At 33.1% G+C, this 72,089-nt stretch overlaps 1 protein-coding gene and 1 pseudogene across 2 annotated transcripts; both read right to left on the bottom strand.

The window, feature by feature from the left end:
- Positions 1-28,988: 28,988 nt before the first annotated feature.
- Positions 28,989-35,942, bottom strand: LOC129921903 (uncharacterized). Of its 2 annotated transcripts, XM_056005118.1 has the most exons (7): positions 35,902-35,942; positions 32,880-33,069; positions 32,252-32,317; positions 31,432-31,502; positions 31,218-31,315; positions 30,295-30,355; positions 28,989-29,628 (listed from the first exon to the last, which is right to left on the bottom strand). In XM_056005118.1, the coding sequence occupies exons 2-7, from the start codon at positions 33,059-33,061 to the stop codon at positions 29,603-29,605; spliced, it is 504 nt and encodes a 167-aa protein (XP_055861093.1). In that variant the 5' UTR covers positions 33,062-33,069; positions 35,902-35,942; the 3' UTR covers positions 28,989-29,602. The 2 variants fall into 2 exon arrangements, with proteins under 2 accessions (XP_055861093.1, XP_055861092.1); XM_056005117.1 differs by lacking the exon at positions 35,902-35,942 and having other exon boundaries at positions 28,989-29,264; positions 30,226-30,355; positions 32,880-33,064.
- On the bottom strand, positions 33,369-62,952 carry LOC106074229 (THO complex subunit 2-like; annotated as a pseudogene).
- Between the last annotated feature and the right edge of the window lie 9,137 nt (positions 62,953-72,089).

The following is a 72,089-nucleotide window of genomic DNA, read 5'->3' as shown; positions in this document are numbered from 1 at the left end:
ATAGTAAAATTAAAAAATAGATCTGCGAAGTTATATTTTGATTTATGATGCTGTCAACATGTAATATTTTTAAGATAAGGTGGAAATTGATATCGATCTTTTTTTTCTTTTAGCCTTTATTATGGTCATATGGAGTTAAAGGGAAACTCCGATGACTTTGACAATTTTTGATATAATATGTGTTTTGATTTACAGATAATGAATATATGATTCTTTTTTTTTTATTTGCAATAATAACTTAGTAATTGATGTTTTTCTGACGTAATTTTTTTGCGCATCCAAAACAGTCAGACTTTCACCGGGTTTCTATGTGACGTCACAAAGGTGTTTTAATCTATTGACTATTGAAAGTATAACAGGAGACCATACAGCAAAGTTTACATTCTCGTAAAAGAAATATATCTTTGTCTATGCAGTTAGATCTAGGATCTTGTAAGCAAAGAAAAAATGCGTATTAAAAGTAGATTTACATGCTTGACTAATCACGGCAGTGTGTATTTTCTCGCCAGACCACTCAACACACAACAAACACTATCGCTCGGTTGTCTTGTCATGACCGACTACACGTAGTCTAGACTAGCCTTACACTGACCAGTTTGTTCGAATCATTCAGACACACGATCTATTTACTTCTTGGGATAGGGAGAGGCTTAGATGAGAATGTTACTTTTTTTCTGGAGTTAGTTATCCTAATGCTTTTGGATCTATCTATACATGTTTATATAAATAACTGTATCATAGCTCTGGACTAGGCCGTCCCTAAGCCTAACAGCCTAATAGCTACTGTAAGAATGAAGCGATACGATTGGTTAAAGTTTCAAGTTTCTCTTTCAGTATTGTTTAGGGAAGTGACGCATGAAATAACTTAAAACAAAATCTCGCAGAACCCCGTTTTTTTTGGGGCGTGGAGAATTTTCTGTCTAATTTATTAAATATAAAATTTTCTGAGCATTTAAATAACAAATGATATAATGTTTACTATTACAACTTTTTACGCAGAATTTAAATAAGTCAATAACTAAAATTTGAAAAACTATCGGAGTTTCCCTTTAATGCCTTTAATAGATAATATTTGGAATCTTTTTTTTTTCTGTCAATGATGGGTGGGTGCATTGGTAGATTTATTTATTTTTTTGCACTACCACACAATCTTCAATTAAAAAGTGATGCATCTTAGTAATCTTACTTTTTTTTTTCTCGCTTATTTATAATCCCTCACACAGTGTCACACACATACATACACACACACATTGGCAGACTGGCTGCATGGAGCAGCACATAATCCCCCAGCATCCTCATGAGATCCTGCTGTCGTGTATGGGACGCCACTATATGTAAGCATTCATTCACTAAAGCCCCGTGCTGCACGCATTTTACTTAATGATTACATTGAAAAATATTATTTTTTTATGTAAAAATGCATTTAATAATGGTCACCTTGTCATATAAGAGCTGAAAATGACCAAAAGATTCATTGTTTTTACTTGATATTCATACACAATGGTTAAAGGGAGCCCGCCATGTTTGGTCTCATCGTTTGTTGTTTTTTTTTTTTTAAGGTCATACTATAAAAAGACATCCAATGAAAATTAATGATTTAAGTTTGAAGTTTCTTCCCTCCTATATAAATGCGTTTCTTGACTATAAAAAGAACTGCTAAGACATATATATATATATATCTTCTGTTTACAGACAAGAATAATCCGATTGGTTCGCGTGATTTTTTTTCTCTTATATGATTGGTTGTCAATGGACGCTTTAACACAGGCTCACAGCTGAAGTGAACTTATTAGTCCTACGTAGATAAGAATCTAGAGATCTATAACTTTGCTTAATTCTTTTTAAAGTTTAATTTTATCCAACAATTTCTTAAATCAAATAATGTTTTTAAAGAATCGTCATCGTGTAGACTTCGTAGATCTAGAAATTAAAATTGGTTTAAACAAGGAAATTACTCTGGCAACAGAAGCCGAAAGAGTCACAAGTCTATATTCTAGATATTAAGATAGACATGTAAGAGTAAGAGTATGATCTACTTGATTTAGAAAATCACGATCTAACTTATCTAAGCATAGGTTGGTGAATGCTACAATCCCGAAGTAGACATATTATAGATCTAGATCTAGAATTTTACAATATGGATTTAGATCTACGTAAGAGATCTAGAAATGTATATCTAGCCAATCTAGGTCTAGAATACTCTAGAACTAGATACTAGGATATCAAATCTACACTAATAAGACGGCCACGTCAACGACAAGTTGTCGTTTATTGGACCGCGCCAGGTTTCGTAAACACATTTGACTGAAGTATATGTGGCTTAAAGATTCAAACCTTCTTCGCAGCTTTCAAAAATATTGCAAAACAAAATGCAATGAGTGTTTAAATAACTCTATATATCCATATGACTTTTATTTTTATATTTTTATTTTAATTGCGAAAAAAAATGTTCATGACATTCATGACCCCTCCCCCTCCCTTTTTCCTGGCGATGTCTAGATCTAATTCTAAGGTACAGGATCTGATTAATTTGTGTTATAATCATGTCCCAATAAAAATAATGGCTTAAATCAAAAGTATAATTAAATAAATACAGGTTGGGAGCCTTGTAATTTAGGTCAATAAGTTTTCAACTGTCTATCAGTACGCTGACGAAATGGCATGACCCAACAGCGCACACCTATCTCTCTTTCTCCACTTGTTTAGCCGAAAAAAAGTATGGTGTTCTGCACTGATCATTTATGTTAAAACTAATTTTATTTATGTATATCTAAAGAAAGAAATAAAGAAGTTTTGTGTTGTTGTTATTTTTTTGTTCCTTTTTAATTATGTTTATAGATGTTTAGATTTTTTTTTAAATTCTTAGTTCATTGTTTACTTTATAGTGAAAATATACAATAGGCATATAAATACATTTAAAAAACTATTTTAAAATTCTCAAATCTATTCTCATTTAAAAATCTTTTTTACCAATGTTTTGCAAACGCGTAGATGAGTGTAAAAGACAATGACTTTTCAATGAACCATCTCTCCTTATATAAATTTTTATTACTTCTATAGCTGCTATTCTGTCTAGCATTCAACTAGGTGTTAACTAGAGTATCCAGCTTTAATAAGTACATAAAAAAGGGGGATTTATAGGCAGAGGAAGGCCTTAAAGAGTGTTAACCATAAGGCATAATTAAACATCTTGACCACTCTTAAGAAGATAAGCAAATGTGGGTGGGTTGAACAAGACGACATGACGGATATGAGTGTAAAAGAAGCCTACATGATGAAAGTAAAAAAAAATGTTGCCTATAGTTAGGATTAGTTAGTTGCAATGTCGGCAACTTCACCACTGTCTGGTCCCAAGTCCGGAATGCGAAAAGAGGAGGGACGAGCATCTCTTCATATAAATTTAACTAGTAAAATAGAATAAATTTAAATTAAAAGTGATGAATTGCTACACATTATGAAATATGGCCAAAATAGAATACCATACGTTTTGTAAACAGTCAAAGACCAACAAAAAAAGCAAAAAAAAACACATACACAATACCTTTCGTGAAGTCACAAAAAAAAAGTTAAAAAAAAACATTTATTTGAAATACACAATAAACATGAGATATAGATGTAGATCTATTAAATAATAAATACAATCGACCTACATTACATTGATTATTTATTCTAGATTAAAGACAGCGCTACATCATTATTTCTTTCTATGGCTAAATTAAATTAATCACAATTAAAGAAAATTTCATTTGACCCATTTGTACATTTGTATAACCGATAGGGACAAGAGCTGGGCCCTGTCACATGACCAACTAGTGAAATCGCGAATGACGCAAATGTATAAAAAAAAAAAAAGGCTGAACGAGTGATTGGATTGGATGGTGTTCTTGCGCTGGAGTAAAAAGAAAATGATTTCATTGTGAAAATTAAAAGATTAAAAATGTTTTAGATATATTACTAGTTGTAATCCTTGCGACTGCTGTTAGATTACTGTCAGTCAGCATCGACCAGTTCTTACAGTAATATTAGAACATAAAACACTCCAGCGGTCCACTTGTGGCCAGGGGGGTCGTTATTTGCTCAGCCCTGCTCTAGATCTAGAACTAGATATACAAGATTTAGAAGTTCAGACGCCCAGATAACTAGATCTATTCCGCCCACCATGTTGTTTTTAAGCATATTGATCTCCTTTATCTATATTGAACTTCAAATAACATGTTTTAAAGAGAGTGTTTTGTTCTTATGCGTTCAACTATGTTTTTTTTTATTTACTCAAATGAAGGTCTAAATAAAATGTTAATAATCATTTGATGAACAACTTGTTATTTCTTCTTTTTTTCTATTTAAGAAATTATCAACAACAAAATATATATTAACAATTAGATTTATTTTTATCTATTAAGTCACCAAGCAAAGCGAAATATTGATAAAATAAAACAAAAATATACACGAACATAATGAAACACGCATCTATATCTACACGATATGTTTAATTATTTTTCTTTTCAACAAAAGTATGCATTGTGAGTAAGTGATCTATATTATATAGAGCAATGACAATAAATTATAAAGATCTAGTACGGGAAAAGTATTACTATAAGAAATAAGCATTTTATTATAGAAGATTAACAGTATCTTAAAACTTTAATTTTTATCTGTTTATGATTAAGACTACACCACGAAGAGAAAAAATTGTATTGAGCTGACACAGATCTAGTGACGACGTAACCCCTTTCTCGCTCGCCGTTAGGTCTTCTCAGTCCGTGATTATAATACTTACCACTACCCCTGGCCCACCTCTCGGGGGGGGGGGGGGGGAGGAATATGTAGAGTGTAAGAAAATCTTTGTTAAACGAAACATAATATAGCACCTGTTAATCTGTTATGTTTCACACTCCGAATTATAGTTTGGGTAGCGCGGGGAACATAAGCCTATGTTTAAGAAACAGATAAATAATAAATAAGCATATACACTACATACACACTGCCTAAATTTCCAGACACCACTATTTAGTTGTACAACATAATATTATGTGTTCATAAGATTTCGTGGATAAATGTGCTTTATGTCATCAGCATTAATTTGTGATCTTTAAGGGAATTTAAATAGCTTTTTCTTGACTCCAAGAAGAAGTTATTGGTGTTGTGATGAAAAGATCAACATCTAGCAGAAGTCTGACAATCCTGGAGAAAGAAATGAGATGAATAACAGCCACTGATCTTTTTACCATTAAAATTCATTATATTGATATGAATTCAGACATGAATTAAATACCAAACAAAAGACTTTCTTTTTTTTAAACATATACCAACATTAAATCTTAATTATAAATTGAAAACATTGTTTAGAACAAACATTTAATGGAACTTTTGGATAATGCTCAACTGACCAGAGATATACTTATTCTAAAGGAATTATTATTTGATATCACTTTGATGCATTTGTAACTGTATTTTTATATGTGGATTATGTTTGTGTAACAGCTATGAAGGATATCCAGCATTTTCTCATTCAACCAGTGATTTGTAACTGAATGCTTGAAGTTACAGTATATTATTATTATTAAAATTGGACTCAAGTCAGTGTGTACTATTTATATTTGTTACATGCTAAGTGTAGGTCCGGGACACAATAACACAGACCATTCTACATTTTGATGACCAGCAAGTCAGTGTGTACCATTTATCTTGGTTACATTACAGGTGTTACTAGTTGTTCTTAGCTAGATATCAAATTCATACTTTCATAGTGCAAAACCTATCAGTTTTCAAAAATATAAATTAAATTCTCAAAGATATGCCTTTTGAGGTCTGAATTTTCTTGAGCTGTATAGAGGAGACTCTTGCATTACTATCCATTGCTTTGACATCAGCATTTTTTCATTCATAATACAACTCAGGTTGTTGACAGACTGTAACAGACATCCATCCAAAGTAATAGATTGTCTACTAGGCATTTTATTATCATAATCTGGTTTAGTAGCCTGCTAGCCCAATTTTAGACTGACATTTTTAAAAATGAAATAGAAGCTAAATATCATCAGCAAAATTCAAATCCTCTAAGTTTAATAAATCAATTAAGATAATTTTTAGCAGAATGCCTTAAAGAGCTAAAATTAAATCAATTTTATAAGAAAATGATCAATATGCCTATTTTACATAAGGGGGATGTACTGTGAAATTTCAATTTTTTTATATAACTTTATAGCTAAGAAGATAGGCTTTAGGCATGTCTAGTCTAGTCTTTTGGGTCTCTATGGAGATGGTGGCCATCTAAAAAATAAACACAATGTTTAAAAAAAACTTTTTTTATGTATATTTTTAATTAGTACAAATTTTATTAATTTTTTTCTAACTTCTATCACAGTCCCAAACATTGACAATGTGATAAAGTGACCCCCCCCCCCCATTATGTTTGCCTTTTTTTTCATTTCTTTGGTTGGATTTTAAGTACATAACTTTGGATTGTTGTACTTTTCAAATAGAGTGGTCTCTATTTTTTCTGCTTTTTTTCTAGTTAAATCAGCTAACCCATTTTTTTACCACAGGTTATGTTGTGTCAACTAGTTTCTGTATATTTCAGTTGGTATTGTTTGTGGTTTGCTCATAGCCTGAGCAAATACTGATTTCCTAAGTTTATTATAAGTGTAAAAAAAAAAAGGTAAGAAAGTGAAGCAAATCAGCTAAACCTTACAAAAAAGAAGAGTAATATATTTACTTTATTTTTTTTTATTTGTTAGAGGGACATTTTTTTAAACAGAATAAGTACATGTAATTTTTTTAATGACGGTCAACCCTCCACAATGTGCTCTTTTTATTTTAACATTTGTTAAGTCAAATCTTTACACTCTAACAAGTGTCAAGATGTGAGGCCAACATCTTAAAATATCTTTGAACAGTGTCCTAAAAAAAGAGCAAAAATACACGAGTTAATAAAAAGGTAAAAATTATGAGTAAGAAATAAAAACAAAAATACGCAAGTTAATAAAAAGGTAAAATTAAGAGTAAGAATAGACAATCTCTAAACTTGTGACAAAGTTTCAGACATGATTTTAATCTAACCAAAGCCATTTAAATCAAATTTAGTATTTCAAAAAAATTTGAATATAGACATTATTCAACATTATTTACAGAAATGTATTGGTGACCTTCAAGAAAGGAAATATGAACAAGTTCTGAACTCCTATTGGGCTGTCAAATGAAATATGAACAAATTGCAGAATCTTAATGAACTGTCAAGGAGATATGAACAAGTTCCATACACCTAATAAGTTCTCTAAGGAAACATGAATAGGTTCTTAACTCCTAATGAGCTGTCTAAGTAAACATGAACATGTTGCAGACTCCTTTAGTTGTCAAGGAATTATGAATGAATTTCAAACTCCTTATAAGTTGTCTAATAAAATATAAACAAGTTGCAAACTCCTAATGAGCTATATATTATGAAATATGAACAAGTTGCAAACTCTTAGTTAGTTCTCTAAGGCATTATTTTTCTTAATGGAACACTTCACACATTTTGAGTCATTAGCGAAACATTTTGTTGTTTTTTTTTTACAGAGATAAATTTATGTTGTGGTTACTAGTTAAATAGGGTTCTACAGAACACAGTTTGGGAAACACTGATCTAAGAAAATATGAACAAGATGCAAACTCCTGATGAGCTAAGAAAATGTTAACAAGTTGCAAACTCCTAATGAGTTCTCAAAGTAAGTATCAACCAGTTGACAACTCCTTGTAGTGTATGGTTGTTGACCTGAAGCACCAAACTGCTGGTACACAATTAAACTACTAAAGGTATATTACATCTTAACTTGAAATTACTTATTGATTTTTTGTGATTAATACTAAATAGAACTGGATGGCTGCCTGGTCGTGTGGTTTGCGCGCTGGACTGTCATTCAGATTTATCGATGGTCCAGGGTTCAAACCCTGCCCGCTCCCATCCCCTGTCGTCCTGCGGGAGGTTAGGACTAGGAAGTAATTATCTTCAACTCTGAAGGAACATCCGAAACATGTAAAACATTTTACAACAAACAAAACAGAACTTGAATTACATTATAAAGAAAATCAAGTTTAAATGAAATGAATAACTGTAATCTATCCTGGGGGAAAGCCTAAATGTAATAAACTTAGTAATAATGAAAAAATTGTATTCCAAAGAAAATCTAACTCACTAAAAAAATGTACTTTCAAATAGGCATTCTGGAGTCAAGAACACTAATGACAAGGCGGCTTATCTTGCATCATTCTCATTGCATAACTAACCCTAATCATAAAACACACACACACATATCAATGATACCATAACACTCCTAAAAAGTTGTCATAGGAAAGGGTTCCATACTCCTAATGAGCTGTCTAAGAAATTAAAAAGAAGTTCAGAAATACTAATGAGTTCAAAAAGGAAATATGAACAAGCTGCAAACCACTAACAAATCCAGAACCTTTAATAAGGAGACATGACAAACTGCTTGTTAACTGTAGGCCACAAAAACAGATTTATAACCTTAATATCAACTTTCCTATAGATTACAAGGACTGAAAAGGGAACTTTTTTTTAGACTTCTATAAGATAAGCATAGGTGATAAGAATGTTTTACTAGATTTTTATGCGCTAAAAAGATTTGATCAGATTGTTTCACCAGACATCTATGAACTTTACAAAGTTTGATCAAAATGTTTCACTAGACTTTTATGCATATTACAAAGTTGGGTCACAATTTTTCACTACACTCATATGAACTAAACAAAGTTTTATCAGAATTTTTCACTAGACATTTATGCACTAAACAAAGTTCAATCATAATGTTTTACTAGACTATATTCAAAAATCATAGTTTGATTACAATGTTTCACTAGACATTTAAGATCCATTTAATTTAAAGTTTAGTAAAAATGTGTCATTAGACTCCTATGTGCTTTAGATAGTTTCATAGTTACCTGACTTTGGTTCGAAAAGTAAAGGCTGTTGGTCATTGTGCTGGTCATATGACACACTGCTTGTTAACAATAGTGTGCTCCCAGATTCTGAAGGCCTTTCAGGACTTGTCCCAAACAAAGAAACCACTTTTTCATTTTGTTTTTGGATTGTTGCTAAAGCATGATGGAAACTCTCTTCAGTAGGTGATGTTAGCTCTGCATGGTGCTGCTTCATATGTAGATCATTAGATGAACTGTGAATGCTGATAATATGCTGTGTAAATCATTAGATGAACTTGGTATAAAAATGTGATTGATCATTACATGTTTATTTATTATGCAATAGTAAATCAATAGCAGAACTAAGAACACTGATCTGTAAGCAGTCAGAAACTTTTTCTATATCAGCAGCATGTACATTCCTTTGATCTAAAAAAAAAAAAGTTGATAAAATATTGCAAGCAAAAATTACATTTTAAAATGCAAAATTTAAAATATAAAAAGTGTAATGCATAAGTTAAATGTAATATAAATGATGGTATCCTTATCTTGAGTCCACTTCCTCATTAATGTTTTGTCAGCACTCACTAAAAGAGAAAACTAAGCTGTTTTGAGTACCATTTTATAAAGTTCTTCAGAAGGTATTGGTTGTAATTTGACAAGATGCTTTCAAAGGTTTCTAAACTTATTTAAGTTTCAGTACTCAGGCAACATTGTTCTGATGAAGGGCTGCACTGTATTGCTGTGAAACATCATTTACTAGACAAAAATGACAGTGCCTAACATTTGGCTTGGCAGTTTTTTTGGTACTGCTGCCAAGGTGGCTGATGACATTTCTCATCACAAACTATTAGGATGGTTCAACATTGATTTTTTTCCATTACATTGTCAAAGTTTAGTTAGCCTTTCCATTTTTTATCTTTTCTAGAAGTCAGAATCTTTTTATATTTCTATAAATATGGGTGAACAGACTTCAGACAGATCTTTTTGGAGACAGCTTGCCACTCAATGCACCAAACAGAGGGGGAGGATCTAAGTCTAAAAGTATGGTTATTGTTTATTTAGTTTTTTTTTGGCTGCTATACTTGCAAGCATGCCCCTTGTATCAGTGGGTTGAAATCAATCACAATTGAATTTAATGTCCAGCTTTGTTTTAAAAACAAATTATTCCAATACAACTTTTGAGGAGTACACATAATAACTATTATTTCATAAGAAATATCTAGTCATTATTATTTGGTTGTTAATGCATAAATTTAAATAACATACCTGATGTTTCTGAAGAGGGATCACCAAATCAAATCCTGTAAACATATATATATATATATAATTTATATATTCAGCGGCATTTTACATCTGGAGAGACGATCTTTTACCTTTGCAACTTCTTGTGTGACTAAAGAGGCCAATCCTTGATACACTGCTGCGATCGCAGGTTGGGCATATATAATCACCAGGCGCCGTTGCATTTTCACCCTTCTTTCTGCTTCTGTTGTGTATGACATCTGCAATCCGTGACCCTTCCTTTATGCTCTCTCTCCATATATATATATATATATATCTGAAAAAATATTATAAACTAAGATAATGAATAATGTTTAGTAGTCTAAATAAAGATCTTTTAAAACCATCTATTTTTAGAAAAAAAAAGTAAAGTGTTAGCAGGTCAGGAGGCCCTGACTCCGGCTCCAGGTCAGGTCTGGCCTTTCTGCTAACTAGAATTTATATCACAGTCTGTAGGCAGATGGTAGCGCTACTGTGTGGATTTGATCTGTACATCTCAGTCTGTGACCAAGGAGCTAGAGTTGCCTAAACAACCAGACAGCACAACTAAACTAACTAATCAAATGATGCACATGGGGATGCATTGGGCACACAATGGGAAGAACAGCAGACACCATTGCAAGACTAGACTGGAACCCAGAGAGGAAGAAACAAAACAAATAGAAATAATACGAAAACATAGGGAATGGGGGGGGGAGAGTAATATTATTCTCAAATTAAAATGACAACAATAACATGATAAAGCGTAAATCTAGGTATACATTTTTTTATGTTATCAAAATTGAATTTAAATAGATTTAGGACTACATATGATGGAATTATTGTATAGATCTATGAAATTATATTTTAAATGTTTTGATGAAGATTTAAGGTGCTGACAACTTGAAACATTTTTCAATAAAGCTGAATTGAATGTTGAATTTAAATAGATCTAAGCCTAAATCTAGTGGACTAGTCTAGTGCAATGTTGTGTGTTATGAGACTTGTTGCATAGTATCTAGTATGTGCCGGAGGATACACGCAATAAATAACTTAGGTCCTTATAGAAAAGAATTTTATTTATAAATATTTATTATTTAATAGAAATATACGAGGTACAAGGAATGTGACTAGGTAGCCAAGATCACTGAAGCTGACTGACAGGTTCAAGAAATGGATGAAACTGCGGAAGCGGGCTGGGAGGGAGTCAGGAGGTGGGGTGAAACTGCGGGAGCGGGCAGGGTGAGGGGTGGGGGCGTAGAGCTGGATGCGTGAACAACAGATTGACCAGAGAATGATGACTTCCAGGTGTGAATCTTACTGTAACAGGGGCCAGATGCGTTGCGGAATCAAACAGGTACTCTTTTCGCTGTAGGCCAATGAAGATATGCTTTGACGTGACTATCAGTGCTTGCTAACAGGGAAATGCTTATGCACAAAGTGATTGGTGCGAAAGACTTAGGCTAAAAGCTCACTATAATATAGCTCTTTCATCATAGCAAAAGCTTTTTTTATTAATCGATATTTTTTTTATTTAATTACCATCAGTAATCTAATTACCATTGATGTAACCTGATAGTTCTGTTGCTTACTTCAGTATGCTTAGTCTCTGTTTTGTCAAAGACAGACATTGTCCTGATTATAATACCAATATTACAGTTGGTCTTTTCGGAATAAAATGCGCTAAAAAATCAATTTTCTTCTAAATTAAGTCTCTATTGAAGAGTGCCTAATTTTCCGCCTTGTCAAAAAGTGCCCGATTTCCCGGTTCCTAAATTTCCGGGTGACTAAATTACTGGGAGCTTAAATTTCCAGACACCAGTCGATTGTGAGTCAAAAAGAATAAAATCATATTTTAGTATTACATCACATATGCTAATAGAAGAGCTGATTTTGTCACCCAGTCCATCTCCTTTAAACACAAACCCTTTTCCATTCATTGGACCAAGACAGACTCAACTCGGGTCACAGAGGTCGCTTCCCTCCCCTTGTCTCTGCTAAAGCAAAGAGGGACATCCAGGAGCCGCTAGCAGCCATCGTCTGGATGTGATGTCATCCTGGGCGTCTTAGATAACTTCTGTTCCCCCCCCTCCCTTTTTACTATTAAGACTTAGTTTTCTTTCCCCAATTTCTCTTCCCTCCCCTCCTCTTGACATTCTTTCATTTTCTCCCCCTATTACTCCCCTCCCCTCTTGTGAACGGTGATTGGTGTGCGTGTGTGACGTATCGTATGAGTTTGACTTACATAACGCACCTGTGGTGTATTGCTCCAGTGATAAAAATGGGACGCCTAGTAAGTCAGGTATGTCTTTGCTGGTTGTGAGGTATGAACAATATAGGTATTTGGCGCAGTAGAAAGAGAAAGTGGGCGCTGTTTTCTTGTTGAACTTTCAGACCGCCGAGCAGCAACATTAGAACAGAATTAGAAGAGTACACATTTTGTATTTATCACCAACTACCAGGATCCACTTGTCCAGGTACTACGTAATGTTGTAGTTATCTTCGACTTAACTCTTGCGTTTTGACTCAAAAAGTCAGCTCTGCAAGAGTTTATAGTGCTTTGTTAACAGCGCTTAATAAATTGAATTATTATTTTATAGTTATTTGCAGGAGCTTGCAACCCTATCCTAACCCTAAGAGTACTTAAACCGTTAATATGAACATTATGCCTATATTTAGAGGCAAAATGTCGATTTCGCACATTAACGTAACCGATAGCTAATCAGTTAATGAGCAGATCAGCTAGCTTAAATATATAGCTCCTCCTTCGTAACTTAAGATGAGATTATTTCCCATTTTCTATGAATTTGAATATGGCTATGGAGTCCAATTTTTTACTTTAAAAAAGCCGACCTCCTAGACGGCATTGGTAACTTGGGTTTGCTGCAGATATGCCTGCTTCTTTTCTCACTTTCCGTTTTTTTTATTCTTAGATCTACGTTTTTTGTTGATTACCGAGCTCCTTGCCTTATATCATGAAACACGACACTCACGGCCTCAGGCAATGAGAAAGGATCGTTTCCCTCACACACCTTGAGAGAACTCTTAAGGGTATCTTTGTAATTTTTTGTTGACCCTCCAACGTTATTGCTGCTGTGGCATGGATACTGTTTATATGTGACAACTCAAGGATTTCAACGTATGTTATGTGGTCAAGCCAATAAACCAAATGGATTATTCTCTAATGCAACTCTAATGTTTGCTTATGTCCAACCCAATTCAAAGATTAGCTAGGTAATGTGAACATTTACGGATTTTAAGCTTTAGCGGGCTTGCAATTGTCTCCTCTACCACCTTAAAATCATTTTCAAAACTAAAATGTACTAAAATGCTGGTACCGGTTAATCTACTTTTGTCTGGTCCCCTGTCTGGCTGTGATGTATTTGATATTAAACTGTTTTTTAGCCCTGAGTTGTCACATTCTTCTAATTGGTTGTGTCGTGTGGTGCAGTTTGCAGAGTGCCTGAGTAGTGAGAAACGTTACAATATATATATATATATATATATATATATATATATATATATATATATATATATATATATAAATATCTTTGCCAGTGCTACAAAGCCAAGCAGCGTAATGATTTATACGTAGATTACCAGTGTATAATAGAGATATTGAGAAACAAGGTAGACTTAGACCAAACCTAATTTAATGATCCAGATATAGTTCATTTTTTGTTTGTTTTCAAGACTTTGCAGCCATCTTCGTGTACATATAAGATTACATTGTGCAAAAGTTTGAATATTGAGTCTTTAGAAAAGGGGAATATGTTTATCTTCATGCATAGTGAAAACGAGATTGAATGCATTCTTGTGAATACAATGCCATTGTGCTTTTTTTTAGTCAAATTATCAAATCTTTGGTCACGAAGTAACATTTTGTTTACACTACATATGATTATATTCTGATTCGTCTCCTTTAACCATGTTTGTTTGACTCATATAAAATAATTGATTTAATAGAGAAAACTTTTTCAAAGTATTATTATAAAAATTAAAGTGAGTTTACTACTTAGAGTACTTAGTAGTTGGGCTTCTAAGATTGTAATTGGTTAACTTATAATCCTTTTTTAATTGCTCTTTTTATGGTCACTAATAGAAGTTATTGTAAACTGGTATGCTCCTCCTGACATCCTCCAAAACTTAGTCATCATTGAGACTAAAACATTACCATTCTACATCTAATCATTGACACTAACACATAACCATTCTCAGTCTAATCATTAACACTAACACAATACCATTTTCAATCTTATCATTGACACTAACACATTACAATTCTCAATGTAATCATTGACACTAAGTCATTACCATTCTTAATCTTATCATTGTCACTAAGACATTATACTCTAAATTGACATAACATTCTCAATGTAATCATTGACACTAACACATTATCATTCTCAATGTAATCATTGACACTAATAAATTACCATTCTTAATCTAATCATTGACATAACATTATTAATGTAATTGTTGACACTAAGACATTACCATTCTAAAGTCATCATTGACACTTAAACATTACCATTCTCAATCCTTAATCTTATCATTGTCACGAAGACATTATACTCTAAATTGACATAACATTCTCAATGTAATCATTGACACTAACACATTATCATTCTCAATGTAATCATTGACACTAAGTCATTAACATTCTTAATCTAATTATTGACACTAAGTCATTACCATTCTTAATCAAATCATTGACACTAAGTAATTACCATTCTCAATCTAATCATTGACGCTAAGGCATTACCATTCTCAATCTAATCATTGACACTAATAAATTACCATTCTTAATCTAATCATTGACATAACATTATTAATGTAATTGTTGACACTAAGACATTACCATTCTAAAGTCATCATTGACACTTAAACATTACCATTCTCAATCTCATTATTGACACTAAAACATTACCATTCTCAATCTAATCATTGACACTAACACATTACCATTTTCAATGTTATCATTGACACTAAGACATTACCATTCTCACTGTTATCATTGGCACTAAGACATTACTATTCTCAATGTAATCACTGAAACTAAGACATTACCATTCTCAATCTAATCATTGACGCTAAGGCATTACCATTCTCAATCTAATCATTGACACTAATAAATTATTAATGTAATTGTGGACACTAAGACATTACCATTCTAAAGTCATCATTGACACTTTAACATTACCATTCTCAATCTCATCATTGACACTAAGTCATTATTATTTTCAATCTAATCATTGACAATAAGACATTACCAGTCTCAATGTAATCATTGACACTAACACATTACCATTCTCAAAGTCATCATTGACACTAAAACATTACCATTCTCAATCTAATCATTGACACTAACACATTACCATTTTCAATGTTATCATTGACACTAAGACATTACCATTCTCACTGTTATCATTGGCACTAAGACATTACTATTTTCAATTTAATCATTGACACTAAGACATTGCCATTCTCAATCTAATCATTGACAATAAGACATTACCATTCCTAATGTAATCATTGACACTAACACATTACTATGCTCAAACTTATCATTGACACAAACACATTACCATTTATAATCTTATCATTAAAACTAACTCATTATAATTCTCAATCTAATCGTTGACACTTAGACATTACCATTCTCAATCTAATCATTGACACTAACACATTACCATTCTCCATCTAATCATTGACACTAACACATTACCATTCTCAATGTAATAATTGACACTAACACATTACCATTCTCAATCTAATCATTAACACTAAGTCATTACCATTCTTAATCTAATCATTAACATAACATTCTCAATGTAATCATTGACAACTAACACATTTCCATTCTCAATCTAATCATTAACACTAAGTCATTACCATTCTTAATCTAATCATTAACATAACATTCTCAATGTAATCATTGACACTTAGACATTACCATTCTTAATGTAATCATTGACACTAAAACATTACCATTCTCAATCTAATCATTGACACTAACACATTACCATTTTCAATGTTTTCATTGACACTAAGTCATTACCATTTTTAATCTAATCATTGACACTAACACATTACCATTCTCCGTCTAATCATTGACACTAACACATTACCATTCTCAATGTAATCATTGACACTAAAACATTACCATTCTTAATGTAATCATTGACACTAAGACATTATTATTGTCAATGTAATCATTAACACTAAAACATTACATTCCGTAATCTAATCTTTGACACTAAGACATTACCATTCTCAATGTAATCATAGACAATAAGACATTACCATTCTCAATGTAATTATTGACACTAAGTCATTACCATTCTTAATCTAATCTTTGACATAACATTCTCAATGTAATCATTGACACTTAGACATTAACATTCTTAATGTAATCATTGACACTAAAACATTACCATTCTTAATCTAATCATTGACACTAAGACATTATCATTCTCAATGTAATCATTGACACTAAGTCATTAACATTCTTAATCTAATTATTGACACTAAGTCATTACCATTCTTAATCAAATCATGACACTGAGACATTACCATTCTCAATCTCATCATTGACACTAAGTCATTATTATTTTCAATCTAATCATTGACAATAAGACATTACCAGTCTCAATGTAATCATTGACACTAACATATTAGCATTCTCAAAGTCATCATTGACACTAAAACATTACCATTCTCAATCTAATCATTGACACTAACACATTACCATTTTCAATGTTATCATTGACACTAAGACATTACCATTCTCACTGTTATCATTGGCACTAAGACATTACTATTCTCAATTTAATCATTGACACTAAAACATTGCCATTCTCAATCTAATCATTGACAATAAGACATTACCATTCCTAATGTAATCATTGACACTAACACATTACTATGCTCAAACTTATCATTGACACAAACACATTACCATTCTCCATCTAATCATTGACACTAACACATTACCATTCTCAATGTAATCATTGACACTAACACATTACCATTCTCAAAGTAATCATTGACATAGCATTCTTAATGTATTCATTGACAATAAGACATTACCATTCTCAATGTAATCATTGACACTAAAACATTACCATTCTCAATGTAATCATTGACACTTAGTCATTACCATTGTTAATCTAATCATTGACATATTATTCTTAATGTAATCATTGTCACTTAGACATTACCATTGTCAATGTAATAATTGACCCTAAGTCATTACCATTCTCAATCTAATCATTGACACTAAGATATTATTATTTTCAATCTAATCATTTACAATAATACATTACCATTCTCAATGTAATCATTAACACTAAGTAATTACCATTCTTAATCTAATCATTGACACTAAGACATTACCATTCTCAATGTAATCATTGACACTAACACATTACCATTTTCAAAGTCATCATTGACACTAAAACGTTACCATTCTTAATCTAATCATTGATACTATAACATTACAATTCTCTTCCTAAAAATTGACACTAAGACATTACCATTCTGAATCTAATCATTGACACTAAGACATTACCATTCTCAATGTAATCATTGACACTAACACATTACCATTTTCAAAGTCATCATTGACACTAAAACTTTACCATTCATAATCTTTTCATTGACACTAACACATTATAATTCTCAATCTAATTATTGACACTAAGACATTACCATTCTCAATGTAATCATTGACACTAACACATTACTATTTTCAAAGTCATCATCAACACTAAAACTTTACCATTCTTAATCTAATCATTGACACTAAGTCATTACCATTCTTAATCTAATCATTGACTTAACATTCCTTATGTAATCATTGACACTAAGACATTACCATTCTCAATCTAATCATTGACACTAGGTCATTACCATTCTTAATCTAATCATTGACACTAAGACATTACCATTCTCAATCTAATCATTGACACTAAGACATTACCATTCTCAATCTAATCATTGACACTAGCACATTACCATTCTCAATCTAATCATTGACATAGCATTCTCAATGTAAACATTGACAATAAGACATTAACATTCTCAATGTAATCATTGACACTAAAACATTACCATTCTCAATCTAATCATTGACACTAACACATTTCTATTTTTAATGTTATCATTGACACTAAGTCATTACCATTCTTAATCTAATCATTGACACTAAGTCATTACCATTCTTAATCTAATCATTGACATAACATTCTCAATGTAATCATTGACACTTAGACATTACCATTCTCAATGTAATCATTGACACTAAAGCATTACCATTCTCAATGTAATCATTGACACTAAAACATTACCATTCTTAATCTAATCATTGACACTAAGACATTACCATTCTCAATGTAATCACTGACAAAATGACATTACCATTCGCAATGTAATTATTGACACTAAGTCATTACCATTCTTAATCTAATCATTGACATAACATTTTTAATGTAATCATTGTCACTTAGACATTACCATTGTCAATGTAATCATTGACACTAAGTCATTACCATTCTCAATCTAATTATTGACACTAAAACATTACCATTCTCAATCTCATCATTGACACTAAAACATTACCATTCTCAATGTAATCATTGACACTAAGTCATTACCATCCTTAATCTTATCATTGACTTAACATTTTTTATGTAATCATTGACACTAAGACATTACCATTCTCAATGTAATCATTGACACTAGGTCATTACCATTCTGTATCTAATCATTGACACTAAGACATTACCATTCTCAATCTAATCATTGACACTAAGACATTACCATTCTCAAAGTAATCATTGACATAGCATTCTCAATGTAATCATTGACACTAACACATTACTACTCTCAAAGTCATCATTGACACTAAGACATTACCATTCTCAATCTAATCATTGACACTAAGACATTACCATTCTCACTGTCATCATTGGCACTAAGTCATTACCATTCTTAATCTAATCATTGACACTAAGACATTACCATTCTCAATCTAATCATTGACACTAAGACAATACCATTCTCAAAGTGATCATTGACATAGCATTCTCAATGTAATCATTAACACTAACACATTACTATTCTCAAAGTCATCATTGACACTAAGACATTACCATTCTCAATCTAATCATTGACACTAACACATTACCATTTTTGTTGTTTTTATTGAAATTAAGTCATTACCATTCTCAATCCAATCAATAACACTAAGTCATTACCATTCTCAATGTAATCATTGACACTAACTCATTACCATTTTCAATGTTTTCATTGACATAAGTCATTACCATGGTCAATCTAATCATTGACACTAAGACATTACAGAAAGTAAAAATCCCAGTCTTCACCAGAATTCAAACCTGAAACCCCTGGTTCAGAAGCTAACAACTTTACCACTCAGCCACCACACCTCCTACCTAATTTGACATTCTTTCTGATAATTAAGTAATAAAATCTATTCTTTGTCACAATTGGTCATAGTTAGAAGTTAGGCCTTTCTTAAAATTAGACAGTTTTTGTCTGACATGGTAGTTATCTTCTAATTCTTTTTTTTTTTGGTTTCATTAATGTACTTAGTTTGTAGCTCCTTTTCCATATTTCATTGACCTCAGTAGATATCATGCAGAATGTCAAACTTTTTTTAGGTGGCATGCAATACAATAAAAAGCTATAGTATAATGATCTTGGCACAAAATTTTTTTTTTGTTTTAATTTTCGAAAAGGTCAATAGCAAATATTCTTTTTTTTTATGCTTTGCTAAGCCTACTTAGCATACTTTATAAAAGTGCATAATTTGACTATGGTGAGTAATGCTTATAATATTAGCTTTTTCTTGCATCAAAGTAAATCAGAAATTATTTTTTAAAAATCAAATGTTGATTTAACATGATCATCAATTTAGTTGCTCAGAAAAGAAAAAATGTCTTTGAATGAAAAAATGGTTAGAATTTTTAGAATAGTTAGGGATTAAAATGTAAAAAGAATGCCTTTTAGAATTTTCAATCTATATGGCAGATGATGTAAATGTCATCTGTTTCTGTGGCCTACTGTTATAAAGGTATCATATGGCCAGCACAACGACCAACCTTCTTTACTTTCCCCAACTAATGTCAGATACCCATTAGAATTGCACTGACCCAAGGCATTCTAAAATCCTGAAATTCAAAAACAATCTTCAACAAGATTTGAACCTGAAAACCCTTAGCTCTAAAGCAACCGCACTTAACCACTTAGCACCCCCCCCCTCAACCACCCATGATTAAAAATGTCAAATGTTCTATTATGAATCAGCACATCATCATTTGCAGAGAGAATTGCTGCCAATCTTTTGCCTATACAGAAAATAGCTAGCCAAAGTAAAATAGAGATGACTTTATCCAGAATTTTAAACTTTGGCTGTATTTCTTGGCCAATGTGCATTGTAACAAGCTAATTCAGGAACTGGCTTATACTGTATACTTATATATATATATATATATATATATATATATATATATATATATATATATATATATATATCACTATTTTAGACTAAAATTACAATACAATTTTATTTCATTCACTATGTCATTATGTTATAGAGTGTTTACCTGGCCCAGCATCCTCCTCCATTCGCAGCATTACATGTACTGTAATCTTCAGAGGCAGAGGCCGAAAGACTTTTTCCAGTGATGTAAGCCTCCGGAGAATCATATGTGCTTGGATAATGGCAGCTGTGAACAGAATCACTTTTGCATAACACTTTCCAAAATGCAAAATCTATTTAAATATATTAATATATGCTTTTACTTTAAAAAAAAGCTCATAATAACATACTTATTCTTTTAAAAGTTTTATAGAAGTTATTACATGCTAGATATCCTTATATGTTCACCTAGTTGTCTACAAGCTAGCAGAGTTGTTTGTTAGGAAGTTGATTAGGTCTTTCCAAACTCAGAAAACCACTTTCAAAACTTAATGAATAGTGAACAATAGATAAGTTACATCTAAAATAAAAATGCCAACAAAAGAGCTATTCAGGCTTTAGATGGGAATCCACAGGCACAAGGCAAAAGAACAGGACAACACAATCTTCATATCTTCTATATTACAGGCATTACTTCAAAAGAGAATATAATTATCTCCTATACATTTCATGATCAAGCTAGTCATGCATGTTAAGTTTATTAAACTCTACTTAGTCATTGTTTTTCCTGGCTGATTCAGGCATCCCATTGTATATATATGTTTCTATCTCATCACTAGCTTTTGCGAAAGAAACGTAACCAACATACCCAATAGCATAAAATAGATTAGCTAATTTTTTATCTTTTAAAATGTTATGAGCAATATCCCATCTTCCATCATGTGCTATAATTAAAATGTTTTTGAAAGCCATTTAAATCTAATGCATTTCTTAAAGTCTGCAAAGAGAGAGAAAACACAGATGTGTAATAAATGTTGTATGCAGGCCTTCTAACAGAACAAAAAATTTCAAAAACAAAGATAGAGTTAAATAAAAATATATTTATATTATGAACTAAATTGTGTATGTAATAGAAAGACCAACAAAAACAGTCGAGAGAAAACCAATACATAAGAACATGGAAAGTGTAGGTGCAGCTACGGAAACTTACCCCAATGTAGACTATTGTTAAATTATGCCTTCTTTTAGCTCCAGTAATCCATCGAACAATGTAAGCTGTCAGAGAAACATTTGTATAAGGATTATGTGTGCCTTGACCAATCCAACCAGAAAATGCCCAAGTAAGGCCATACAATTTAATATTTTGATTTCTCTGCAGCAAAAAAAAATATATTAAAATTTAATATAATAAACAGTTTGATAACTATTTTATTTTAACACATTGTATTCATCTTATGCTACATTTTACAGTTTTTGGATGATTGGTTACATAATGCACCAAATACCTTTTTGGCTTTAACCATAAGCCACAATTCATATCCTCTCTCATAGTTCTCATTATTGCTATTGTGCATGTGGGATGCTTCAGTTCCATCTGAAAAAATATTAAGGGAGACATAGATGTTATTTTTTAAAAAGTGTTCTTCTGATGTAAGATATAGATCTTTTTACAGAGCTGTTGGGTATTTGAGGTGTCCCTATCTCTACACAAAAAAATGCAATTAATTCTCAGAAAAAAGGACTATTTGCTTATCAAATATTTATCTGATGATCAAAGAAAAACTTAAATCCCTTTAAAAAGTTTGTACAAATGCACATCTCCCAGTATATCAGAAAAACTGTGTTGCCACTCTTTAATGGTGCTTCACACATTGAGCATGTTTGTATTTTATACACCACATTAGATTACTATTGCTTTATGCCTGTGAAATATGGAAAGTATATCACCTGAAATACATCATGAATTAACTACATTTGCTGGGTATTTTAGTGAAGAAATTGTGGTTCAGAGAAACGCACTGCATGTGTCTAATGTCATTGCTGCCCAAGGCTGTCCTACTGATGGCTAGTATTCTTTTTCTGTAACTGTCCCTAACGATAGCGTTGTTGCTAAATTTAAATTTACCTTATTTGTGTTAGACACAATCAACTGAAAAATAAGAATCCATTCGAGATTTAAGTCTCAACTTTGAGATCTTTGACTGTTTGGCGGATCTTAAAATAATGACTGTAAATAAAACCAAACAAACTGCACATGTGTAGTAAATGCCTCTCCTCTTGTTTCTGATTTGTCTTTTCATTGTTGTTAATTAGTCATCTGTTCTTGAACCAGTTTCCACTGTGTAGTAGTCTAGTAGAAAAAAAAAACATGTTTGGATTTTGGGAGTTATTAGAGAACATGGCTTTACATTACATATCTTGATTCTTAACTTGCTTCATATGTCTCGCTTTTCGAGCAATAATAATGGTCAGTTCAACTTGTTTTGTCTTCATCCTAAAAGCTGCAATACAAAGAAGAATATCAGAACTACTCGATAAGCGATCAGCAGCAGCTTGTCCATCGCAACGAAAATCAATGCATTAGTATATTTAGTAAAGTTATTGACAGTTTCAGCAGCCAAACATTTGCAGTTTTCGTTTGATCGAATGTAGGGAAGCACGGTCCTCACTGATAAAGTTAACAATGAATGTGTACATTGAAGATTTTGTTCACGTTTTTAGTTTGTATTTTTATTTCATGAATAAATAGAGTATTTAATGTTTACTGTTGAGGCTAAGACTTTGAGCCATGGTTAGCAGCTTGCACTCTGTGAAAAATCCTGAGGGCGCCCATGCCCATGGCTAGATCATCCAGATGATAGATTTAGATATAATAATAGTAATACAGATACTGTGAGATAGAATATATTCTAGATCTAAATCTACATTAGATAAGATAATAAAATCTAATCTAAACTTGTCCTCTAGTCTACTAGTGCCTCAAGGTCAATATTCTAGACCTAGATCTCTCTATATATAATAATAATTTAACTTATGAGTAATAGAGTCTAGAGATCCATATATATAGACATAGACTATCTACTAGATCTAGATATGATATTGATAATCTATCTAGACGTCTAGAGTCTAGATCTACTAAAATCTACTTACGGTAAAATCATCGTTAACTAGAATAGAAACAATAGTTACTAGATTTACTAGAGTAGATTTTACTACTACTACTACTACCTACTACTAGTACATAGTAGTACTACTACTAACTACTAGTACTACTGTACTACTATACTCTTTGACTTAGTTAGACAAAATACTAATTATGGTACTAGATTTTACTAGATCTAGAACAGTTTAGACTATTAAGACATTTACCCGTGTTGCTTCATCCGATAAAGATAAATGTTTGCGAACAGACAAAAGAATTTTTTAGTTTATTTATTTTTTTAGAATTTTAGTTTGTTTCTTACGCCTCTTTAAAGTTTCAACCTGCGAATGCTGTGAGTGTGAAAGCAAAACACTCGCCATTTTGTTATTTATATACAAAACTATAGATACGAATTTCGGCTAAGTGATAAAGAATTTAGTAAATATACGATTGCTTTCAACTATTACCCAGTAGATCTAGATCTAGATCAGTGCTTTTCAAACCTTTTTCAACAGGTACCGCTCGTCGATATCCAGTAAACTGAAGTAGATATACTTTACTGTCAAAGAATCGAGTTTTTAAAATAAAAACATCACTATAATGAAGATGTTAAAGCCAGACTCTATCCTGACTAGATATCTTGAAGTAACTGTTTAAAAACGGGCAGTGTATCTGTAACACGCCATTTTTTGGCGCCCCCTCCCCCCTTTTTTATTCTAGGAACAAAAATTGTAATATCATAAATACATTGCGCTCAAATAATAAGAATAACTATAGAGTGTATTACCTAGCTCAAAATATCTACAATATATAGGCCTATTATATAGTCACAATCTAAAACTTCGCTTCTACAAAATGCTAAAGTTTCTCGTGATAAAAAAAGGACTTGCTGTAGCCTATAAGGCTATAACAGTCATTTTTTTAAAGCCGTTTGTGTTCTGACATCTATTGTGTTTCAGATTCACTTATAACAGTTTTGTTTGGCGAAAAATTGATTAGCTATGACTTCTGTTTTAACTAAGAGAACAAAATATCGCATGTCTTTAGGTAAGGTAGGCTATATATAGATAATGTTTTTGCCAAGAGAATCACTTTTGAGATTTATTGAAATACATCATTTAGCCTACATGCTAAAATGCGTACTCAATTATACAAACTATAATGTACCTTAATATTCCATAATAAACTGTAGATCCGTGTTTCTCAAACGTTTACTAGTTGTGAAAACAATTTCATTTGCGCCCCCTTCCCTTTTTTAGCAAGATTTGGTCTAGGGAAGCGCTGAAAGCATCCCAATTGGGATCCGGAACGGTTTAACTCGGTTATAAGGACAAAGAAAAGTAACATACAGACATAATTTTCGCGTTTTTCTTTTAGAAGTAGGCCTAAATGTACAATATATTTTGGAATCCTAATGTACGTAGTAGATGTTCGTTAAAGCTGCTCCGTTTAGACTTTTTTTTAATTTTAATATTGAAACATTCGCTTGTCCAATGTGTAAATTTTTTTTTTTAATGTTTTGAATATTTTTTTCATATTTCAAGTTTATTGCACCCTAGCCCAAACTTCCTCCCAGGACAAGCGGGGATAGTGGAGGGTAGGGAGACCATCGATCATCTGTACTGGACGCATATACCACACAACAAGCCATATCCGTATCCCCTTATTAAACCGACTAAAACCGATAGCAGACAACATCATATCAGAAGAACAAGCAGGTTTTAGACAAGGTCGCAGCACAACAGAGCAAATCCTAAACCTCAGAATACTCTGTGAGAAATATCTCCAACACCAAGAGAATCTTTTCCATGTCTTTATTGATTTCAAGAAAGCTTCCGATTGAGTAGGCCTATAGCACGGAGCACTCTGGGCGACAATGGAAAAGTACAACATTAATAAAAACATAATCAAAGTTATCCAGAACCTCAACAAGGATGCCACCAGTGCCGTGTACTTCAACAATAATATTGGGGACTGGTTCAAAACCACAGTTGGAGTAAGACAAGGCTGCCTACTGTCACCAACACTCTTCAATATCTTCCTTGAAAGGATAATGGAAGATGCCCTCGAGGGCTATGAAGGTACTGTTAGCATTGGAGGAAGAAGAATTACTAACTTGCGCTTCGCAGATGACATTGACGGCCTAGCAGGGACAGAAGAAGAACTAGCTGACCTGGTGATGCGCATTGACAAGACTGCCACAGCATATGGCATGCAAATAAATGCCAAAAAAACTCAAATTATGACCAATAGCCATCAGGGCTTTAAAAGAGACATCAGTATTGGAGGTGAAAAGCTAACTAGTGTTAACAGCTTCAAATACCTCGGAGCTATTGTCTCAGATGAGGGAACAAAACCCGAATTATTGGCCCGAATAGCACAGTCCATAGCAGCCCTTTCAAAACTTAAAATAATATGGAAAGATAAGGGCTTAGCCCTCGGCACCAAAATCAGACTGATGCGCTCTCTGGTCATGGCCACATTTTTATATGCTTGCAAGTCGTGGACGTTGAATGCAGAGCTTGAGAGGAGGATCCAAGCAATGGAATTGAGATGCTACAGAAGGATCCTAGGCATCACATTCAAAGACCGCATCACAAACCAAGAAATCAGAGACAGGGTTACTGTAGCGATCGGAGCCCATGATGACCTGCTAACTATTGTGAAAAGACGAAAGCTTAAAACCTTTGGCCACATTAAAAGATCTACGGGGCTCGCAAAGACCTTCCTTCAGGGAACAGTGCCAGGGAAAAGAAGAAGAGGCAGACAGAAAAAGTGATGGGAGGACAACATTAAAGAATGGACAGGCCTGCCATTGAGAGAGGTTCTAAACAAGGAGAAAAAAAGAGAGGAATGGAGAAAGACGGTCGACAAATCTTGCCTGGTGCCCCAACGGTCCAACAGACTAAGGGATAGGTAAAGGTAAATCTTCAAACTTCACTTCAAAACCAATGTTGTGAACACATTCTCACGACGCTATACAAACATAAACAAGTATCAACTATTTCACCACACTCTGCAACGAATCTTTCAAGAAGAGCTCATAAAGCCTAAACAGAACTAGTTCTTTTCAAAGCCATCAAACTTTATGGAAACCCAACGTCGTATGTTTAAAATTTGGCACAAGTGACCAAAACAAAAAGTCCAATTTCTACATTTAATGTTGAATGCAAAATCTCATTCATTCTCTTCTATGTTAATGCTTACTTAGGATGCAATGACACACACACACACACACACACAAAGGTTGAATTGTACTTTCGATTGTAGAGTGCTCAGATAGATGAAAAAATTGAGACATCGATTCTTGGGTATAGAAGATCGTACGACTACAACTTGTCTTTGCTTGAGGCAGATAATTACCACCAAATAGTACGCGTACCCTAGTGCTATTAGAGCATGGAATGGGTTGCCTGAGCTATCCAGGAAAACCAGTGACTTGGCAGAATTTAGGTCATTGACTACATGCATGACGCGTAGGACGTAATCATCTTGTTTTTTGAAGTAACGTCTGTATTATATAAGATAAGGCACGATACCATGTGCATGATTTGATTATAGACCTAGGTTTAGATCCTTTGTATCTAGGAGAGTGGTAGCCATACTCGACTTCAAACATGACTTCATTGGCCTAGGGACACGCGTAGGGCGTAATCATCTATTTGAAGTAGAGTCTGTATTTTATAAGATAAAATACACCCCTCCCCCGGGTTGGCTTGCGGTAAATAAGGCTTCAGGAAGCAACGTCGAGGAAAAATCAGGAGTGAAGCCCCATAAGTTGGGAGTGTCAACTATAACAACTGAGTTGGTGCCAAATGTAACACGAAGCGTTCCATTGAATTTCACCAGCAAGGTCGAGAGAGGGATTGTGACGCATGGGTCACCCAAAGGCTGGTAATTGGCTGGTAGACCAGAGAATCTCAATGTAGACCTATAGTCTACAAGTGCAACCTTATTTTGAATTGCTGTTCTTTCTACAGCGAATCCTCTACGAAATATAGTAGTTATGTTGTTAGTTCATCACTTAGAATGGGAGAGGCTTGCAATATGGACCAGGATCAAACGTGGACCACCTCGATATTATGGAATGTACAGTATTGCCGTAAACCAAATATTTAGTACGCAGTAGTGACTGCCCTTACTTAGTTTCATATCTATGTTCATACATCAATGTACAGAAAACGAGCATTTCCCAAGTTAAAGTAATTTTGCGTTTTCGCATATTTTCTTCTAAACTTTGTTCGTTATTCATTTCTGTATGAAATATGGATCGTTTGTGTATTCTAATATAGGCCAGTGGTCTCCATTAGATTCGTGACCATATCGCTAGTGAATTATATCAGATCCCATATGTATTATAGGCTAAGTTTCTGCATTTTTCATTTTCTGTATTGCCAGTAGTTGCTAACAGTGGTTTAGAAAAGAACCTGTTTGATGTCTGTTGAAAACAGAGATGTGGGGCTGAATCAAAAGGCAAATACTTCTAAAAAAAAAAACATGGACTGCAGCAGTAAATAGGATAATATTAAAGGGAAGCAACTTGGCAGAGTACAAGTATTATCAGATGTCCGATGAAGCTGAAATAGTAAAAAAAAACATTTCTAGGAGACTAGATGCTCTTTGGTGGTACAAAAAAAAAGGGGGCTAATGAAACTTGTAGATGATGTAGCTAAAAAGAACAGCCTCTATCATGCCTTGTTTGAGCAGTGAGATTGCAGCTATATAGTCTTTTATATTAAGTTGCCTGTAGTTCTGCTAATGCGCCCTTTTGGTGCCAGTTACTTATATTAGTGAGTTAATAAGGCTTTTTGAGTATGAAGTTTCAGTATTTCACATAACAGCTACACTTTCCCAGCTGTGACCTACATATAATTTTACATTCAGCAGACATAACAATGGTTCAGCTGTTATCACTTTAGGTTCTTATTCGCCCGCTACGATTTGTCTTAAATTTTCTTTTGGTTTCAAATGTGTAATTTCAGTACTAGTTTATAATTATTGATTTTCATTCAAACTGAGATGTAGTTATACAAATGTGTAATTTCAGTACTAGTTTATAATTATTGATTTTCATTCAAACTGAGATGTAGTTATAAAGTATTTAGATCAGTGCAGTACATTGTAATGTGCTGGCTGAGAAGTTATGGAACAATGTCAGTATTTCTTAACTTAAAACTTAATCTATTCAACACAAGAAAATATATTAACAAGCAAAACTATAATCTGCGGACATGTCAGTCCATTTATTCAATGATCAACATAGTCAACCAAGGTCACTTAGACCCTTAATTTGAAGCAAACATAAATACATGAAATCTGTGTGTACAGCAACAATGGTCATATTTTAGAGTTCACTTCCAGTAGATCCCACAGGACTGGAAGCAATGCTTGCCACTAACACTAAGACTTTGAACTAGGACTGGATAGGATTTCAATTGAACAAGTGAAACGATCAACTCAACACCTTGGTCCATAAGTTGAACTGTTTTGAACCTGGAGAAATGACTCAATATAATTTGACCAGAAGGTAGATCTGTTTCAACAAAAGCCTGAGTTCTAATTCATAAGTCAACAATATCAAGAAAAAAAAAGTGTCACTTTGTAATTTTACAGAACCAACTGAATGGCCAGAGTCTAATGTACATGATATCACACATTCACCCACACTAGATCTACAGATCAACATATGTTACTATCTAAAAATGTTTGAGAAATATATAAATCAATGTTTCAAAAGGGAAAACAAAAGGTTTAAAAAGCTGCACATTGCCATCCAACTAACAATAGTCAACAAGAGACTGCAGTCTGGAAACATCCAGATCAAACTGGTTTTATTTTTTCTGTTTTTTGGAACATGTGAGAAGAAGTTAAGGAAATTATACACTTTCAATCAGATTACTAACTTAAGTACTAAGAGGCAACATTATCTATTTCTAGGCTCTAATTAGTAATATGATCACCAATATACCAAGACCCCCCTCCATAATGACGGAAATAAAAAGGAACAGATTACGCTGGGCAGGTCACCTTGAAAGAATGTCAGAGAACAGAGGAGCAGCAAAGATTGTTCACAAAACAAACAAAAAGCAGGCACCTCAAAGGTAGGCCACAGTACAGTGGCTTGACGATGTAGAGGCAGATCTAGAACAGCAGGATAGATCAGAATGAAAAGATGTGCTATAGTAGGTCAGGGCCCTCCAAGGGCTGTAGTCCCACCGGGATGGATGAACATAATGACTATTTTAAAGTTAAACTGCCATTATTACAAACTATTGAATTCAAACATGAGAAGGACCAACTGATTTTTATGTTTTTTTTAAAGTGACTGGATTTTTTTTCTACCTTTCCCAATTGAAATGTTTAATTCCCAATTGAAATGTTTAATATACACACCTCACTCATGTATCTAGCAATGGAAAGATGACTAGAAACTTTAAGACCAGAAAGTATTTACCATAAAGACTAAATAATTAAGCCCCAGCTGACTACATAATCAAGTCTCAGTCCCTAGATCAAGGATATGATTTGTCTCTCTTTTCTTTCATCTTCAGTTTTGGAGATCCATCTGTTTCATTAAACTGTTCCTGGAGAAAAGGAAAAAATCAAACAAGTCAAAACTTAAGACATAGAGAGGTATAGAGAATTATCAAATAAATTCTCTAATTCAAAGCAAATGAAAAAAATAAAAAATAATTAAAGAAATGTGCACCCATATAAAGCAATAGAACACTGCAAGTCAGACATGGTCATGCCTTATTACTGTTACACAAAAACTAACACCTGAATTGTATTACCAGCTTCAGATAAGAAAGATACTATACAACTATTGTAAATTAAAAACACATATGTTTAACATGGCTTTACAATAGATTGATGCTTACTTAATTTGAAGAAGAAAAAAAACAACTTTGTTTTTCTATTACTTGATTTCTAAATCAAAAGTGTATGTTATTAGTGGACTGTAAGTAATCTATGTACATTGTTGTGGTACTACTAATAGCATTGAATATACAATTAATTTAGTTACATTTTAGTATTTAAAAAATAGTTTAGATGTATGTGTATAAAATAATTTGAAAACAAAAGCTTTTAGACCATGCTTATTTATGTCAATTATTTCACATGTGAAGAATGGTTCTTAGTGAATATAACAAAACCAAAAAATCAGTTTTCTGTCCATAAATGTTTACCTCTGTAAAATAACACAAATTAAACCTTTATGGCAATATCAAAAGGTCCTCAGTGCTTGCAAAACTCTCCTCCAGGGAACAGCACCAGGAAAAAAAAGGAGACAGAGGAAGCAATGGGAACACAACATTAAAGAATGGACAGGCCTGCCAATGAAAGAGATTCTATTAAGAGGAATGGAGAAAGATGGTTGACCTATATTGTGTGGTGCCCCAATAGTTCAACAGACTAAGGGACAGGTGAAGGTGAAAAGTTTACCTTGCTCTTAGAGGAGTGACTCTGTTGTTTAGATTTCTCTTTATAATCTCTCTCTGCATACATTTTGGAGGATCCATTGGCTTCCCCATTTTGTTTGCCTACATTTAGTGGAGAAAAAAAAGTTTGGAGCCTTGAGGCAGTGCCTTCATCTCAAAAATATTTGTACAGAAGTGTGTAAAACAAGGAGTTCTAGAATGATTCTATCAATACGTACGTGAAGCTAGATAATGATCCTCACTTTTTCTTCTTTTGGAAAGTTCTGGGTCATAGGTTTCAACAGTGTTCCTGAAGAGAATCACTGGAGTTGATATAATACATTTATAATCTCTCCTAAACTAATTTGATACCACTTAACAATTATCCCAATGTGTCCTAGTCTACATTTTTATAGCATTTAAGAATAATACAATTCATAATCTTTTCTTAAAATATACAAAAAAATGTTTTTAATTGCTTAAAATTTAATTTTGAATAGTTCCCCTTGGAATACACAGATTTCTTATTTTCAATCGTGTTTTTCCCCAAAAAAGGATGTTTTTCAAGAGTGGGGGCTAAAAAAAAAGGATCTATATTTAATATTAATTTTTCATATGAAAATGACATGGGATAGTGAGCTCAAGACAATTAATTTATGTTTTATATACATTATATATTAAGTTATATTAAAATATGAATAACTATCATTAAGAACAGTTTTAGTTCAGTTTGGATCATAAAATATGGTCTAGATCTTAATAGACTTGGTAAGACAGTAAGTTTTTATTTTTACATTCCATTATCCAAAATAAAATATCGTTTAGGTTTTATAAATATTAGTATTTATCTAAAAAAGGCATACAGTCCCATTTAATTCTATACCAAACTTAACATTTTCCGAAAACAAACAAACAAGTTGTTGAAGTTTAATCATAACAGGGTAGTGAAATACATATGAGCAAAATGGATAATTCAGTTGGAACATGGAAAATAATTATGGAGAGAAAGAGTTAAAAAAAGATTTACACTAGGACACAAAAAAAATAAAATAAACATACCCTCTTTTTATCTTTACGATCTTTTTCCATTTCAAAAGACTCATCAGCTTCTTGACTTGTGGGACTCTGTCAAATAATAAGTAAACTGGGAATTAGAGCTCTATATCTGTTGCTGTTACCAAACAGTGCTCTATCAAGTGGTATTTACTGTTAAAGTGTCCACTGATTGGTGTAAATACCACAATGAGCTTTAACATAAACATCTTTTACATTTCACAAATTAGTTGACCAAGTGCAGGCAATTTTCTTTTCTCATTTAAGGTATAAACAACAAGAGAATTTTTTTTAAAGAGTAAATCAATGAAACAAAAGCTGAGATTTTATCTAGGAATAAAATGTTTAAAGTTAACTGCAGACCATCAGAGATTGATGATCCCAAAATGACAGCTAAAGCAATTTAAATTAGTTTTATGTAATTTGATAGTCTAACTAAGCCATTATGAAGTCACACTTTAAACAACGAATATCCAGGTATATATTGTATATCACATAAGCTAAGCCACCCCATCATTTTTAAAAATTATGTTTAGCTTGGACAGAAGATGCCATATCAAAAATACTTTTAGAAGGAAGCAGGCTAAAAGAGATGGGGCTGACTTAGTGTGTCTAGAGGTCACAAGGTCATTACCTTTCTGTGCTTGCTTTGTCCATCCACTGGTGACTCCTACAATCAAGAAGTAAGTTGCACAACATGTCAACATGACATGCAGTGGCTGTTGTGGTGGTAAAGAAGAAGATGATGTGGTGGCAAAGCATCTCATGTTTTGTTTTAGTGCCACAACCATGCCAGGCCAGTGTGCAATTCATCATGCCCTTATCTCCCCCACCCCCCCAAAAAAAAAACCAATGAAAACATTGCTATATCAAACAACATATGATCAGGGCATGATGAATTGAAGACAATTGAAACAGCTTTCATTGCAGCAAGAAAAATATTTTAAAACAATTAAACAAATGTTTCTGATAAAAGCAAGACACTAATTAGTGAAACTTTTATTTGACTTATGAGTTTAGCTTTTGCAGTTGTAAGACCTAAGTAGAAAATCTCTATAAGAAGTCTTGAGAATAAGATATGGTTTCAAAGAAAACCTATTACCCTATGTGATTCACCTTCAAGTTTGGGTTGAATGAAGGTGGACAGCACTATCTCTCATGATATTTAATATAGAAGTTTTATTTCTAGGTTATGTTGGTATCTTTTTTATGTTACTGAATGAATATTATTTCAAGATCTTTTTTTTTTAATTTGGATACATTCATTTCTTTCTGAACAATACATTTTACAAATAGGCCCACACATGTTTAGACTTGGGTCAGCTTTTACTTTCATATGGGTCTTGTTCTAATGGAAGTAAAACATTTTTGGTCAAAAAAAATGAAACAGGTTTACATCAATAAACAGAAAGAAAGTTTTGAAAAATACATTGGCATCCATCATTATCACTTAGATAATGGACATAAGTTACTTTTAGAACCAACATTCAAAGTGATGTGCAATAATGAAAAATAGAGACAGACAAAATCAATGTTGCATACAATCTACTGCTGGTTTGTTTATTCATGGACCAAAATGTACAGTACACTCACAAAACAAAGTGTACAGTACACTCACAAAACAATGTGTACAGTACTCACAACTGTTTCTATCAAGTTTGTTCTCCCACCTTCCTGTTAACATTTCATTTGTATTCTTACTAGCCAAGAAATGTACTCAGTCCCTCTCTATGGTCAACACTTTCTGGTCTTAAAAAGTTTCTAGTCATCTTTCCATTGCTACTTCGCTGAGACCACTGTATTGCCACTGATCACGGCTCCATTCCACCACCCCCTTTTTTTTTGGAACATGCTAACAGTGCAGCATAAAGACAAACATATTAATTACATTTCCTGTTATTTACATACTACAAAAGACAAGTATTGTTAACAGAAGTAAGACAAAGGAACAATCGCACTGGAGTGACAATAAGCAGCTACACGTCAAAACATCATCACAAAACAAGCTGACAGGTAAACAGGGGACCAAGAATGCAATGCAGACAGGTTGAGAGTCTAGTAGCCCTTTTATACTGGAAGCTTTAGTGATGTTATCTAATATATAGCATAGTGCAAAATTTACTCTCAACATGGGCAAATTGAGTTGATGTCTACAGAAAACAGGTTATAACTCAAACATCACAAAGAAGCTTGTTTTAAACCTAATAACTATTTCCAATAGCATAAGTATCAGAATTTAAAAATGGATACCCATGGAGAATTCCAAATGGTCACTGCCTCAGAATACATGTCAAATCACAGCTTTCATCAATGTTAATATTTCTTATTGATATCTGCACTGAATTCTTGCCTTTTTAAATACTTTAAAACAAAATCCAGAAAGGGTTGGATGTTATAGGCCCTGCTAGTTGTTTTCATTTCAGTGGATAGAGGATGGAGAGTGATTCGTTTCTGTATGGCTCCTTCAGTATGACCTTGTTCTTAGGTTGTTTCAGACAGCTGCAGAGGATGGATTAACTCTTGTATCACAGCAGTACATCAGACAGCTGCAGAGGATGGATTAACTCTTGTATCACAGCAGTACATCAACGTAGCTGGCAGTCACTCAACATGCTGAAGACACCAACTTCACTTGAGACTTCTGACCAGGTGGGAAGACAGCACTGCTTCGTTCAGACAGCAGCATTTTATAACTTTGCTCAAATAATGACTTTCTTTTGATATCAGGACTCTGCTAGTCGAATGGTTTGCAGGTGGTATTAATAGCAGCAAGAAGAGATCATTTATTATCTTCCCTACTATCAACTTTCAAGGCGTCTATATTTCAGTCATCATATGTCAGTATCTTTCAATAAATGCTTCTTTGACTTTAACTGCACATATTGGTAAACCAAAGGCTGATGAGCAGCATATTTCATAAGACCAATTTCCTCTCTTCACAGAAAGATTTTTGTTCACTACACCTCTATCTCCTCAAGAAAAGGATGCTTATCAAACAGATCAGGCTTTTGACACCTTGAAAGGTAAATTTCTTCCTCTGTTCCATTGGTTTCTTTGGCAACAATATTACATGACGCAAAAGGCAGTCGTAGGCAGAGTGACGTTAGTTGGTTTCAAACCTGACCACTTGCAATATACATCAAAAAATAAGTTATCCATCCAAGATTTGTCTCTCTCTATGCAAGCTGCTTATCAATGTTATTGTTTTGAAGGAAGGGTTTCAAAGTGATCAAGCTCTTTGTTTTTAACATAGACATTTTCATTTTCCTTGTCACTGTGCTCTCTATGTCTGGGATTCACCTTTTTCTCAAGCCGCAATGTATCAGTATCATCCATTTTGTGCCTTCGTCTCTTGTCATCTGGCCCCAGCATTTTTGGATCTTACTGCCTCCATTTCTCTTGTTTATTCAAGCTCTCTTCTGTTAATTCTCTCCTTGTTTCACCTTCTACTTCCGTTTCCACATTGATTTCCTTATTGATTTGATCTCTGCTTTGAACACTTTCCATTTGATCTTGTTTTATTCACATTAGACTTTGGGTTATCTTTGACGCTTTAACACTTGACGGAGAGGATACTCCTTAAACCATATTGTGGTTAGCTTGTCTGGGAGAACTTGTCTCAGGACAAAAACCTTCCACTACACTTGTATACTAACCTGAGATGACCCACTCATTTCCAGACGCCTTCGTTTAGGATCTGAAAAAAAATAATTAAGAAGTTTCCACTGAAACCAGATTTGGTCTTCAGAACAACTGTAATGGTATAGAACAAATGACAAATAAAGAATAATGCTTACAGTGATTGAGAAAAAGGATTGTCTGGCAAATGTGGACAAATAATCAGAGAATATTGGCATTGCTTTTGTTGCTAACTGATTGAATCAATCAAAAATGTATTCCACACTTGTAAAAGAAGAGCACTGCTTCTATTAACTGGATGTTTTATATCACTATTTAAAAAGCCCCATAGAAAATAAATAATATGGAAAGAAATCATGTGACTTAAAAGAATATTTTTTCTCTCTTCAGTAGAACTAGTATACACAAAACTGTACAACAGGAGGCAGAGTGGTAAAATGTCAAGCTTTGAAATAGACGTTTACAATTCCAGAGAAAAATGAAAGTTTAAATTCTCTATTTTAGGTCAGTCTATATTTAACTTAATTCTTAAAGGTACATTTAACTTAACTTTAACAGGTACATTTATTGGAAAACAGAAAAATTGTCACATTTTGCATAGATTAGAAACCAGCTATTTAGAAATACAGGTATCATAAGAACAGGAGATCTAGCCTTGAAAACTTAACTAACTGGCTACTTAATGTCCAGGAGATCTAACCATGAGAACTAACTGACTACTTAATGTCCAAGTTGGTCACAAGATTCCATCCCACTAAGAAATGATGGAGGGCTAGCCCAAAAATAAATTGGTCAGTGAGAAGTTCACAGGAAGAGAAAGTTAAAAAAAAAAGGTAGATGAATAATCAACTTTCCTAACTGATCCTGAACTATTGATATTACAGTTGACTTTGTACCTCTTTCCTCCAAATGTTTGGGTGATGGCTCAGCACTATGTCTGTGGGAGGATGTGCTCAAGTTGTGGCTTGCACTGCTCCCTTCGTAGTCTTTCACCCTGGATGAATGTCTCTCTTCCTCCTTGGCAAAGGCTTCATGTTCTTTCCTCTCATGCTTCTCTTCTTTGGCTTTCTCTTTGGCCAGCTTGGTTGCTTCCCTGTCTTAGCGGTCACTTTTCTTCAATTTCTCCTCCTTGGGCGTTTCGGGCCTAACTGAGTCCTCAGTCTGATCTGTGCCTGCCTGCCTGTGGTATTGGTCAGGACTATCTCGAGCTTCTTTCTTTACTCTAACAAAATTGAAATAAATATTACAAGTTAAACCTGGGTTTAGTAAAAAAAACATGAAAAAATGTATTTTACTAACAAAGAAAAAAAGAACGATGCATTTATTGTACAGATCAATTGGGTTGGGATGTTTGTACAATTTAAATTGTCATTTGACAATTGTGGTAAAGTTTAAAATAAAGTCATAAACAAAGAAAACTAGCACAAGAGAACCACAATTTAGATATAACACAAAGGAGAAACTAGAGCTCCATTCTTCAACCTGATCAAACCACATGAAAGAAAAAGAAGAATTATGTAAATAGAAAATGTGAGGAAGTTTGCTTTCCTTTAGCGCCAACTAGAACTGACAAGTTCAAGAAGTGACAGGTTCAAGAAGTGACAGACCTATAACCCTATAACTCCAATTAAAAGCAAATATTAAGAAAAAAAACTCAGATCAAAACTGTATGAAATATTTTGAATATGACAAAATTAATTTAAAAAATGTTAAAAACAAGTATATAATACCAACAAACATAGATAGAATGGAAGAATGATGCAGTACCTAGAGCAGGTAGAAGCAGTAGTCTGTGAAATAAAAGTCACTTGATGTCAGTTTACCAGTGTAGATTCTCTTTTTTCTCTGCTGCTCTCTTCTCTCTTTCACTTTCTGTAGCTCTCTTCTCTTCTCTTGAACTGAGTTCAGGTTTGACATCTTTGGAGCGTCCTGTTCAACATAAGACAAATATCACAAATGAATAAAAAAGATCAGAAGAATCATTGATCCTAAAAATATTTGACAAGTTTAAGCCTGCCTTAAAATCTACATCTCTCTCAATCACTGATCCTAAAAACGTTCGACAGGTTTTAAACAAATTTAAGCCTGCCTTACCATCAACATCTCTCTTAGTACTGATTCCTGATGAGCTGTCTGACTGCCGCTGCTGTTGTGTCTGATTCTGTGCTGCTGTATTGTTGGTTTTCTTTGGCTTAGGGAAGAAATATGTTTCATTACTTTCACACCGGGTAGATAAAAAATGTATTTTAAATAGTCCATTCATTGGTCTATGTATATAGTAAAACTGTAGAAAGCATTGTTATATTTTTTTAAATAAAATTAATGTTGTGAATGTGCATACAGTTTGACAACAGACTCACTTCTTTTATATGGAATTCCGTTTCTTGTACCCAAGTTGGTTTCTTGCTCATTAACTGTCCAGCATACCTAGCATAGCATTACATAAACATTTGTGAAGGTAGGCAAATATACATATACAAAGGCATTTATAAAATTAGACTAAACTATCAGGCAACTCATGTCTAGTTTTAGCTATAATAGATTGTTCTTTCTTACAATATAACTAATGCATAAATATCTGGTCTTTTATCCTTCTCCTCTTTACTAAGTTTATCCACTCGTCTTTCTATGGCCATTCCAATCTGAGTCATTCTTGGAAAGTTAGGCAAAATCTGAGAGAAAACAAAATGTTATGTCACACAACTATATGTAAAGTAGAACTGCTGATAGGTTATTTACAAGACAATGTAAGGCAAGTGAATAAAGAAATGACCAATGTTGGGATTGTTAAAACAGATACAAAGTTAGGGATAATACTGTGTAGTGAATATTGGTAACTCAGTATGCTCACAATGATGTGAACATGGTCATCATTTTTTAAAAAATACCAGCAGATAATTAGTGAGAACTAAATGAAAACAGTTCACCAGATCAAACTGTCTCCAGTACAAGATCTGACAGGAGAAACCAATTAGATACTCAGTACAAGATCTGACAGGAGAAGACAATTTGATACTGGGCCACAAAGGGACATCTTTTCTGTATCAAACAAAACTTGATTCAGCCCATACAGTAACAGTTGCTTTGACATACAAGCAAATAATGACCTGAAAGAGAAGTTCAAGTCCAACAATTTTTTTGTTTCACCTGAAGCAGCATTTACCTTCAAAAACTATTAGCTGCTGAAATTGTGTCTTTATTTTCTTTTACAGACTTATGCAAGCAGGTATTTTCTTGTCTGAAAATAAAACTAGCTTGACCTTGTTGAAGACTAGTCTTTAAGACTATTGAATGAATCTTTCATTCTAGACACATCTACAAAACTATTAAATTGGGTTCAATTCTAATAGTTAGCTTCTCAATTTTTGATGACATTCTATCATCACCATCAACAATTACCTATAATAATCATTTGATACAAAAATAATCTCAGAATCTTCATTATCTGAAAGCAAGAACTTATCAAGAACTTACTTTGGTCAAAACAATCAAAGAATTTCTCATCTGACTGTAGTTCTTGGACTCCAAACATGTGATCACAGACTAAAGAAAGAAAAAGGTAACAGTTAGCCTATTTAACCAGTCTAACTAGAAAAGCCAATGCAAATCCATGTTTTGGGCACCCTAGATTCTGGATCTAGCACAGGGGTTGTACTAAAGGTATAAGAGATGGAGGCACTGAGCTCTGTCTGACACAGGCTTTGTCTGCTCTGGTTTTATACTGTTGATGCACAAAATATTTTTTAAAATTTATAGATATATATTTAAAAAAAAAGGGGGGGGGGGCAATTCTGTATTATTAAACATGATGAATAATGTCTGCTTATATATTGAGCAATTTCTATAAGCTTTTTGAAATCTGTTTTTTTTTTCTATGGAGGATCCTTACTATATAAAGAAAAATAAGAAAAAACAGGTGTGAGAAGACCCATTGGCAGCCACATACTCCTATCAAGGTTAGTATAGGGGGGGGGGGTAAAGAGTTAATCATACTCCTCACATTAGTAATGCTCTTATAGCTACCCCACCAGATCTGACTGTTTAACAAAAGAAGGGAAGGGTATCCAGGGTTCCCCCACCATTCTGAGATTAGGATTTCAGGAGATTTCCAGGAGTTTTCCAGGAGAAAATATTCGATTTCAGGAGCGGAAAAATGCGAACTATATCTATATTTAGTAATAAATATAAGAATTACCATATACATGTATACAATTTTTTTTTCCTTTTCAAATTAGCGAATTCAAAAGTAACTGATTAAAGAGTAAAAAAAAGTACTTGTAAACCAATAAGCCTATTTGCACTACTCTCTCTCTATATATTGCTTGTATTAGTCAACATTAGGAATTAATTAAAATCTCTAAAATTAAACAAATTGCAATGTATAACACATTATCATTATCAGTTTCCTATTTCAGTGGAAATCTCTTGCATTGATTGTTTTTATTAACAATAGGTGTCTTTAAATCTATAAAAATCTAGCTCTGAATCATAAAGCTAGAAGTGAATTTGATTGTAAAACTATGAATAGTTTAATTTTATATAGCAGCTTAAATACTATATAGACCATATTACACTATACTCTAAGCCCCATCTACTTCACAATCTAGATTTATAAAACTAAAACTAAGAGAGAGATTCCAGAATCTAAGTAGATCTCTATTAGATCTAGAATTCTAGAAATAAAATCTAGTAGACTATAGACTATACCATTATACTCTATATATATATATATGGTATATATACCATATATACTCTAAGTCTAAGGCCTCCACCCTAAAAAGTACAGTAAAAGTAGAATAGAAGGCCCTATATTCAGTAACTATAACTATTATATACTGTCTGTAACTGACTATATCACTATATCTGTCTCTATCTAGATTGACTAGTGACTAGATATATCTATCTCTAGATCTGACTAGAGATCTACTAGATCTAGTAACTAGTACTACTACTAGATCTAGAAGAAAACTACTAATTTAAACTACTATAAACTAGATCTAGATTGACTAGATCTAGATCATACTGATCATAAATCATGATAGTAGATCTAGATCTACTACTAGTAATTTTCTAGTAATCTAGTAGACTAGTATAAAAGTATTATGATATCTACTAGCTAGCGCCTAGATGATAGATATTTATATTATTAGATCTAATCAATCTAATCTAGATTTACGGTCTAGTCTTAATTTTAATATCAAGTCTTTCTAGATTTAGATAGATCTAGATAAAATAGATCTAGCATTTTCATTCTAATTCCAGATCTATCAAATCTATGTAGATCTATAATTCTATACATATATCTAGATTTGTTTTTAAAAAAATCACTTTTGAGATCGAGACAGACTTAGACTTAGAATACCGGTACTTAGATCTATGTTTATATATGCCAGTGCCTATTAAAGTAAACAAAGTATTGAAACTTCCGTTTTAGGCTTGAATTCGACGTTTTTTTTTTCTCTTAATCGCCCATAGGATCAGCGATTTTCATATTGAATGACACCCAAAAAGACAATTTTGTCTATTTTTCAGGAGATTCTTATGACTTTTCAGGAGATTTTTAATAATTTCAGGAGATTTCCAGGACTTTTTCATATATTTTGAAATTTCAGGAGATTTCCAGGAGCTCCTGAAAAATCAGGAGGCCGCGGGAACCCTGGGTATCAGTCCCCAAAAGTTCACACTCTAACCCTAAACCGAAACGCAAAGACATTTGATTTTAAAGTCTTCACCTTAGTTAGCCTAAAATGCCATTTATGACAAACATGTCTGTAATTAACATAATCAAGTCTGTTCATTTTGTTATTCATATCAGTTCCTTTACGGAAGACTGTTAGAAAACCTGGAAAGTTGAAGCACTCCTGAAAGTAAAAAAAAAAAAGTATAAAGTGAATAACTGGCCTAGAAAAATGTTAGCACATCTTAGCATGTCTTATCAGAGAGAAAGATTGTTCACCTTTTCATAGATAGCTGGACTGCTGTGCCACCTCATGACAGTCTCTAAAGCACTGCACAGAAATCTGCCATAACATCAAGCCTCATTATCAGTACAGCTAGTCACTGTGTAAGTAATGTCATTGAAGACCTGAAGAAAAGCACTTCAGAAATAAATATATAAGAATCCTGGGTTGAAACAGCAACAAAGACATTAAAATCTCACACTTTATAGTTTGAGCTGAGACTTAGTGGGTGTGCAAAGTCAAAAAAAAAAAGACAAAAACAATTTACAAAAAGTTTCAGGCTCTATAGAAATCTAAAATTAGAAAAAAAAATCAATCTGGATTGAACAGGTTAGGTTTTTTGCATGATTACCCGACATCTACATATCTTAAAACAACAGTATGGGGTGGAGTTTATGTATTTAAAATACTGGTGCAAACATATATAAATATATTGTAATTTGAATGAATTCCAACTACAAATATTGTAGATAGAATGTGCTCAATACTTACCCTATCATAAGTAATAAGAGTGGAAAAATTGGGTGTTTTTAAATTATGAAGAACTTGTATAAAATGACCACAGTATATGGCATCACTGGCAGTGAAACAACAGTGTGGAAAAAAGCAATACTGAAGTAGATTGGTGGTTATCTCAGACTTGAGAGTCCCTGGGAAACCAGAGTTAGAACAAGATCAGATATGGGTACAAACGTATCAATGTATGTATATGTGTGTGTGCATGTGTGAGTACCTGTGGGAAACCAAGAATGTTTCTCCTCTTCTAGTCTCTCCATCACTCTCTGGACATGCTCCACCTGCCTCCTAGCTTCATCTTTCAATCTGTCAGTTAAGATCTTGCATCTTTCTTGCTCTTTACGTTTCTTGCTGACAGGCTGCGAGAATTGAATATCATAACCAGGTTGTTATTGATTTCTGAAGAAACTATTATACAGAATCAAATCCCAGGCCATCATATAGAATACATTGACTACAAAAAGATCGGTCCAAAAATACTTGCATTGGAATTGGGCAATTACATCAACATGTTTTCTATAGACCATAGATGTCTAAATAGATCACAATTCTTTTTTTTATTATTTAAATCATAGTTGTGGCTTTGCTTTTCAACATACAATTATACAGAAGACAAGCAATCAAGGACAGACTAAACAAGGTGACTGAGAGATAAAGTGCTTGACTTTCAAACAAGGACAGACTAAACAAGGTGACTGAGAGATAAAGTGCTTGACTTTCAAACAAGGACAGACTAAACAAGGTGACTGAGAGATAAAGTGCTTGACTTTCAAACAAGGACAGACTAAACAAGGTGACTGAGAGATAAAGTGCTTGACTTTCAAACAAGGACAGACTAAACAAGGTGACTGAGAGATAAAGTGCTTGACTTTCAAACAAGGACAGACTAAACAAGGTGACTGAGAGATAAAGTGCTTGACTTTCAAACAAGGACAAACTAAACAAGGTGACTGAGAGATAAAGTGCTTGACTTTCAAACAAGGACAGACTAAACAAGGTGACTGAGAGATAGAGTGCTTGACTTTCAAACAAGGACAGACTAAACAAGGTGACTGAGAGATAAAGTGCTTGACTTTCAAACAAGGACAGACTAAACAAGGTGACTGAGAGATAAAGTGCTTGACTTTCAAACAAGGACAGACTAAACAAGGTGACTGAGAGATAAAGTGCTTGACTTTCAAACAAGGACAGACTAAACAAGGTGACTGAGAGATAAAGTGCTTGACTTTCAAACAAGGACAGACTAAACAAGGTGACTGAGAGACAAAGTGCTTGACTTTCAAACAAGGACAGACTAAACAAGGTGACTGAGAGATAAAGTGATTGACTTTCAAACAAGGACAGACTAAACAAGGTGACTGAGAGATAAAGTGCTTGACTTTCAAACAAGGACAAACTAAACAAGGTGACTGAGAGATAAAGTGCTTGACTTTCAAACAAGGACAGACTAAACAAGGTGACTGAGAGATAAAGTGCTTGACTTTCAAACAAGGACAGACTAAACAAGGTGACTGAGAGATAAAGTGCTTGACTTTCAAACAAGGACAGACTAAACAAGGTGACTGAGAGATAAAGTGCTTGACTTTCAAACAAGGACAGACTAAACAAGGTGACTGAGAGATAAAGTGCTTGACTTTCAAACAAGGACAGACTAAACAAGGTGACTGAGAGATAAAGTGCTTGACTTTCAAACAAGGACAGACTAAACAAGGTGACTGAGAGATAAAGTGCTTGACTTTCAAACAAGGACAGACTAAACAAGGTGACTGAGAGACAAAGTGCTTGACTTTCAAACAAGGACAGACTAAACAAGGTGACTGAGAGATAAAGTGCTTGACTTTCAAACAAGGACAGACTAAACAAGGTGACTGAGAGATAAAGTGCTTGACTTTCAAACAAGGACAGACTAAACAAGGTGACTGAGAGACAAAGTGCTTGACTTTCAAACAAGGACAGACTAAACAAGGTGACTGAGAGATAAAGTGCTTGACTTTCAAACAAGGACAGACTAAACAAGGTGACTGAGAGATAAAGTGCTTGACTTTCAAACAAGGACAGACTAAACAAGGTGACTGAGAGATAGAGTGCTTGACTTTCAAACAAGGACAGACTAAACAAGGTGACTGAGAGATAAAGTGCTTGACTTTCAAACAAGGACAAACTAAACAAGGTGACTGAGATAAAGTGCTTGACTTTCAAACAAGGACAGACTAAACAAGGTGACTGAGAGATAAAGTGCTTGACTTTCAAACAAGGACAGACTAAACAAGGTGACTGAGAGATAGAGTGCTTGACTTTCAAACAAGGACAGACTAAACAAGGTGACTGAGAGATAAAGTGCTTAACTTTCAAACAAGGACAGACTAAACAAGGTGACTGAGAGATAAAGTGCTTGACTTTCAAACAAGGACAGACTAAACAAGGTGACTGAGAGATAAAGTGCTTGACTTTCAAACAAGGACAGACTAAACAAGGTGACTGAGAGATAAAGTGCTTGACTTTCAAACAAGGACAGACTAAACAAGGTGACAGAGATAAAGTGCTTGACTTTCAAACAAGGAGTTCCTGTTTCAAATCTATGTGAATACTGGGATTTTTAATTTTGGGACTTGGTTGGTTGTTGTGCTGGCTGTGGGCCATAGAAACAGATGATAATTACATCATCTGCCCTTCAGATTGCAGTCTGAAAAGGGAACTTACTTATTTTTTAAACGAGGTGGCAATTAATTTAAATGTCTGGCTAACTTTTATTGGCTGCCAACACAAATGGTTAGAATGATAAAGGAATGATAATGTGAAATGTGTTTAATGTTCTTGAAGTATACAGAATTAATAACATTATATCACATCTAGTCTACGTACCATGTCTTTGTTAGCTTCCACTGTACTGATTTGATTTTCCTGCAGAAGATCTGTTTCTCATAAGCACCTTTAGGAACATACAAGTCATACATGGACAGTGACCAGAAAGTGATGTAGAACTGTGGCCTGGAACAAGGAAACATTCATTGGGTTACACAAGGGAATCAATCACTCATTCTTGAATCAAGCTGGGCTGCTATGTAAGACTTACGTCAGGTCATCCCAAATTTTAGATGAAAACACTGGCTTGATGGCTTCAACCACTGGTCCCATAACCTCTTTGTAAGCATTAATGTAGCAAATGGTCTAGAATCAATGAGAGACACAAAAAAATGTTTTATGTAAAAAGAAAATGAGTAGAAAAAGACAAAAGATTGAACAATATACTAAAAGCTACCTTATGATTCTTTTTGTCCTTCAACTTTTTCAGTTCATCATATTTGACCTGTAATGAGATGTAGAAACTTGGGTTCACTCTCTTAAGTATTGCACAACAGTCATTAGTATATTAAACTTTTTTTTTAAAACAAAAAGTGAAAGTAAAAGACTCCAGGGTAAATGATGATGCAGTGTGGCTTAGCACAATGACCTTGACTTCACCAGCTGTAGATGCATACCCATCTAGAGTAAAAAACCATAATGCTTCACCAAGACCCGATCTGTGACTTTTGATTCAAAAGGCTCAACACTTTATCAATCAACTACCCTGCCAAACTTAAAAATGGAGTACTTAAGAATAATTATAAGAACAATTTAAAGATGAAAAGAATTATTTGCTTTTCAAAGAAAAAAATTAAGAAACATATTGTTATACTAAATCTGGGCAGACAATTCAATTTGAAGCTTACATTGATAGCATGTGCATAGAGAAGTTTGGAGAGAAAGAAGGCAGCTGAATGAGGGATATGGTAGGTTGATAACAAGATATCAATGGGAGGTAATCTCTTCACAAACTCTTCTGTATTGAGTTGCATGAAGAGGAAACTTTCTTGTCATATTTTCCACTGTCACTAACAACTAAGATGGGCTGTGAGGTTGAGTGGCATGAACTGCTTGGACATGTAACAAGGGGCATAAGTTTGAATCTCAATGTACATCAGGAAATTTTTATATTGACATGTGATCGAGTTGTGTTTGCTGAGCACCCAAATAAAAAAGAAGCACAAAAACTTTCTCCCAGACACCCTCTTTTTTTAAAATTCTTTTTACTTGGCTACAATGTCAAAATAATTACAAGTGAAGGAAAATATTAATAAGGAAGCATGGTCAAGAGGCTAAGTACGCTTGAACTTGGCCTGGCTACCTATGAAGGGGGCTCGAGGTTCAAAACCAGACTAAAGGCAGCATAGAAAAACCTTCTCCCAGATACCCCCATCCCCTCCCACTGGTCCACAAATGAAATTGGACCATAGCACTCTGAGCCTGCTACATAGCATGAAAGTAGCACTATATAAAAGCTATAATTTTACATAGGAAAAGAATTATATACAGACAAATGAACACATTTGATGAAGTTAATGAAAATGTGTGCCATTGCCTACCTGATCATAGAGTTTTCCAACTAGTTTTAAATGTTTGTTGACATCTTCAGCAAATACAGTGCTGTCTCTTTGCTGAGACATCAACAAGCACAAAGATAGGCAAGGTCGTGCTCTAACAATGTGTCTTTTAAGCGAGTAGAAGATTTTTTTGTGTTCCGAATTTGAGAAAAGTTGCTGCCCTGTAAAGTACACAAAATGCATGAGTATAATAAGATTGTACATTCTGCGTGTTCAATGACACTATTACTTGAGATGAACTGTACCTCTTGTCTGACCAGCTCTCCACCAGCCATTGCTTCCAACTGATCATATGTGACTTTTTCAGAGATTTCCACCCCAGCCATTTTTTGCACCACCTCTCTCAAGAGCAGTAGATCAATGCTAGAAATACAATGTATAGCATACAATGTATAGTTGTGTCAATAATTCTTTTACAAATTTACATTCAAGTGATGCTAGGGATGATGCTCCAAAAAATATTTCATTAAAACTAGTTTTTACCTTTTGCCTGCTTTAAGTTGATTGGCCACATACTGCAAGATACCTGTCAACTCTACTTGGTATTTATGACAAATAGCTCCAGCAAAGTTGGCAAGACCTGACATTGGAATGAAAACATTAAACATTAAGGTTTATTCTTGAGGTTAATATTATGAGAACACAAGTTATTGAATGTTAATTTATAATGAACAAAACTATTAAGACAATTTAAAAATAGCTAAATGTATTACTTTGGAGCCAGAGTGAGATATTCATGTTATATGTTTTCATCCTGTCTTTCTCTGGATTAGCAATGGCTTCAATGATACAAACTGTTTCTAATGTAAGGATCATTAAGTATTATCTATTATTCATGTTTAATTGTTTGACATTTTTAAAATAGAATGTATGCATTATTTTCACCAAACAGAATAAATAAACTCATAAAATGGAAAACTAGAGATTATCCCATGTCATAATCATAGGGAAAAATATTTTAAAGAACATTATTGTAACAACAATTTTTTCTCTGTAAAATAAATTTAAAAAAAAAAAAATCAGGAAATTCAATACATCTAGGGGAAAAATTTAAATGCAACAATTGAAAGCCCTGTTCAAGAGACAAAAAGGTTTATACAGTTTTAAGATATTTTTGTTAGCCAAGATTAATCTTTTCAAACTAATGTAGTAAATGACTACAACATTAAATTACACTTGAAGAGTTAAAGAACATCCAGACCACTTTAAAGGATACATGTTAACATGTCATAAGAAAAAGTTGTCAGGTACTTGAGGGAGTCAACTACTGGACCAATCAAGTTATCATACCGCTGGATCTGGTTCAAAATCTAAAGATAGTGATCACAAATTTGTAGAACATTTACTCAATCAAAAAATCTAAAAGATATTTTACAATGGATATGATGATCCTTACACAGCGACAAATAAATTTTAAGAAAAAAATATACATGCATATACTACATATTCAAATACAATGCTAGGATTACTATGACTCAACTTGCCTAACTGTCGACCAGAGGGTTTCACCGTCTCTTTAGAAAGACGCCTACAGAAAAAAAAGGAGATTGTTTAAAAACATGTCTACCCTAACTTTATGATTTATGAATTTTCGAATCAAGTATCTCAATTTAATTGAGAATCCTATTTATAAACACAAACTATAGGCAGTTCATGGCAGTGTTAGGATTAAATACAAGAGAAAGCAAGGGCAATAATTGTCTAAACATCTCAGGACACAAGTTTTAGACTTACTTCATGATGTATTTGGCTCTATCCAGACAATCTGCTCTTGTACTCATAAGTATTGGATACAAGAAAAAACTCTAATTTTTCCATGTCCCATAGAGATGATATCTGAATGGTAAAAGAAAGTTCTTGTTTTTTTTTGCTTTCATTAAGCCTCTAAGTGGGCAACTCATTTTCTAGGTAGGGCAACAAGAAAAATGTTATTGCTAAAGGGAGGCACACACAAAAATCTAAAAGATGACGCCCACTTCGATAAAAACAAGTGTCCATGATCATAAGATAATTACAGATGTAGCAACATTAGCTTTCTCACCTTATCTCATATGGATAGAGCTTTAGTAGAGTCCACAATTCTTCAGCCATTGAAGAAGAAGGGAAAGAGATGGTAGCAGGACTTCTTCAAGAGCATTTAAAAACCCATAGTAAGCAATTTCATCCTCTGGACCAATGCCACCGGAGTGATGCTGAAATTGTCATTTAAAATTATGTTCACTCTGTTCTAAAATACACACTCAGGCTATAACTGTATTCAGTGTTAGCTTGGTTTAAAAAGTGTTGAAAAGTAATTTTTCATTTAATCTATTCATGATCTTTATATTTAAAAGTTTTTAATAACCCATTGTAACAGAATGTTGTACTATTCATTTCAGTTCTAAACATAATTTATTTTGTAATACCATTTTGTATATGGGAATTCTAATACTTTGTCTTAGATATAATAGAATTATGTGCTGGTGATTACTTAAGGGATATTAATTGAATATGATCTCGCTTCTAATTGTAATTCATTTAAATATTTATGAAAAAATAATTAGTTGAACAATATTTTTTTTTAATTGCAAAATAAGATAATCATATTTACAAAAACACAAAATTATATTTGGAACCTGAAAGTGCTTACCTTTGACATGAAGGCTTTAGCCTATCTCATTATTTTCACCATCAAAATAGGATCCCGAGAAGCATATGGACCAGGTAATACAACATTGGCATGGCTAAGTGATAGAGCTGGTGATAGGTGTAGGCTAGAGGACAATCACAGGATTCTACTTTCTTAACTCTCCACTTGGCTAACACAGATGCTAACCCTATGTTCCTGAAAGACAAGAAATTACGATAATAAAACTAGTTGTTTTTTAAAATTCTTATGAAAAAAAAAAGTCAGTAAAACATCATACTGATATTAGTTCTATTTAGAAATGTAAACTTACTTTTCATATAGAGGTTCTATCACTCTATTTACTAATGAGCAAAGGGCATAGGAGATGGATGGATGAACCAAAACAAAGTTTTCAGGCAGCCTGTCAATGATGGCCCTAGCATTCTCCCAGGCTCCTATTTCTAGCAAAGCTTCACACAGACCAATTTTTTGATTGTTTTCTCTCTGAAAACAAAAAGATAGCCAAACTTACATAAGTCATATTGTTAACCACTTCTTATTAATATATATTCTTTAATCTTTCAAAACAAAGAAACATGTTTTGTTATTCTAAAGCACAAACTTAACATTGTCATTAATTCTGCATGTGTTTTTAGTAAAGATGAAGTTAACCTTTCAGACTTTACAATCTATGGGGTGGATGATGTAAAGGTCATTTGTTGCCAGGTCCACTGTTAACAAGGGTGTCATGTGGCCAGCACAACAACCAACCACCTTTACTTTTCCCCAACTAATGTCAGGCAGAGCTGGATGGCCTCAGAGGTGCTCTAAAGATTTTGAGATAAAAAATCTCACTCTTCATCAGGATTCAAACCCAGGAAGCCAAGAGCTTTATCACTCAGCCACCACATCTACTAAGTGTATTTAACCATTTTGTCACATCATTGTTTGATAGTTAGTGACATGTATTTTGTTGGGAAGCACGAAGTAAATGGTATATTCATGTTCACAATGTTTGACGTGGGAAACAAGCATTCACAGTTGAATTGTAGGCAAGAAATCTCGTTCTAGAATTTTAACCACATGGGTAGAGGCAGTGATTGCCATGTTCTTAAACTGTAAGGATGTCTAATGTAGTTGATTCAATAGTTTAATACCAGTTGTTTACTTAGAATATTTCATTGGATGTATGAAGCATCATATGTAATTCTTTATGGCTGGAATTGCCAGTGAACTGTTTCTGTATTTTATAGTAAATAAATCTTGTCAGCTAACCAAGGTCTTATTTGATGAATTTTAATAAGTGTTGTTCTGTATAAATTGGAGTGGACTTGTGTGACATCAAGTAGTACAAAATTCATCTTTACTTACACTACTATATACAATCAAACGTCACATAATAGCAGTGACACCATTGTTATACTACTAAGCTCAAATACAAACTGTCACCACCTCAAAGTTGGTGTCATACAGAGATACACTATTTTGATATTACCAGTTTAATTCACAATTCATGGTTCTGAAGGTGAACACTTTTAACCTTAAGCTAAGTAGTTACTTGATAGCAGTCAGTAAGGGGCAGGCATTGAAGGTAGTCACTTGAGAAAGTTATTGCAAGCAGTCACTATAGAGTTATTATAAAGCAGTTGACATTTGTACGTTTTTAAGTTATTACTATTTTTGTCAAGTATTTCTATAAAGGATTATTACTGATTATTCTTGGATTGTGTATCAAATTTCCTATGTAGTGTTGTTATATACATATACATTAAACATATTTGTGTCTGCTACATTAAGTGTTATTTCCTCATTTATGAGAGCTGTATAAATGTGCAAATATTCATCCTGATAATGTCTACAGTATATAACTCATTATAATATGAACCCACCCAACCACCATCTAAAATAAAATGGTGACACAAACAAAACACACAAATTAAAAGACATAGAAAGTAGAAATAATGGCATACAATTTTGAAATGTTTATACTAATGAACTAATAGCTTTAACTACTGCTAGACCTTACCAAATCAATAATCTGTTGTTCTTCTTCTTTCTTTTCATCCTCTTTTTTATCAGCCAATATCACAGTACTCAGCTTTTTAGCATAGGCTTTGGCATCTGAGACTTCTTTGTTGTGAAATGGAATTATTTCAGAGTCTGCTGGTAATAACTGTCAAATTCACAACCATAATATTACCAGTACATCCAATACAGAAGAGCCAAATTTAGCCCATAAACAACAGCGTAAAAACAAATTATAAAAATGTTAAGAATGACAACTACAAGCATTTGGAAAAAGATTTCTTTAAGTAAAAAAAAAATAAAAATACAAGTTGAATGTTTTTGAAAGCTGTGTGGCATATTTTCATGCATTTTATACCCTGCATATAATTGTCACCTGCACAAATTACAAATTAAGTAGAAACAAAATAGTACGAACAACACCATTATATACCCCACATGTGCAAAGTGTGACTAAATTACCGGTAAATAAAGTACCATCATTGGTACTATTTGTTTTCTTGAGGTTTATAATGAGATGCTCATAAAGCTTTCCAATGTACACGTAAACAAAAACACAGCAAACTGTATAAAGACACACCAGTATGTTGATAGGTTCCGTTATTCTTTGTTTATGAATAAAATAATTCTTGTTAACCCAGTACCTTTTTACACTGGCACAGCTGCCATTCATTTGTAAAAATTGTATAACCCACAATAACTATATGCAAGAAAATACAGTAGATGTACAAGTTCAGAGTATTTACCAAAATCAACTTACATAAGAATACAAGTCATTTAGATCTACCAGCTCATTCTTTAATAAAAGTGCTGCACATGTGAACAATGATTTGGGAGTGCTCCAGTCAGCAGACTGAGAAATAGAACAATTTAAATGAAACAATGTCAGGATAAACAAAACACAAATATGTTGACATGTTTCATGATGATAGCTTTAATTCTTCACATAAACTTTTATCCTAACAATGGCTCAGACAGCAGAACAAAGAGTATTACCTCTCTGAAGTGAAATTTAAATCCTAGAATATGGCACAAAGTCAACTTGTCTATAATGTATGCGCGCAGGAGTGGAACATAGAAGAGGCATTCTTCAGGATGGCATTCAAAAGCTTCAAGGATAACGTCTAACATGCGGTTAGGATGAAGATCAAAACAACCTAAAAAAATATAAAGAAAACAAAAGTTGATAATTAAGTTACTAATTTACGCCCTTTTGAATTTTAAAGTTGAAAATTAATTTGACTGGTTTTTATTACATCATAATGGATCAATGAGTTACCAATCAATGATTGAATATTCTGCAGCACTTGTTCCCAGGAAATCTTGAGATTGAAATCTGGATTTAATTTAGTGATTAATTTTGAGTAGCCTTCACTTTCTTCTCTTAACAAATTAAACTTCTGCTGCTTGTAACTGAAAAAAAAAAATAATAATAATTATAACACAGTAGCTCATGCTTGCATAGAATTTCAAAACTATTTGTAGGCTATGATTCACAACCTGTAAACAAAAATAATAGAAAGAAGAATAAAATTGGAACCAAATTAATTGCATAACATTTGGAAACCATTATTTTTAAACAGCTCTATTGCTAACTAGCACAGCACCTTTGCTAATCACCTCATCTTAATATTTTAATAATTGCTAATCACCTCATCTTAATATTTTTATAATTTACAACTGACTAAAGTTGTGTTCTGGTTTAAACATTTGAAGGTTAGGGATTTGGAGGGGTCAGGGTTGCATACCAGGTATGCCTTTAAGCAGGTTCCACTGTATTCCTAATTCCAATCAACAACTTACTAAAGTCGAGTTTCGGTCTTCACATATTTCTGATTATATCCAACTTGAGAACTGACTAAACCAACCAACTCTAAGGAGTCTTGGTCTAATCTTTCTTTTAAAAGGCAATCAGCTATAATAGTGTTCTGAAATAGTACATAAAAATACTTTTTTGAAAATACAACACTACTATTAATTAAAATATTGTTTTCCTCATATACTGCTGTTTAAAAAAAAACAAAAAAAAACATTTATTAGATGAAAAGGCACACACTTTAAAAATCTATAATAAAATAAAACTAGCACAGATTATTATCATGCCTGAAATAAAATGAAATGAAACAAAGACCAAAATGAATAAGGATTTAAACACACTTTAAAAAAAATAGAAACTAAATGCACCCATTTATCCGATGACTGATTCTGTCAAACAATGTTCTTTATGGATTTCTTCTGATAAAAACAAATAGCTTACTGGTAATGCCCCAACTAGTGTAATAAATTTCTCTCTTGTCAATTCATCAGAGCAAGCAGTTTCAACATCTGAAATGAAAACAAATCAATTAGTGTTAAATATATGTACAGAAGACTTAATTTTTAGATTCCATTTACTTAGTGTTAGTGTGCTTTAAAAAAATAGAGGAGTCTTACCCACTATTTCCAGTACATCAGCAAGTGTAGATGGTAGCCATGGAAATGTTTCCTGAAATAAAAGACTTGGTGCAATATATGCCCAGATTGGTTTTTTAAAATATATAACATCTATCCTAGTTATAGTATATAACATCTATCCTACTTATAACAAAAAAGAAAGGAAAAAGAACAATAGGCAGACAGAAAAAGTGAAGGGCAGACATCAAAGAAAGGACAGGCCTGTTGTTAAAAGAGATTCTAGTCATGGTTACAAAAAGAAAAAAGGAATGGAGAAAAAAAGCAGATCATGTGTAGTGCCCCAACAGACTAAAGGATGAGTGGTGGTGGTTCAGCATTGACAACAAATTTGATTTTTTTAAAATGATTTTTATTTTATAGCAATTTAAAAGTAAATTAAGGAGTGGAGACGCACCTTTGAGAAGACTATTTTAAATGAAATATCACATATGTATGCTAGGTTTCAATCCTTAGGAGTATCTACATATAATATATATTATATAGATAGTCTAGATCTAGTTACAGTTATATTGCATTACTTAGAACTCAATTTTACTTCAACTCCAACAGTTCAAGTCAGTTATGAAGCTGAGATTGTTTAAATTTTAGTGTTTTGACTAACTTTACTTAAGTTTGAATGGCAGTTACTGAGTGAGTTACTGATTACTTACTGATAACTGTTACGTGAGTCACTGTACAGTGTAAATAATAACTTCTAGACTGTAGCTACTAACTAGACTAGTCTAGTAGTAAGTCAAGTAGTACTACTTATCACTACTACTAGACTAGTACTGAGTAGTAGTGTAGAACTTGAACTTCTAGTTCTAGATCTAGATTATACTATGATTATAGTATTTTATAGTATAGTAATAGTATAACTAGATGAGTAGATCTAGATTATTTAATAAGTTTAGAGTTCTAGATTCTAGATCTAAGTGTAGTGTGCACAGAATGAGAGGAGTCTGAGTACTCTCAACTCTAGTCTGAGTAAGTTGAACTTGGAAGTTTCAGTGGAAGTGTCACCAGTGAGAGAAATTATAGTCTATGGGTAAAATCCGCAGGTCGCCATTGCCAGCTAGGCATCCTTATCTACCTTTTGTTGGCAGTGGCCAGGGAATGGTGTGTGGTGGTTTTATTATAATCTTATCTTTTAAATTACAGACACGTCTTCAGGAAGATAGGCTAATTACGTCAAATGCGCTTCATGTGTCAATCTAGTCATGCATGTTAATAAGTGGCTTTTGAATCGCTATGTTTGTTGGCCCTTTTGGATGAAGCCTACTAATAGCACTGTCTACGGATGTAGGCTATTACTAATACATTATTTTTGAAAACGTTTTAGATTAAATTAGTATTACACTGTAGTCCGTTAAAGATGTAGCCCCTTATATAAGAGAATATAAAACATTTAACAATTTTATGCGTGCCATAGTGGCATTCATAAGATCCTTTAGGCCCATTTGAGTACCGACCCACCGGGCATTGCCCAAATGTCCATATAGCCAGTCCTCCCCTGCTTGTAATAATATAACATTATTATTGTTATAAAGGAGGCTGTTACGTTTATAGGCATATGCATGGATGCAAGCAACAGAACCCCGTTTTGCCTGCAAGGGGGGGTCGGCAATCCCAAAAAACCTGCAAGCATGATGCCTCTTATACTTCTCAACATAAATAAAACATTTACCGCTATATATATATATAAATATATATGTCTTTAAATACAAACTATAAATTCTATGCTTTTACTTAAATTACTATAATCTACATGTATGTTTAAACATTTCATTTTTTTTATATATAATATGCACATAGATAGGCCTACCTACTACTACTATATTAGTATAAATCCAACTTTGTAGCACCTATGTTAAAAGTTAACTCTATTTCAAATAAAAGATCTAATAGATCTAAATATTTATTGGCTGACAGAGTAGTCAGTAGATCTTACCAAATATAGAACTAGTTAACTGGATCTTCTAACTAATAGTAGCTTAGAGTACTTAGTCTTAGACTGATTTTTATACTAGATTAACTAGATATCTAGATCTAGTCAAGATGTTATTTTAACTCTATGATAATAGTAACAAAGTAGATCCATCAATTTACATCTATCTATATCTAGGTCTAATAAAGAAACTAGTAAGTATTAAGTTAATTAAGTATTACAGATCTAGACATACAATATTCTCTGAGTCTAAGTCTAGACTTTAACTTGTCTAGGAATAGAGTGTCACTAGAGCTACTACTAGATATTAGATTTTCTCTAGATTTAGGTATAGACTAGACCTAAATCCAAATTATATACTCTAGATTTAGTTTCAGATCTTGAAGTTAGATTAGTTAGATCTATATACACTAATCTAGTAATGCTAGATCATAGAAGTGAGCCCTGCCCCTACTAGCCCTAGCTAGAATCATCTACTAGATCTAGATTACTAGATCTAAAATCTAAATCTAGATGTAGACTAGAGTCTTGCCTTTTTTAAATAAGTTTTTTTTATTATTAGATCTAGAATCTAGATTTAATTAGATCTAGACTTTACTAGTAGAATATTATATCTGATAATAGATTATAAAATAATACTAATAGATACGATCTTCTTTTGATCTATGCTGCTTCTGCCCAGGGACTAGACCTAGTCAGGCTACATCTAGACTCTGGTAAATTGTAACTGTAAGATTCTAGATAATTATTCCAATTATCTAGATCTAGCCTGACTAGCTAGGTCTAGTCCCTGGGCCTGGATATAATTAAATCTAGATTCTAGGACTAGATCTAATAATAAAAAACTTATTTTAAAAAAGGCAAGACTAGAATTGACTAGATCTATATTATTATAGATCTCTATAAGTTTTATAACTATCGTTACTATCATTATTAATACGGCGATGATCCGGTACGGTAATTCGCATTTTCGGGTAAATACGTTCAACTTCTAAGATCATTTTAAAATGTAGAAATAGATCTATATCTTGACTAGATCTAGCCTTTAGGTCTGGTTTCAATTTTTATGCCGGCAGATCAAACTTATTAGAATTAGATCTAGATAAATAGATCTACTTGCTAGATCTAACTTAGTCTTAGGCGTCTCAGGCGGGGCCATACGGATTTGTTTCTAACTTTTGTTTACGTTTTTGATACAAAGCGAAAGTTCGGAAATAGCGCATGCGCTGTAACTTAAGAATTGTAACCTCCTGTCTTTCTTTGAATTCAACTTATTAAGTTTTAGTTTGAAAGTACAAAACGTGAATGTGAAAAAAAAAAAAAAGTCCGATACTGAATCGGCAATCAGTCGGACTGGCGTTTGCCGGCAAGCTTTTTTTTAAACTTTGATTTTGCCGGCTATAGCCGGCGATCTTGCATCCATGGGCATATGTGTATTTATAGATGTTATCATGTTATGTGTTTGTTTTCTTTTAGTCTCCCTTTTTCTACTGATCGAACAGAACGAGACAGCTGGGGGTCACTCACAAAGGCCGCGGGATACACATTTTAGACCAAAAGAAAATCTGCTGTCGAGGACAGAAGCAGACGGCGAAAAGAAAATCTAAATCGACCACCTGCGGACAATGGTTATGCTTGCCCTGGGTGTGGCAGGGTATGTAGGTCACAGCTATCTGCAAGGGCTGCGCAGCCACGGGAAATACTTTCATTCCTCAATCATCTTCGGACTCGAAGACAAGCCTTATTAGTGTGTTCACGTGTTTTTCTCAAGTATGTTAGGCCTATAAGTGTGTATTACAGTCTCCTGTTAGTGTTGTTTTCATCTTCTTGTTTTCATGTCAATAAAATTGAGTTGCATCTTACATATCAGTGTTGAAATCAAATATTAGACTTAATTGATAGCCTAATATATCAGGGGCAATACAGTATTTTAGATAAATAGCCAACTCATTACTAGCCGCAACAGAGTCGATAAAAGAAACGTAGAAAAGAGCTAACCTAATAACGTATATGCTTCCATAGGCCATGACTAATTTAATATCCCAGATAAGCTCGTCTTTTGCATCCATCTTAGTGAAGGCTACATTGAAAATGAGAATATATGTTAAACTTTGCGAACACATTGAGATTTTATGTGTGTGTGTGTGTGTGAACTAACAGGGATTCGTGTTCAGTACCAGTACATGACGATGATGTTTTGTAGACATCGTTGATCACGAATGAGAAGCATTTTGTTAACCGGTACATGATGATGATGTTTTGTAGACAACTTTCTGCACGAATGAGAAGCATTTTGTTAACTTCTATACATGGACAATGGTTATGCTGTGCTGGAAGAGGCAAAATATGTAGGTCACAGCTGGTGCTGCGAAGCATTGGGAAATACTGCATTCCTCATCAATCTTCGAACTCGAAGACAAGCCTTATTATTATAGATCCTTAGTTTGATTCTTTCCCTTTAACAGGACTATCTTCATTACAGAGAATCAATTATACACTAATAATAACATAATGAAACAGAATTTTTTTCTCCGAAATATTAACATGGGCATTGAGCTGAATTTACTTTTAAGTGTATTTTAGGTTTGGCTTAGTCAAATTGTAATTAAAAATAATATTTTATTTATTGTTCTTTTAATTAAGTTCATTATGACATCTTTCAATTTGTAGTCACTCACCATTGCCATAAGGCAATACCATTCTCAATCTAATTCATGCATTGGCTCATAATGGCTAAAAGCCTTAGTGTGATATTCAGTATTTTTGAAAAAGAAAAATGTTTTGTTGAATAAAAAGTTGCATTACATTTTACAATTTTAAGTGAAGAAATAAAAAAAAATGATTTAGAAAAGAGGACCATTGCAGTTCTAGTCAAGACATTGAATGCAAAAAGTGATCACTTATTTCAAGGAAGAGGTAATGAAAAACTGGGTAAAATTTTTAATTATCTTTAAATAAGAGAATCACAGAAGACTTGAGTCCATGTTTTGACTTTCATATATAGATTTATGGATTTCAAATATTTACACTTTTCTTTAGAGTAAACTGTTCTGGTATTCGTCATACATCCAAGCTTGTGCTAGTTGTGCGCCAGACAAAAGAAATGTTTGCTTTACATGTTTTGGCTGTACCTGCAGAGTTGAGGATAACTAAATTCCAAGTACAAACCTCCTGCAAGATGACCAGGATGTCATTGGGCAGAGTATGAACTCTGGACCATTGAGAACTCTGATCAACAGTCCAGCGTGCATACTGCTACGTTACAACCAGGCAGCTATCCAATGTTTATTATCAAAGTTAATATGATTAAAATAGATGCTTCCATAGAGTGGTTTCAAAAAAAAGAAATGTAATGATTTCTGTGACATATCCAAGTAGAACATTAAAGTTAAAAAAAAAGTAAAAATAGGCTTACAGATGATCATAGTTTATAAGTGCGGAAAGAAACAATTTAATTTAAGAATCTATATTTATGAACTAACTAAAACACAACAGATATGTAAGCATAAATAAATAAAAATGTTAATTTGAAAACATCAACAGTGCAACAATTTTATTATTTTTTTTTACAATTGTAAAATAATATAGAAAATACAATAGACTTGCATATAGGAACACTGGACCAAACACAGTGATGTTTCCTACATTTTGTGACTTTACCATCACAAAAGAGATACAAGACACCAATAGTAAAGACAAACAACACAAATAATCTTTTGTTCCCCGGCAATCAAATTATTAAATAGAAACAAATAAATAAATTTAAGTGATTTTAAAAATGGCCTCAAAGATTATGCAGACACCTTGTTTTCACATTTGGAAAGATTGCAATCTAAATGGGAACAAACTGATACCAGAAAATGAAAATCACTGATTACAAAACACTAGTATATATGTTTAAATATTGATAATCACTGAATGCAATTACATTAGAAAAACGTTTAATATATACAGAATGGAATGTTCTTAATACCTTTTAACAAAACTAACTACAGCCAAACCTAGTTGTATTAGATTTCATAAGAATAAATTGTTAAATATTTTTAAAGTATTGACAAAACCATCATAAGAAAATCAACATACAATTTTCATGTGTCACATTACTTCTCTCCCAGATATTCATTCATGTTAGCTTTAATTCTTACAGGCCTAAGTTAAGTTAGGTGTTAAGATGTAGGTGAGATCTCAATTGCTATTTAATTGTGTTGGGCTGTAAAAAAGTATTCAAAATTTTAACCAGTCAATATTTAGAATTTTATAAAACCTAATCAATTTCCATAAAAAAATTGTAGAGCTTGGCAGTGACTGTACAAAGATTTAAAAGTGAGACTTTGATAGAAATAAATTAAGCTATACTAATTATGTTACTATTTTACAAGCATTGCATAATTTTCAAGCCACTTGTCACTGAATCTAATACAAGATTAGGAAAATGAGCCAAGCCATAGCTGTCTGTGCCAATAGCTGCTAAGCCAGATACTGGAGAGGTGGGAATAGTTGCATTGAATAATATAACTCCATCCAGAGCTCCAAGTGCACTTGAACCCTGAAAAAATTTTTTTTTTAAAAATAGAGTTATAATCCTGGTGGTGACAAAGATGGGGGTAGTGGTGTGTGTGTTTTTAGCCGATGCAAAATGCCCCAGGCCAGCGCTAGATGAGCGGTCAACCAGGATGAGTTGTGACGGTCACCTGAGAAGAGTGTCAAACATTGCGGTTTGGGCAGGATCAGTGTTCTGAATCGAACTCAGGCCAGTCACAAGAGATGTGACTCACTCAAGAGTCATGTGATTAACGGAATCCGGTTCTAGAATGCCATTAGAGACCCTATATGAAGAACAAAGGTACCAGAGTTGACTCAGTCACAAATTCTCGATCTACCATTCAGTACATTACGACAGAGTTCAACAAAGTACAGCGAAGCCAGCAGAGGTCTTGCTACAACAGTACAGATTTGATACAGCAGTTCAGATGTCCATGACAGAACATTGTACAGTCAGTGTTATGTGTAGCCAATTGTACAGTATTAGCTGTGATTTGTTGGACATTTAAGTTTTTGGAGACCTGAGTTGTCAAGTGCAGTTGCAGAGAACCTGAATAGTGAGATTTGTTACAATAGGTACATTTCAATTACATATTCAGATTTGATCATTTAAAGATTTCTTCTAAAAAGAAAATAATTTGATTTTAAAATGATAAGTTTACATATTTTTTTTTAGTATGTCAATGCAAGTTATGTTCATCGAATCTTTGTTCTAGCTCTATTTAATAACAAACTTTATGAAACGATAAAAAAACTGTTTTTCTGTGCTCTTTATGAATGTATGTTGGCCAGCTCTCATTAATATATAGAGGAGTGGCTATGCAGGCTTTGTACACTAGCATTTTGGTTGGTGTGGTCAGTTGTTTTTTTTCCCCAAATACAATTAGAGAGTTTTTCCAATTCTTTTTGTCACCTCAAGGTCTAAATTTAGGTTGCTGGCAATAAATCATCACAGGTAAGTAAATGCCTGAACAATCCGATGTGATTTCTGATGCTTATAGTAGGTATTTCTGAGATGTGACAGAATTTCAACGATGGCACACATCTGTTAAGTAATTAAAATGTAGAGTTAAGACTAAATTTATTTTTGTATGATGATTTGCTTTTATACTCAATGATGAGTAATGACTCTTCAAAATTTCTCCTTTCTTTAACCTTTGCTCTCAAAATTCCCCTTTTCAAAAAGAACTCTTTTTGTGAAAAAAAAATCACTAAAAGACATTGTAGACCAACATATAACGGTCTAATTGTGGTATGTTACAGTTTTTCTTTCTCTCTTTTAATTTGAATAAGGCACTAAATGCCATAGCGTTAAGTTAGATGTTAGAGAAAAGAGCTAATGGCACGAGCTGAGATTATTTCCCCTTTTTAACCTATTATGTGTCTATAACTATAGTAAAAATCAAATAGGAGAAAAAATAATTAAGACTAAAATGAACTGCCTGACCTAAAACATTTAGTGACTGACATAAAACATTTAGAGATTGACTTTAAAAAATATATTTTAAAAAAACATTAAACAACATCTATTAATAAAAAAAAAATACTTCTAAAAAAGAGAGAAATGGATGGCCATTAAAATGATGTATAACTTGGTATAACTAGGTTTTACAAGATTAAAACAATAAAAACAACAGGTTCGAGTGCCTGACTTTTTGAAGACAGGTGGACCCCCACACCCCAATCAGATCTGTTATTACTGGTACCCTCTAACATTTACCCAAAGACCAGTAATGTTTATAAGTAGGAATTTAGTAGGCCTATACAATAAACATTATGCTTATATACATATAAAATCTGTATATGTCTTGAGTATTTACTGACTTACACTGGGTGCGCGTGAGGCCCTTAGTTGCCTGAACATGGCATCATGCTGATGTGGCTCTGCATGTGTTCCTTACTTCTAGCATGACCCAACTAGATCTATTTCATCAAACATTTTCATGTGATTAAAAAAAATGGTCAAAATATCAGTCAAAGAAGTTGAAGATTCATTGACATTAGATCTAGACTAGATCTAATGTTTACTTCACTCTCTCTCTCTCTCTCAGAATCGAACTAGATCTAAGTTTCATGATCAATGTCTTTATCAATTTCAACTTCATTATTAGCTGTATTTAGTGTATTATTTGCGATAATGGGTCTAAAAATTGAAAGGTCATTGAGAAAATGGCCTGCACAGCTAAGGAAAATAAAAAAAAAATCACCAAACTTTGACGGCCCATAGAAACTGAAGCGAAAGACATAAAAATATCAGCTTTTTTAACAAAACAATCTATATTTCTACTTTTTAAAAAAACCCAGCCAGCTCAAAATAACACCACGCGTCACACAGGAAAACAAGAGCTACACAAGTCATGCTGTGTGTGTGCTGTGGTGGGCGCATTAGTAGCGAGTGGGGCATTTGGTCGCATTAGTAGCTAGTGGGTTAAATGTATATAATCTGTCTTTGTTTACTTACCAAAATCATTCCTTAAGTTCATACATGCCACTTTGAAGTATATATAAATAATGCCTTGATCTTTAAAGGCATCACATCCACCTAGATCCACTCTGGCAGCTACAAAAACTCCACTAGTAAAATTTAAGGTGGAGATACGGAAATTTATTTCAGAATATCAGACCTATAAAATAGAAGAATGTCTATTGTATTAATATAAAAAATAAGGTTTAGTAACTAAATATATTACAATATGCATTTTCTAGTGTGTGAAATGGACAGCTTACATGGATAATCATGAAATCAGAAAGGCTAATTTAGCACATTGCAATGACTTAGTGAGGAGATTTAAGTTGTTTTAGTGAACTTCACTTTTTATATTAGAGATATTTTTAAAAAAATGCTTAAATGTGTAATAATTAGTAAACTTTATCATTAAAATTTTATATTCAATGCTTTGAGTCAGTTTATAGAATAGGCTTGCAACAGTAATAACCAAGCCAGATTGCATTATACAATCATTTTTAAATAATGAGCAATGTATTATATTTTTATAAAGTCTTACATACTAGAACAAAAGTTTGGGTTTCCAAAGTATTGCAAAAATAATTATTCAGTTTCTATATACAAGGTGGCCCAAGAGTAGGTTTACAGGTTTACCACCCCAAACTACAGCCTAGTGTTTTTTTTATATACTATACTACATAAACTACTATTTGTTTATCAATCATACTACTGCTACAAGTGTTGATATTTACTTGCTACACTACTTGCTATTATTTACAACAGATACTAGTATTTGACCTATTGTATCTTTCATCATTTCATGCCTTGTTCTAACTAAATACATTGTAATAAGAATTAAAGTAACACTGCAGAGAAACCTAAAACAAGGCTTTATTAAGCTAGAATGACACATGAACTGATGAAAGATACTAAGACAATAACACATTAAAACACATTCTCACAATGTTACACCAACATAAACAAGTATCAACTATTTTATCACAATGTAGCTATCATAGCTATCATGTTTACCATTAAAACTGATAATTTATACTCTGAGGAATGTTTTTATTGGTATTACTAAGCAAGTAGCTTCCACCATATGAAAGGTAGTTTAATAACTGTAAACTTACTTTTGGGTCACCCTGTATATCAACATCTGTAACAAGTCTTTCTGTAAAGCTTGCTAACCTGCTATTTCTATTATGTTTAGCTTTTATAGTAAAGATTTCAAGATTTGAACACTATACATGTATTTCTACTTAACATTGGTTTAAAGTACCGGTATATATATATAATCCTTACCTGTGCAGTCTTGTGTTGCAATTGGTCTGTAATACCCAGTTTGGCATGAACATGAATAACTTCCTGGTGTGTTAACACACTTTTCATTCTTCAGACTATTGCAGCTACTGGTATTTGTACACTCATCTACATCATCATCACATGTTGGACCAGTCCATCCCTTGTTACAGAGACAAGTTCCATTTGTTTTGTCACAAGTTGAATGAAAGCTGTTACAGTTACACTGTTGGCTACAGTCTTTACCATAGAAGTTGTCACTGCAAGCTGTGGAGATACATATGAATCTTGTCACTAGTAATATTAATTGTGACAATTATTTAATCACTATTCTTCTTCTTCAGTCTGATTTCGAAGCTATACTAAAGAGCCAACAAGAAGCTTTTTAACACAAAACATTTAGTATAAACTTAGTAAAATAAAATAGATATGTTCTTGTACATATATTAATTTTTTAAAATAGCTTTTATATAGGCCCACATTCATGCTAATATGATGCTCGGAGTATTCATTTTTGGATCAGTGGGGAAGGGGGGATCCGGGAGATGGTTTTCTGTGCTGCCTTTAGGCACTCAGTAAACACAGCTCAACTCGAGTTGGGTATCAAACCTCTAGCTCCTTTGCTATGTAGCTAAGCCAAGCTCTAGCTTACTTAGCCTCTTGTTTAAATATCACACACTGAAATGTATTTAATCAAAATATAAATCATGTTAGTATTTAAATCTTTAATTCAATAATATACTAAATTCAACAGGATAATCACTATAAGTATGCACAGTGACCAGATTGCAATACTTTTGGTATTGAGACCAAATATAGTATCAGTACAACTCCTATGTTCAGCTCAAATGAAATGTTCATGTCAGGTATAAATATATATAGTTCGTCCATCGTGGTTCTATGATAATCACTTTGTCATCCAGGGGGCTGAGGGCTTTGCACAGGGGTTTTATGCTTCCTCATGTGGCTGGTGTGTCCTATGTGAGCCTGGAATGTTCAGCTGCACACTGGGCAGGTTATTCCAGCTGGAGCTAGAGTCATGGACTTTGCTTTTCTTCTCTGGCATTTTTCTTCTGCCAGCGTGGTTCTCTTTTCCTCAGCAACCTGTGTGCCAGTTTTCACAGCGCGACCCCATGATGCTCTGTCATGTGCCTCTGTCTCCCAGGTGGCTGAGTCTATGCTGAACGCCTTCAGTGAAGCTTTGAGGGTGTCCCTGAAGCGCTTTCTTTGACCACCTTGCCAGCGCTTTCCTTTGCTTAGTTGGCCATACAAGAGTCGTTTAGGGATGCAGTGATCTTCCATTCTGCAGACATGTCCTGCCCATCGTATCATTTTCATTTTGTTAGAAAGAGGACCTTTACTTAAAAGAAAAGCTGCAACTCACATATATATATATTACCCATGGGTCTTTATTTGTGTTATCACTGATTTTATCACTGATATAGTGTATTAGAAACAATGAAACAAAATAATAATGTTATAAATGAAGCAAATGCGTGAATGTAATAATGTTATGTTTTGCGTATGCGTGACCTTTCGGTAGTGTCTAGTGTGTAATAAACACACAATATCATGAATGGCTTTTAAATGTAGACGAATAAGTTGCTGCATTAGGGAACAAATTTTTGTAAAAACTTTTGAAACACAAATTTGAAGGTTAATTTTATTAATGAAATGAATGGACTATATTTTGTATGCTCATGTGTTATAGTTAAAAAAAATATTTGCGAAGAGCAGATCTATCATCTTAGAATAAGATCTAGGCTTAGAGAGATTTTCTGTTCCGCACATGTGTGACCTGTGTCTTGTCTCATGTAAACATGGCTATATGATCTAGATCCATGACATAGTAATACTTTCATAGAGTTGGGCAACTTTTTTTTAGAGGGTCTTAAGTTTGTTTTAGAGTTAGTTTACATGTTATTTTTCCAGTTAGTATTCAAGGAACATTTATGCCAAGTTTTTATCAAAATTGGTCTAATGGTTTTGATTTCTATTTGGGACATACCTATATACATACGCCTTACTTTCTGCTTCATATTATAGATAGGCTATATAAGTAGTTATATTATAATAATTTATTCATTGTTATTAAAATTTTAAGGATGTGACAACTGTCTATAAATATTATTCTAAAATAAAGAAAATACGTTAAGAGACTATATGATACACTTACACTGGCAAATAATTCCATTGGCAGCCAAAGATTTACCAGGAGGGCAGGAACATATAACACTTGTATTGTCAGGTGTTTCACTGCACAGATCACTACAGGAACTAGAGCTGCACAAGTCTACATCTGATACAAATAATACAATTTCTATATAAAGACATCACTAAATATGAAATGAAAAAAAGAAATATATTAGAAACAAAAATAGTAAAACATTATTTAAACCTAAGCCTCAATCATTTTGCAGAAAATATTTTTAAAAAAAAAAAAAACCTCTACAGGTTCTCAAATCACTGTTTAAAGCTTGTCCTTTAGGACAGAAACAAGTTTCATTGCCATTGACATTAATACACTGGTACTGACAAAGTGAACTGTTGGTGCACACACTGGTCACTGTGAACAAAAAAAGATTACCATCAGAATGAAATTCAAATTTTAAAATGACCTATCAATAAAGATGAATGGACAAGATATCCATTTTTAAAAATTGAGGTAATTATGATAAAAACCAAGAAAAAGTTCCCTTTAGAGATCTAATATCATAAAGATTAGAATATGTAGAGCTCATGGATTATCTGTGGTTGACAGTTAATGAAGTGGCCTGATCAGCACAATGATTCTTTTCTTCTCTTTCCCTAACATATCATGCACATCCTTTAGAACTCAAACTCAGTACAGTCTAAAAACCTGAGTTAATGTATTTCTAAAGCAAGACTCATATTACAGATAAAAGCAGAGTGTTTTAGCTATTATCCATCGCATTTCCAAATCAATTACAATAATTAATAACATTCTTCATTTTGTTATTGCATATAAATGTTTAAAGGAATCAGTACTATTTCTTTTTTCAACTTCACTGCTACTAAGGAGCCAACATCTCATTCAAAGTCTCAACTATTATCTAATAAAAGCCAGGAAAATTGATTGTTTTTCACAAATAAGATAATCTTACCATCACATGTATATCCATCTCTGTTGAGGACATAGCCAGGTGTGCATGAACACCTGTAGTTGCCCAATGTGTTGATACATACACTTGTACATCTGTCTATTTGTCGAGCACATTCATTGATATCTGAGTACCAAAATACAGAAACACTAGATTAGATGCATGTTATCTTTTAGAGGATCTACTAACATAGATCATTATTAGAAAAAAAAAAGTTACATTTTTCAAAACTAAACTAAACTTAACTAGTGAGTGTGCTGAACCACACTTCTTATAAATTACCAATCAAATTAAAACAAAGGCTATAAAACAAAAGGTATTTCCTACCATCACATGTGTTAGTTGATGCATTATAAGCAAATCCTTTATAACAGCCACAGCTGTAGCTACCAACAGAGTTCTGACATGTCTGCTGACAAGTGTTTAACCTTGGATCCAAACATTCATTGACATCTAAAGAGTTCAAGCAACATTTATGACATATCACACATAAAGTTACGGTACACTAAATAAATAAATAAAGGAACAATATGTTAATTAATACAATTTGTTGAATGAACATTTAGGAAAATTTTTCAAACATTCATAATAAGAGTTAACTACAATTATTATTTTTTTTTATGAAATGACATTGAACTATCTGTGGTATCTTACAACTAGATAAAAATTTGTTTTGATAAATTTCTCTTAAATCTTTTTTTTAAGAAACAGTTCTTGTAAGAAAAAGTTCATATCAATTATTTTGTTTACTGACCTTCACACAATGTGCCATTAAGTCTGTAACCAGATTTGCAAACACATGAATCAGGACCTATATGACTCACACAATCCTGTCTGTCATTACACTGTAATTCCCCATTTGTACACTGGTTCACATCCACATCACAGAAAACTCCTAGGGTTGGGAAATAAGATGGAATAATTAGATCTAGTTCTTGGTAGATTTATTTAGTCGCATTTTAAGTGTTTTCTTGTGAGAAAAAAGTATTATTTATATGTTCATTAAATCTGATTTTACATTCATAACAATAAATAAAGGACAATAAAAAATACAATGAATCTTACATCACGATGTCATTGATTTGTTTTACAAGTTTTGGATGTTCCTTCAGATTTGAATATAATTACATCCTAGCCTAAACTCTTACAGAAATAAATAAGAATTTCTATCCAGAGCACAGAGTTAACATAGCATTATAATCTTGTATATACCTGTATATCCAGGTCTACAAATACATCCTCTAACATTATCACATCTTAATGCTCCAGTAGAACAAGAACAAGATCTTGAACAATTGACTCCCCAAGTTGTGCTACTACAGTCTGTAAGCAGGAAACATTGGAATCAATGTCTTGAAACATTAAACACAACAAATTTATTTTATTTAAACAAGAAAATATATTTATATTACTTAAAAAAAAAAAAAACAAGCTTATATTAAGCATAAGTTTATCAATTAGTTTGGGTCAGTCATGTAATTAAAATCGTAATAGATCTAGACTAACAATAAAAAAGCATTTATAAAAAAAAAAGGAAAGGAGGGGAAGAGGGAACTCATGGCTCAAGCCAACATGATAACCATTCTGCTAGTGGAGAGCTTATGAACACAAAAAATGTATAGTTATCTATTGTTTCTATAGTCTCGACCTATTTTTCAGGTTTGTGTTCACTCAGACAATGACCTACAAAGTAGACTAATTCAGCTTATAACAGCCCTTCAGCCAATTACAATTTATTTCCCTTGTTTGAGATACAAAACAAAATAATTAATTACCCATAGTTAATTAACTAATCTGTTAATTTTTTAAATTGATTCTTGTGTTGTCAGGTAAAAGAAATAAGCTTGATCCGAGATTGGGTATGGGAGAAATAACTTTTTACCAGAAAGACAGACAGAATGAGTTGATATAAGCTTTGTAAAAAAAATCAATATAACATAACAAGAAATGAAACATTTCTAATTAAAAAATCTCACAGATCACCAAAAACAGCATTTGAAAGCATTTCCATAAGAGTTTTTAACCATTGTTTTATAAATAGTATTTAAGATTTGTTACACTATTGCAGTTGCGTCCATCATTGTCCAAACTTGACCCAGGGGTACATGAACAGCTGTATCCTGGTACTCTGTTAACACATCCAGACTTGAAGCTGTACAAGTTCTTTGTTGATACTTCACATTCATTGATGTCTGTAACCAAATTGTGACAGTGAATGTTAATCTCATTTTAAAACTTCCTATCCTAGAAAAGATTCCAGTTATACACTAATGTCATAATTAAGATAAACCTTACCTTCACATGTGTCTTTGCCAACTAGATTGTAACCATCAGCACAAAAACAATATGAAGTGTTCTGTTGAAAGTCTACTGTGCATCCTTGAGAGCAGTTCAGTTTCTCAAAATCACTGCATACATCTTTCACTGGAAGTGTCAAAAAAATTCATTAGCTTTTTATTTGAACATTATAATACTTAAAGTAACTATTAAAAAAAATAAAAGAAAAAAATGCAAGGCCAATGACACTAGCTCCAGCTTGAATAACCTGCCCAGTGTGCAGCCGAACATTCTGGGCTCACATAGGTCTCACCAGCCACATGAGGAGGCAAAAAAAAAAAAACCAGTGCAAAGCCCTAAGCCCCCCCCCAACCTGGATGACAAAAGTGGTCATCATCAAACCACAATGGACGAACTATATAAACAGAGAGAGAAAGAGAGAGAGAGAGAAAAAGAAAGTTGGAGTAGAGAAAGAGAGAGTCAGGGATAGATATACTTAATAATTACCTAGTAGACATGTTAGCCTATCATCATTTAATCTATACCCGTAGTTACAATCACAGTTGTATTTTCCAGGCACATCAACACAGATTTGTTGACATTGATGGTCCCCATTAGCACATTCATTGATATCTGAGGAGATTGTAACAGAGCAACTTGAGTTTTTTTTTTTTGGATTCAATGATTTCTAAAACATTTTATTAGCTCTAGAATTAATGTCTAAATTGATAATGAAGTTTATCAAGAAAATAAATCTGTGTCAATTATTTGATGTGAAACATACTAATGCAGTCCCCTTTATCATTTCTTGCATATCCAGGCTTACAGTTGCAGACATGACTACCAAAGTTATTGACACAATCTTCAATAAGTGGGTTGCAGTTGTTTAGGGCAGGATCAACACATTCATTTATATCTAAAACAAAATAGAATAGAAACAAATATAGCATTTTTAGGCAGTAGTGATAAATGTATACATTGTTATATTTTTATAGTATTTGAGGAGATGAGACGTTGTTCCAGGAATGAGGAAAGAATTTTCTGTTGGACATAACTTTATAAGTTTCAGATGTTCCATCGGGCATTAAGATTATTATGTCTTAGTCCAAACCTCCTGCAGGATGGCGACAAGCAAATTTCGCACCTATGGCCATCAAAACGACAATCCTAAACACATGCTATATACCAAGGCAGCCATCATCCTGGCTGATTATGTTAAGTGAAAGTAATCTCTTTAGATATACCTAAAGAATAGGGGTTAAAAAATGCTCTATTTTCTTTTGATTAATTTTCTGGATAGTAGTGACATGGGATAATGAGCTCAAGACAAGAATTTTTATGATTTAGGCATGTTATAATTTAAATTTCATGAAAATATTAATATCTATCATAATAATACTTTTATTTTAATTTGGATTTTAAAATATTAACTACATATTGTCTAGATCTACTTCATTTTTAAATTCCATAATCAAAAATTAAATTAAAATTTAGTTTTCTAAACATTAATTTGTTTTAAATAAAAATGGCATGCATTCACTTCTCTATCAAACAAAACATTTTCTGACAACAAACAAAAAAGTAATTGAAGTTTAATTATAACAGGGTAGTGAAATACTAATGAACAAAATGGATAATTTCAGCAAAATGTGAAAAATAATTACAAAGAGAAAGAGTTAAAGGAAGTATCAACAAATCTGTTTAAAGTAATAATTCATACAGCCCTAAATGACTTTAAAAAAAAAGGAAAAAAAAGCTTAAAAGACAACATCATTAGTAATGTAGTATTAGTAGTCAAAAGTACTGACCTTGACAAGTTCCATTTCTAACATATCCAATAGGGCAAACACAGGAATAGCTTCCCAAAGCATTAACACAAACATCACCAATCAAACAGTTGTCTGTCCTTAGTGTACACTCATCAATATCATTGTTGCAGTTGACTCCCTCCCAGCCTTTGTCACATACACAGCCTCTGACAGGATCACATGTCCCGTGCCCACTACACTGATAGGATTGATTGCAGTTGACACCATAGAAGGACTTCTCACAAGCTGAAATGTGTAGACCTTTCTTATTAAGTAAAAAGCTTGACAGAAAAAAAAAAAGCAATTTATTATCCTTGGATTTCAATGGAGTTAGCATGTAAATTACTATTCATTAATATTTTGTTTGGTTAAAACCACACAGTTACTTTGAACATTTCCAGAAAACAGTGCTTGCAAACATTGTCATAAATGTGTATTTTTATAGCTATTATAAATTTTACATTTTAAACACAGCATTTATCATGGGATGATAGCATTAATAAATGACTTTTATAAGACATTAGAGAACACTTATTGCAAATGTAAATAATTCTTCAAATTGAATTTTAAAAGCTTTTTTTTTTCTTTCCCAATAAAATGAAGAAAAAAAACAAACTTCAGAACAAATGGAAAGAGTGTTTTTATTTTTGCCAATATATTTGACTATTAATGTACTAAAATAAATGCCAACCTGTACAAGAAGTTCTATCTGCTTCTAGTTTAAAACCAGCATAACATGAACAAGTAAATCTGCCATAAGTGTCTGTACAAATTTGACTACAGGGCTTCTTGGCAAG

Source organism: Biomphalaria glabrata, chromosome 12 (genome assembly GCF_947242115.1).
Source record: "Biomphalaria glabrata chromosome 12, xgBioGlab47.1, whole genome shotgun sequence".
Classification (NCBI taxonomy): domain Eukaryota; kingdom Metazoa; phylum Mollusca; class Gastropoda; family Planorbidae; genus Biomphalaria; species Biomphalaria glabrata.
The sequence above is the reverse complement of the archived record's forward strand: the minus strand, read 5'-3'. Positions and strand labels throughout refer to the sequence as shown.

Excerpts from the sequence above, each read along its gene's own strand:
- LOC129921903 (XM_056005118.1), bottom strand. The coding sequence starts at position 33,061 with ATGATGAATTGCACACTGGCCTGGCATGGTTGTGGCACTAAAACAAAA. Across the intron at positions 31,503-32,251 it reads ATCGTAAAGATAAAAAGAGG|GAACACTGTTGAAACCTATG; the intron begins GTATGTTTATTT and ends GATTCTCTTCAG. Across the intron at positions 31,316-31,431 it reads GGATCATTATCTAGCTTCAC|GCAAACAAAATGGGGAAGCC; the intron begins GTACGTATTGAT and ends CACTAAATGTAG.